Here is a 72089-nt window from a genome sequence, read left to right as displayed (position 1 = left end):
GAGATGAGGATAAGGGAAGGGAGGGGTGTGATAGAAGGGAGAGCAGATTGAGGGGAGAGGTAATCAGAAGGCAGTCTGTGTTGGAGTGGGCAGAGGGGAGAGATGAGGAGAAAATTTGAACTCAAAATTTTATGTAAATGAATGTTGAAAACTAAAACAAATATTTTTTAATAAATACAAGAAAAGAAAACTATACAATGGTTTCATCCTGTTTGAAATGTACTTGGTAATTGGTAATACAAGGCTACAGTTCAGGAGAGTGCCTAGATCAGTATATATCAATCTGGGTATTATCTGCATAAAGATGAAAATCAAACGATGTGAACTGATGGAGTTTCTGAACAAGGCTATAGAAGGAAGAAAGGAAAGAAGAGGAGAGAAAATAAGAAGAGAGGAGAAGAGAAGAGAGGAGAAGAAAGGAGAGGACAAAAATACTGATAACAGATGGACTCAAGACATGAAGACATGTGGAGAACAGGACTGTAGTGCCTGAAGGCTGGAAATCTTTACTCAGGAATGCATTGGAAGAGTTGCCCATAGAGACAGGTTCTCCTCATTCATCTCTTTTCCTGTGGATCTAAAGTCCTCATCAAGATTTCTGCTCCATGGTCATCCTCTTTCCTAGAAAGGGAGCCTTGATCCACACCTTTATTCATTTCTCTTTGGGACTGACAAAATTACTGATTTTTTCTCCACTAACTTTATTCCCAATGACTTTTTGTATCACAAAAACAAAAATAAATATTCTCTTGGGGAAAGTGATATCTTCAGGATTCAGGACCCCAATTTCTATCTGTCCTATGTAGAGGTGAGAATAGTCTACATGGCAGCTTGTGTTGAATTTCATAGAACTGAAGGTTTAAAAGGGCCCTCAAATCTCACCTTGGATCACACTATCATTCTTGGCCAGCAAAATGAGACTATGATCCCAAAGGACCAAGACTTATTGAGTGTCCCAAATTTTCCCTTTATAAGGGCTTTTAGAGACTATAAGAAATATGTAAAATGAAAATCTGGTTAATCTATGAGGACTTGGTTTCTTGGACTGATGTCTCAGAAACTGGCCAAACTGAAGCTAGACACTTGGGGAAGGATAAATTGGATATACAGAAATAAGCCTTTGTCAGCCTGTCTCCATTTCCTGGACCTACTTCCACACTGTGTACTGGTAGTCCTCCACTTTTCCAAGCACTAGCCAAACAAAGTTACACTGTTCTGCTTGTTCCACTGAAGCAGTAGAAAAATCAGACTAGGAGAAGGACAAGATACAAGAACCTGTCAAATATTCAGGAAGAGATCAATGTGAGTAGGAACTTTTGTTGCTGATACCCTGAATCAGAAAATCACAGATTCAGAGCAGGAAGGCTCAATAAAAGCCACCTAATCTAGGTCCCACCATATTATGAACAGGGAAAAAAGACACAGAGAGGTTTTATGATGTGCCCCAGATCACACAAACAATAAGTGGCTAAGGTGAGATTTTTTAACTAAAGTCCTCTGACTCTAAATCCAACATTCTCATTACACTGCTCTGCCTCCTTCCATTGCAACTTAGTGCAAATCTTCATGTTACAGAAGGGGATAATGAGACTCAGGACCATTATAAAATTTGCTTAGTCCCCTTTTCTCTCTACCTCCATAACTTTTCACTTGACTTTCCTCTCCAAAGTATTTGAAACCTCAAATCAATCAGTGAATTACACTGGGGTCTACTCGAAACATGTGGAGTACTCCCCTGGCTGAATGTGCAAATGATAACAATTCATTCTAATGACCATAGAGGCAGTGGAGAGCTCAGAATTTAGTCAGACATCAAAACTGCCAAAATCATCCATTGCATCATCTGATATTTGTCTTGCCACTGTACTATCATTACTCTGGAAGACAATGAGGTTGACTATTTTATGCCACTCTGCCTCACTTAAATCCAATGCTTGTGCAAGTCAAGACATAACTCCTTGTTACCATTGGTCCTCTTCAAAACAAAGAACAAGCAATCTTGAAGCCACTGCCATCTAAAGATCATATACACATTAGGACAAAACTGCAACAACATTACAAATCAATGGAAATAGAAGATTCCATTTCATAGTCATATTTAATTATGTCATTGAAGGAATGTGAAACCAAAGACTGAATGGAGAGACCTGATTGGTGGATCTTCTATTTCTGCCTAAAACTCTCCCTCAAAGGATTCTAAGACTCTGTCTAAAACTCACACTTTCCTTCCACATGCAACTTTTGAACGGGAAGGTAAGGTACTCACGTCACTCACCAATAATTTACTAAGCCCAGATACTGAGATTGGAGCTGAGAATATATGGATAAAACTGAACAGTACCAAAACCTACTAGAAGAAAACACTTCACAGAAAAAGAAAGAATACGTAGGAAGTACAAAATAATTTCTGTGAGGTTGACATAAAATTAACACATTTCTTTAGACACATTGACAGACAGTAATGTGGAAAATACACTTTCTTTGTGAGTACTTACATTTTGAACAAACAAGAAACTTGTCATTATAAGGCTTCCAACCTTGCTGCCTATGTTCTTACTTGTGAGAAGCCCTCTCCCACAAAGACTGAACAAGTATAATCTAGCCCATGATCATCTCTACTGGCAGTCTCTCATCTATCTCTGCTTCCCCAAAGTCTCATTCCCTACCCATCCACCCTTGCACAATGACCAAGATCAATTAGGGGAGCAGAAAAAGCACAGCCCCTGCAGTCAGAGGGCCCAGGTAAAATGCCCATCTCTGATGCTTACTACTTGGGAAACCTTAAACAGGTCACTTAGCTTTCTGGACCTTAGTTGTTTCATCAGTAAAATGGGGAGTGGAATAGTACACCAGATAAGTCTAAGGCCCTTTCCAGCTCTAATTCTATAATTCCACATTGATTCTATTTTCACTTCTGTATGGAATAGTTGTATCAAGAGGTGTTTTCTTCTCCTCTCTGTCCTTCTCTGACATTCTTTCAAAAGACAGCTCTTTTTTCCCATAAAATGTTCTAAGTTATCCATGATTACATTAAAGACAAAATTTTAAAAAACACCATGTACCTCTGTAGACCTACTTGCTCTCCAGGAACTTAAAGTTGATTCATTCTCCACCCTATCCCATAGCCAGTAAAAAAAAACAAAAAAACAAAAAAAACAAAAACATTGGTCCCTGCTCATCAAGTCCAATATCCCATCTCAGGGTCTCACCCTGATTACAGTATTACATTACATCATCTTATACTTGACTCTCCTCTCAACAGGCAGGGTGTGCCCAAATGAAGTTGTCAGGTATGTCTCTGCCTGGGACACCAGTGCCCACCAGGACACCACCCTAAATATGTCATAGCCTTCAAAAGGACTTTATGAAAACTTTACTATATCAGACACTGTCCATGTGCTAGGGATACAAAGACTGAAAATGACAGGTCCTTGCTTTCAGGGAAGCTACACTGTATCAGGGGATACATGGAGGCATATAGGTATAGAGAAAATATGTAGAAAAGCCCCTGTGAGGCAACAGGAGGAATAGGGACAAGCTTCTGGGAGTAGGGCTTCTCAATCTGGGAACACTGAACTTCTTTTCCCTTTTTAATATTTTGATGATATTTCAATGTAATTGCTCTCATTGTATTTTATACTTTCCATAATTCTATGAAATTTTATGATTTCTTATTTCCTGTCTCTTCCCCCTTTAATTATTTCCTGTTTCTCCTCTATATAGCTTGGTTTGTATGTATGTGTTTACTTGTCTCCCTTATTAGATTATGACCTCCTTGAGGGCAGGGACTGTCTTTTGTCTCTTTTTGTATCCTCGGTGCTTAGTGCAGTGCCTGACACATGGTAGAAGCTTATTACATGTTTATTATTTGCTTGATTAATTATACTTTATGCATTTGAAGGCATGAATGTGAAGAGTTCATGGTTTCACCAGACTGCCAAGAGGATCATGACACACACAAAAAGTACTTATGCTGGAGGATCGCATGGGAGGTGATGCTTCACCTGAACTTTGAAGGAAACCAAGAGTCCTGAGGGGCAGAGATCTTAGAAAAATCACAGGCTAAGATATAGAAGAAATATTTCATTGCAGTCCAGGAAGACTTCCTGAAATTTGGAGGCATCAAGGTTTTCAAATAGAGGCTGAATAACCACTGGTCAGGGGTGCTACAATGGGAATTCTTTTGTCGCATGGATTAAATAACTACCAAAGATTTTCCAAGTCTTTCATTATGATTATGTTCACACCGCAATATTACATTTGGCAGGTCCAAGTATATCTCTGCAGATTTGAGATTTAGATCTGATCTAGGTCAAAGTAGACAAGTCTCTCTCTTCATCTCTCTCTTTTCCTCTCTCATCCCCCCTTCTGCCCCTCTCTCTCACCCTTCTTCCTTCCTCCTCCCTTCCCTCATCTCTCTCTGTCTCTCTGTCTCTCTCTCTCTCTCTCCTACTCTGTCTTTCTCCATTCCCTCTTCCCAGTCTATGCAGCCCTGTTTGCTCATGTCCCTGTGAATGAGAATTAATGAAGTCTCTTCCCACAGTGCCCTGTCTTATTTCCACCTGCTTTAAGATCGCTAAAGGAAAAGACTACTGCAATTTTGTCTTTCTCCTGGCATCTAGGGACCTTGCACAAAGTAGGTGGTTATTAAATGTTTGTTTTCCTTGAATCAATCTAGGTCTCAGTCCCCCCTCACAGGGATAAGGGAACTTTCTGGTAAGATAGTGAACCTTTGTGTTGGCTCTCTCACAGCTATGGCAGGTTGAAAGTGGAGAAAACATGTTTCAACCTACCAGAGAGTTTTTGCCTGAAGAGGGTTGGGGCTGAGGAATATTTGAAATTTTGGATTCTATGATACATGTGTATAATGCTTCTTAATTTTTACTAATGCCACTAAACAATTGCATAACTATGTACTTAAAGTCAAACTGAATGTTAACAACCTGGATCCCTGGATCTCCCAGTTTGAGATGCAAAAGATAGAGATATGTCTCAGTGCCTGAAAAGCGATGATTGACTGGTAATTCCTAGATAGAGCCCAGGAGGGAAGAGTGCTGTGCAATTAACAGCCTGCCTGTGATAGGTATCCCTTTTCTCAACTTGCACAGTTAGCTGTAATTGTGGATAGAGTACTGAACCTGGAGTCAGGAAGACCTGAATTCAAATCTAATCTCAAACACTCACTAGGCAACTCACTTGACCTCTCTTTGCCTTACTTCACTGAAGGAAGAAAAGGAAAGCTACTCCAGTATCTGTGCCAAGAAATTCTCATACAGATTCGTAAAGAGTCAGACACAACTGAACAACAACATTTATAGCAGCGACATAATTTTGCTCAAGGAACTAAATATCTCTTATACACCTACATTTCCATGTGTTCCTACACATGGCTTCACAGAGGTCACAGAAAGTGAGTATCAGTTCTCATCTCCAGGTAAAAAAATACATTGAGATCAACCCAGATATGCTCTTACCTCAGGGCTAATCATTATTCTGCTTATGACACTTGAATTGAAATGCTGATGTGAGCTGGCTGCCTCACCAATACCTTCTTGTCTTCATACTCTGTGCAATCTTTCATGCTATGTGGAACTGCCTTTCAAACCACTCATAACTCAGGGAGGCAGGGAAGTGCTGGGGTGTGAGGTGGGGGAATTTGGAGTTGGAAGCCTGGATTTCCATCCCAACTCTTTCACAACAAGCTGTGTGAGTTAAAGGGAGACACAACATCTCTGGACCTTTATTTCCAACATGAGAGGTCCATCTCTGTTCTGCTTGTCTATAAGGCTGAACAGCCATGATTCCATCTATTTCCTATAAGCCTCTGCCAACATTTATTAAGTCTTAAGATGATGGGATCCTGGATTTAGAGTTGCAAGGGACCTCAGAGGCCAACTGTACCAATTGTCTCATTTTTCAGGTGGGAAGATTGAGGCCTGGGGAATGTCAAGTAACTTGGTTACAATCACACAGGTAACCTAGTCAGGGTATGCATATATTTTGTAGGTGTACAAATGTATGGGTGTGTGTAATCCATTAAATACATCTTTTATATATGACATAACTGTAAAATATATCATAGACTCATACATAGTGATACATTAAAAATGCAAATATGTGTTATATATTCATATTTAATCAAGTTATTTTGTGCCTTGAACATACGCAAAGATATCTTCTTCCAATAAGCCTTACATTCTGACCAACTCAGACAGTTCATATCCAGAGACCAGTGGGGACAGCATCTTTTACATTTTTTCTAGTAAATTCTACATGATCCAAGATGCTAATACTTTAGATCTGAGAAGCAGACATAAAACTTTAGCACCTGGGACAGGTTTTATCTGGAAAGTATTTTCCTCAGAGTAATTCTAGTAGAGGAATCTTCCCAAGTGCCACCTGGCCAAGGTCCCCATGTCTGCTGTCAGTCTTCCCCTCTCACTAGGAACTGCTTTGCTGGGTGGCTGCTCCCTTTAGGAATGTGAGGGAAACTGACTGAACAGGGAGTTCAGGAGCTGAGATACTGGAAGTCTCATTCAAGAGGACATCAGTATCAATGTCTGCAATGGTTGACATATACTTTTATTTCACTCAGTGATATTCAGTGCTAAGCCCCTAGAACACAGGAACATATCCTTGTTATATTTCATGTCTCCCAACACAGGCACAAATTTAATAGATATGAAAGAGTATGCTGTACACTATGCAAGCAGGGCAGGCTTTCTTGAACTGAGGCTGCTTATTCTTGGCCAGGCTCAATTCCTGTGATGAAAAGAGAAATTTATATTATCTTTTCCCACATCGTTGGTCATCCTGATAGGTTTCCTCCTCTCCTTTGAACTAGAGTTGAAGCAGCCAGGAGAGGTAGCTGACTCAAAGGTCTAAGTGTGGCCATTTGCATTTTGGTAAAATCCAAAAGACTTTTCTGCTTTCTGAGTCTTATATAATTCCATGATGTCCCTCACCTGGAAAACAAGAAAAGCCCATCAGATGGAATTATAGAATTCGGGAATGGGGAGTGATCTCAATGGCCACACACAAAAAAAAGCCTCTACTAAAATCTCCAAGTACTGGGACCCATCTTCTCTTGAGACTGTCCATCCCACTCTGAGACAACTCTAATTTGGGGAATGGGTTTGCTGATATTAAGGCCAAATATGCCTCTTCATCACTTCCACTGCCTGATGCCACTTCTGCTCTCTGAGGTCAAATCAAGATTCAAGTCCCTCTTCCATGAGATAGCCCATGAGACAGATATAATGTCCCCCTTGGACACCCCAAGGCTTTTCTTCTGCACACTGAACATGCCAAGGTCCATCAACTCATCCTCAAATGTCAAGGAATCAAGACCCTCCACCATCTTGGTTGCCTTCCTGTAGACACTCTCCATCTTATCAATGTCTTTTTCAAACTGTGGTGCCCAAAATTGAATACAATACTCCAGATGAAGGGGGACAGGAGTGGAGTACTATTGGACTGTCATCCACCCCCTCCTGGAAAGCATCCCTTTGTTTTTGTAGTGGGGAAGGCAAGGTAACTGGGGTTAAGTGATTTGCCCAAGTTCACATAGCTAATAAATGTCAGTTGTCTGAGGCCAGATTTGAACTCAGGTCCTCTTAACTCCAGGGCTGAAGCTCTACTCACTGTACTGCCTAGCTTCCTCAAGCATCCCTTTTAAATGTAGCCAGATTTGTTGGGTATTTTTCTTTTTGGCTGCTTCTTTTCCTGAGAATTTTAATCAAATTTACTTTTCCAATGGCAACTAAATTCTGCTTAACATGGATCAGGAAGATCTGAATTCACATCCTGTCTCAGATAATTGCTACCTAGTGGACACTAGGCAAGTCATTTAACCTCTCATTGCCCCAGTTTTCACATCTTTACAGTGGGCATGATAATAGCACCTACCTGACAAAAGTTGTCATCAAGATCAAAGGAGAGAACATTCATAAAAAATGTTGCAAACCTTAAAGTGCTCTTTCAATGCTAGCTATTATTAACTGTTACCATTGCCTCTCAAAGGCCTCTCAAAATCATTTAACTAACCCATTGTTGAACTCAAAGGTGTGACTTCCCAGAACATGTAACTCTCTCTGCTAGCCACTTTTCATTTACGTATGGCATCTTCTCAGTTAAACTGAGCTCTTTAAATTCTTTAGGCTTAAAGCTTTAAGTAGCCTTTAAGGACAGGGACACTGATGTTTTCCTTCTCAGTGCCTAGAACAGTGTTTGGCTCATAGCAAAAACTCAATGTTTTTCATCCAATCAATTATGAGGACCACATTTCAGTAAGAACTTCAAAACTGAAGAGTATTCAGAGATCAGAGAACAGGATGAAGAAAGATATTAATGTCATGTCATATAAGTAAGAGATGAAGAAATAAATGATGTTTATCTTGAAGGAGAACAGCTCTATGGAGGACATGATATTGTTTTCAAGTGTCAGATGATCTTTTGTGTAGAAGAAGGATTTAAATATTTTTTGCTTGATTACAAAGAGTGGAACTAGGAATAAAGTGCAAATATTGCAGGTAATATTAAGGATTACTATGAGGTAAAATAACAAAATGATTAAAGATTGATTATTAATGGTTAACGATACATCAATAGTGATTTAGAGCATTTTTTTCATGTGGCTATGCATAGCTTTAATTTCTTCCTCTGAAAATTGCGTGTTCATATTCTTTATCAATTGGGGAATGACTTGTATTCTTGTAAATTTGACTCAATTCTCCATATATTTTAGAAATGAGGACTTTATCACAGACACTATTTCTTTCCCAGTTTTCTGCTTCCCTCCTAATCTTGGTTCCATTGGGTTTGTTTGTGCAAAAACTTATCAATTTCATGTAATCAAAATTATCCATTTTGCACTTCATAATGTTCTCTGCCTCTTGTTTGGTCATAAATTTCTCCATTCTCCATAAATCTGACAAACACAATATCCCTTGCTCCCCCAATTTGTTTATAGTATCAGCATTTATACTTACATCATGTATCCATTTGGATTTTATTCTTGTGTATGGTGTCAGGCATTAGTCTATGCCCAGTTTCTGCCACACTGTTATCCAGTTTACCCGGTAGGTTTTGTCAAACAGTGAGTTCTTATCCCAGAAGCATCTACTGAAATAATCAGGGGGCAGAGCCAAGATGGCAGAGTAGAAAGATGCATATACTATAGCTCCTTTCCCCACAGCCCATAAAATACTTGTAAAAAATGAATTGAGCAGCTGATCTGAATCTCAGCCCTGAGCATGGTCCTGGCGGAAGGAGGAGCACTAGGACCCTCCTCTTGACAAAGGATTCAGAAGTCAAGTAACTGGCTGGGAAAATGCCCAAAAAGGGGGGAAAAAATAAGACCAGAGAAGGTTACTTTCTTGGTGAACAGGTATTTCCTTCCATTCTTTTGGATGAAGAAGAACAATGCAGACTGTCAGAAGAAGTCAAGGCTTCTGCATCCAGTATTTCCAAAATGAATATGCAATAGGCTCAGGCAATGGAAGAGCTTGAAAAGTGAGTCAACAGCTTGCTAAAGGAGAACCAAGAAAAATGCTGAAGAAAATAACACCTTTAAAAATAGGCTAACTCAATTGGAAAAGGAGGTCCAAAAAGCCAATGAGGAGAAGAAGGTTTTAAAATGCAGAATCAGCCAAATGGAAAAGGAAGTTCTAAAGCTCACTGAAGCAAATAGTTGTTTAAAAGTGAGAGTGGAGCTGAGGGAAGCTAATGACTATATGATAAACCAAGAAATTACAAAACAAAACAAAAATAATGAAAAAATAGAAGATAATGTGAAAGATCTCATTGGAAAAACAACTGACCTGGAAAGTAGATCCAGGAGAGACAATCTAAAAATTATGAGACCATCTGAAAGCCATAATAAAAAAAAGAGCCTAGACATTATCTTCCACGAAATTATCAAGGAAAATTGCCCTTATATTCTAAAACTAGAGGGCAAAATAAATATTGAAAGAATCCACCAATCACCTCCTGAAAGAGACCTGAAAATAGAAACTCCTAGGAACATTATGGCCAAATTTCTGAGTTCCCAGGTCAAGGAGAAAAAACTGCAAGCAGCTAGAAAGAAACAATTTGAGTATTGTGGAAATACAATCAGGATAACACAGGATCTAGCAGCTTCTACAACAAAGGATAGGAGGCCTTGGAATAGGATACTCCAGAAGTCAAAGAAACTTGGACTAAAACCAAGAATCACCTACCCAGAAAAACTGAGCATAATACTGCAAGGGAAAAATGGTCATTCAATGATATAAAAGACTTTCAAGCATTCTTTATGAAAAGACCAGAACAGAAGAGAAAATCTGACTTTCAAAGATGAGAATCAATAGAAGCATGAAAAGGTAAACAGGAAAGAGAAATCATAAAGGACTTTCTAAAGCTAAACTATTTACATTCCTACATGGAAAGATAATATTTGTAACTCTTGAGACTTTTCTCAATATTTGGATAGGTGGAGGGATTACACACACACACACACACACACACACACACACACACACACACACACATAGACAGAGACCACAGGATGAGTTGAATCAGAAGGGATGATATCTATAAAAAAAATAAAATTAAGGGGTGAGAGAGGAAAATATTGGGAGGAAAAAGGGAGAAATGGAATGGGTACACTATCACTCATAAGAGAGATAAGAAAAATCTTTTTCAATGGAGGAGAAAAGGGAGGAGGTGAGAGGGGAAAAGTGAAGTTTAATCTCTTCATATATGGCTTAAGGAGGGAATAACATGCTCACTAAATTTGGCTTGAAAATCTATCTTACACTACAGGAAAGTAGGGAAGAAGGGAACAAGTGGGATGAGGGGGATGATAGAAAGGAGGGCAAATGGGAGAAGGCAGTAACTAGAAATAAACCCTTTTGGGAAGGGGCAAGGTCAAATGAGAGAATAGAATAAAGGGGGGACAGGGTAGGATGAAGGGAAATATAGTTAGTCTTACACAACATGACTATTATGGAAGTCTTTTGCAAAATGACACATATAACCTGCAATGAATTGCTTGCCTTCTCAGTGGGGATGGATGGGGAGGGAGGAAGGGAAAGAAGTTGGAATTCAAAGTATTAGAAATGAATGTTGAGAATTGTTATTGCATGTAACTGAAAAATAAGAAATACAAGTAATGGGGTATAGAAATCTATCTTGTCCTACAAGAAAAGAGAGAAGATGAGAATAAGGGAAGGGTGGGCTGTGACAGAAGGGAGGGCACATTGAGTGAAGGGGTAATCAGAATGCAAGATGCTATGGGGTGGGGGGAGGGGAGAGATGGGGAGAAAAATTGGAACTCAAAATTTTGTGGAAATGAATGTCATAATCTAAAAATAAACAAATAAAAATTAAAAATAAACAAACTTTAAAAAAAGATAATCATATGGTTTCTATTAGTTTTGTTTTTGACATGATCAATAACGCTGATAATTTTCCTAATATTGAACCAGTCCTGCATTACTAGTGTAAATGCTACCTGATCATAATGCATTATTCTCATAAGTTGCTGTATTTTTTTGCTAATACCTAATAATCTGTAGATTAGAGAGATGCAAATCAAAACAGCTCTGAGGTACCCCATCACACCTATCAGATTGGCTAACATGACAAAACAAGCAGATGATAACTTCTAGAGAAGATTTGGAAGAGCTGGAACGCTAATCCAATGTTGGTGGATCTGTGAGCTGATCCAACTATTCTAGAGAGCAATTTGGAACTATACTCAAAGGGCTACAAAAATGTGCATACCCTTTCACCCAGTAAAGTCACTTCTAGGGCTGTATTGCAAGGAGATCATAAATATGGGAAAAGGTCCCACATGTACAAAACTATTCATAACAGTTCTCTTTGTGGTGGCTTAGAACTGGAAATCAAGGGGGATGCCCATCAATTGGGGAATGACTGAACAAGTTGTGGTATATCAATGTAATGGAATACTCTTGTGCTATAAGAAATGATGAACAAGAGGACTTCGCAGAGTCCTAGAAAGACTTATATGAACTGATACCAAGTGAAATGATCAGAAACAGGAGGACATCATACACAGTAACAGCCACAGTGCATGAGGACTGTTTCTTATAGACTTAGCCATTCACAGTAATGCAAGGACCTAAAACATTGCCAAAGGACTCTTGAGGCAAAATGCCACCACATTCAGAGAAATAACTATGGAATTGGAACACAGAATGAAGCAGACTATTTTCTCTTGTGTTATGTTTTGTTTTATTTTGGTTTTCTCATGGGTTTTCCCATTCATTTTAATTCTTCTATACATCATGACTAGTATGAAAATGTTTTTAATAAGAATGTATGTGTAGAACCCATATAAGATTGCATGCCATCTTGGGGAGGGAAGAGGGAGGAAGGAGGACTTATGGAAGTGATTGTTGAAAACTGGAAACAAATCAATTTTTAAAAATTAAAATTAAAAAATGATTAAAAATTAAAAAGGAATCGGCTGCTTTGAAAGGCAATGGCAGGGGAAAGGGCAGTAACAAAGAAAAGAGAGAGAGGAGAAACAAAGAATGAATGAAAGAGAGAGAAAGAAAATTGCCAATTCTCTGTCAGCACTTAGAGAAGTATGGATCGATGTTGATGGAATACAGCCCCAACAGAGTTACACATGCCCACTTCTCTCAATATATAAACCCCTACAGTGATGACCAAGGAGCTGGGACTGTGAAGGAGGGAACTGCAGAATTTCAGAAATGGAAGGGAATTTAGAGTCTGTCCTGATCCAACCTACTCACAAATACTGAGTACATCTAGCAAATAGCCATTTTTAAAAAGAAAACCTTTAATGAGAAGGGACCCAGCACAACAGGAGACAACCCAGTTCCACTTTGGGATAGCTCTAATTGTTGGAAGGATTTTCCTGACAATGAGGCTGAATTTACCTCTTTGTAAACTGTACCCTTTACTTTTCTTTTTATCTTCAGGGGCAAACAAGATGGGTCTAATCTCTCTTCCCCTGGTTGGCCTTTAAATACTTAAAGACAGGGATAATTTCCCCACTAAGTCATCTTTTCACTAAGCATAAACCTTTCCAATATCAGCAAGTCATCCTCATGTGAGATGGATTAAGGTGGGTCCCTCATCCAGCTGCCTTCATCTCCCTAACTCCAGCTTCTCAACATCCTCCCTTATGCCTCAAAAGGAACGCAACCTTCAAGGTATGAGGACAGTCATAATCACCTTCTTGCTGGAAGCTGTGATTGATTCTCTTAAGCATCCCCATACCGCATCAGGAACATGTATGTGTGTGTCTGTGTGGGTGTGATTGCCTGTCATTATCTCACTGTTGTCAATATCAAGACACTGAAGTGTGCCTCCCTTCTCTGAGTACTCTCCAGATAAGTCCTTACTGAATAAAAGTTTCAGGTCTTTTTCAGAGAAACTGCTACCTAACAACACAACATAGTACTTTTTAAGTCAATTCTTTAAACTGAAATGTAGGACTTTGCACTTATTCATATTATATTAGTATGAGAGTGGTCTTCTAGCCTACCAGGATCTATTTGAAACCTAATTTTATACTTCTGCATATTGACTAACCCTGCCCCAGCTCTGTTACTATGTGCAAGCTTAAGAAGCATCCCAACTGTCATTGATACACATATTAAACAGTCCAGGGTCCACATAAAGATCCCTGGGGCACTCCACTAGAGAGTTCTTTCCAAATCGACTTTTTCTTATTTTTGAATTTGTTGTTACCCAAGTAATATCAGTTCTTCAAGAATTCATTTGATGTTCTTTTGGCAAAGATACTGGAGTGGTTTGCCATTTCCTTCTCTATCTCATTTTACAGAAGAGAAATGGAGGTAAATGGAGTTAAGTGACTTGCTCAGGGTCACACATCTAGTCAATATCTGAGGCTGGATTTCAACTCAAGTCTTCCTGACTCCCAGGCTGAGCCTTTTTCCAGCTATCTGTTAATGAATCCTCTTTTGAGTCCAGCCACCCAACCAATCACAAATCCATCTGAATTCTAATTGTCCTATATTAAAGGCAGCACCTCTCCATATTTTCCCACAAGATGAGCATGAGATCCTTTATTGCTTTGCCAAATGCTATTGAGTTTTATCTATGGAATCTCCCTGATATTCCCTCCAGTTAATCCATCAGACAAGGAAATAAATTTAGCATCACATGACTTATTTTTCTTATAACCATGCTAACAATCTGTGATCAGTGCCTTCTTCTCTAGTTGTTCCTCAAGCATCGCTTGAATTGTTCTTTCTACAATTTTGTAGAAATCAAAGACAAGTTCACTAGCCTATAGCTGACAGAGCAGATCCTATTCTTTTCCTGTTGAGAAAAATTAGGCTTGCCTTTCTCCAAGCCCACAGCACTGTAGTCATTCCCCAGGATCTTTCTGATGTCACTGACAGTGCCTTCCCTACATCTGACAAGAAATAGCTTACTTGGACAAGGAAACTTAAATTCACGAGTAACCCCTTAATCTCTCTTTGCTTATCTGGGGTCTCCACTCCTAATTACCTTTACCATAGCAACAGACAATTGGACCTATCCTGTCTCCATTCATGGAGGGCTTGGTGTCAGCATGGAACTGTATGAGTCTAGGACAGGCTTCACCTTGTCCCACCCAAGGAATGCAGACAAGCTTGCATGGGGGAGGCTGAGAGGGACAGGTATGTCTCACCTTTCTTTTGTGATTGTTTTGTTAAATCTGAAAAATATTGAAAACAGAAACATAAAAATCTGTCTACTGAGTTATTTCCAGATTAAAGGGGGCATGATGTCCTTCAACAATAAACAAGCAATTCTACCATATTCTAGGCCCTATGCTTGCCCTCAAAAAGCTTAAATTCTAATAGATGAGATAACATGGACACATACAGACAGTTCTCTTTATGTCAGTGGATTTTTTTGGCAGCAATGTGAATTTACCTCAGACTTGGGAAAGAGAGGGATGAGACAGAAAGGGGGCTAATAAGGGGGCTGCCACCAATGGAAGGAAGAGGACAACACATAGTTCAAGGACAGGGACAGAGAAGAAAGAACAGGAGGAGGAGCATGCAGGGACTGGAGCCAGAACCTGAAGAAAAAACAGGGAGGCCCTGAAGGGACATGTAGGGTCCAGACAGAAACAGACAGGGGAGGACAGACAAGCTGTACTGCAAGGAAGACAGACAGTAAGGTGGGCATGCATAGTGGGCAAAAGTCTTCTTTCTCAATGCAGGAGGCCTCAAGCTAAGTCTGCCATCCCACTATAGCAATGGGGGGACTCTCCTACCTCTGTTCTGCTTTGTCTTGGAGGGTTTCATTTGGAAGAAGTTGTTTGTTTTTGGTAGGAGAAGGATATTGAGAAGTTGCACAGTACTCACAACGACAGGCAGGAGGGGGAGAAAGACAGCAGAGTACTGTACAGTAAAATTAACATGGGATCTTTTCTTTGGAATGTGGATTTCTTTTAGAATTCTTTAAGAAAAGTCAATTTTGAGTATATTTATATAAAGGAAGAACTGTCTGTATAGGAGATACAGAATATATACATACACTGTCTCCTGAACAAATCCTATGCTTTCCCATCTCATAGTTTTGTCCATGCCATCCTCTCTCCCATCTACTCTGTGATTCTGAATTCCTGGGCTCCCAGTCCAGCCAGGTACTGATCTAGAAACAAGAAATTCAAGCAGCTGCCAGTCATTCTAGGGTTCATCTGATAACAACATGTTTTGAATTTGTCTTTATAGAACTGACATTTTTAGAGCATCTCAAAAGAAAGGAGCCAGGAAAGTTCATTCTCCGTCTTATCATCAGTGATGGCTGATTACATGCCTACTCTGTGCCAGGTGCTGTGGCTAACTCTGGGGATACAGGGAAAGGCAAAAATAGCCTTTGTTCTGCAGGAACTCAAGATCAAAGGTATCTTGTGGGTGGGCAGAGCTGATAGGTACTTCTAATCTGTGGATGCCTTTGCCCACCTCCTAAGACTTTAGTGAGGTACAGATGGAGTGATCAGAGCTTCAAGGTACCAGAGATACTATTGAGATCTGGGAGGGATGGGGGATGACACCAAACTCTACATGAGGTCATCCCTACCTCCAACCCAGGAAAAAGAAATTCATGTAGGTTCTATCTCTCCTCTTTTCCCAAGAAGGGGGATAATTCAGGTGGGAGTAAGCTGGTTTAGGACAAGTCTCCAGTTTCTTCTTATTGGATGAACTTAAGGGATCAAAGGACTTGGAATATGATATTCCAGAAATCAAAGGAACTAGGATTGAAACCAAGAATCACCTACCCAGCAAAACTGACTATCATACTTCAGGGGGGGGAAATGGAATTTCCACGAAATAGAGGACTTCCAAGTATTGTTGTTGAAAAGATCAGATCTGAATAGAAAATTTGACTTTCAAATACAAGAATCAAGAGAAACATGAAAAGGTAAACAGGAAAGGGAAACCTTAAGGAACTCATTAAAGTTGAACTTTACATTCCTACATGGAAAGATGTTATTTGTAAATCGTGAGACCTTTTTCAGTATTAGGGTAGTTAGAGGGAATAGACAGATAGATAAATAGATAGATAGATAGATAGATAGATAGATAGATAGATAGATAGATAGATAGATAGATTCAGGTGTGTATAGGTATGTATGTATGTGTGTATTATATATGTATAGGTATGGATATGTAGATGGGTGTATGTGTGTATATGTGTGTGTGTGCATGTGTGTGTATATACAGAAATAACCAGAGGGCACAGGGTGAGTTGTGCATGGTGTCTTGGGGTAGGCAGAGAGGAGAGATGGCGAGAAAATTTGGAACTCAAAATCTTGTGGAAATGAATGTTGAAAACCAAAAATAATTAAATAAATTAAAGTTTCTAATTAAATAGATGCTTCCTCCCTTCCACTGTGGGCAGGGGGGAGTGGGGCAGTAAGGTTAGAAAGAGCTTGCTTTTATCCCTCTACCTATGTAACTACATAAGCTGTGGTTCCCCAAACTAATTCCCTGAATTCCCTTAAAGAGGAGCATTTCCTCTGTCCTTTAGTCTCAATCAGACACACACACACACACACACACACACACACACACACAGACACTTTCAATCTTTCTCTCTCTCTCTCTCTCTCTCTCTCTCTCTCTCTCTCTCTCTCTCTCACACACACACACACACACACACACACACATACACACTTAATCTCTCTCTCACTCTCACTGTCACTCTCTCCCTTTTGATGAAATTGATGTATTGATGTTAAGTGACTTGCCCTGGATGACACAGATAGTCAGCGTCTGAGGAAAATTTGAACTATATTTGAACAAATTTGAATGGATAGCTGCCCAATCGCTCTCACAGGGTAGGCAACGGGGGATGGCAGATAGAGAATTGAACATGGGAGTCAGGAAAACTGCAGTACAAATCCCACAAGTGAGACTGAGTAGCTCAGTGATGCTGAGGAAGTCACTTCATATCCGTGAACTTCATTGTTCTCATCTGTTAAATGGAGATAACAATGCAGGCATGCCCTATATGAGGAATGTAGAGCATCTTTTCGGGTCATCTCTCAGAGGATACACTTGACTTCTTACAAACCCATTTCATCTCCCTTCTGCACTGAACTCTGGGTGGATCCAGTGTATACCGATTGATTTCCTGTGTCCCATATTCAGCAAACTACCAGAGATGCTGCTGCTGACCCTGCCATGTCCCCATGGTGTCAGAAGGTTTGATCTAAAACGAAATGGCCTAAAAGGGGTTTGAAAAGGAAAAATGGCAGAGAAGGGTGATGTGTGCAAGGAGGGACAGCCTTGGCATCCCAAAGGGCAGAAGAGGAAAAGATGGGAACACCAGAGAGAAAATCCAGCATCTGTCACTGAAACTGGAGTGAATGACTAAATGAATGAATGAATCATTTATTAAGTGCTTATTGCATACAAAGCAGTGTCCTAAGTGCTAAAGACACAGAGAGAAAACCAGGAACAGTTGTTGTCCTGAAGAAGCTCATGCTCTAGTGGAGGACACAACACAGAAAGAGGTGTGTCCCTGCATCCAAATTTCTTTTGTATTTCCTTTGTGTGTATGTTATATGTTGGGCCTAGTCATACCTGACTCCTTGTGAACCTGTGAACCATTTCAGGCTGTGTATCCTTCTCAGTGCCTTCTTTTATAGGCACCTTTCCTCAGAGAGTTTGCCCTGGAATCATAAAGATTTGAGTTCAAATCTCACCTCGGACACATCTCACAGTAGGCCTGCACATACTGGCACTGATAGTATGGAAATAGACATAAAGTAGAGGGTATGAATGAGGGTAGTCAGGTTGGTGAGAAAACTACCAGAAAAATATCTTTTTCAGATATAAATTAGGACAAAACTGCAACCAAATTGCAAATCAGTGCAAAAAGAAAAGCCCATTTCAGGGTCACATCTAGTTATGTCATTTAAGGAATGTGGAGCCAAAGGCTCAATGGAGAAGAGTTGGTTGGTAGTCCTTCTCTTCTGCCTAAACCTCTCCCTCAAAGGATTCCAGGACTTGGCCTAAAACTCACACTTGCTTTCCACATGCAATTGTTTGAAGAGGAAGGTAACGTATTCAATCCACTCAACAATAATTTAAGTCCCGATATTAAGCGTGGGGCTGGGAATACATGGAAAAAAATAAACAGTACCAAAGTCTTCTAGAAGAAAACAACTCATATAAAAATAAAGAAAAAATATTTAGAAAATACAAAATAATTTCTACCAAGGATGATGTAGAATTAACACATTTCCTTAGACTTGCTTCCATTCAGTAATTTGGAAAATATCCTTTCCTTGTGAGTATTTACATTTCGAACAAACAATAAACTTGTCATTATAAGGCTTCTAACCTTCTTGCCTATGCTCTTTCTTGTGAGAGGCCCTCTCCCACAAAGATTGAGCAAGCATAATCCAGACCATGACCTCTGCTGGCAATCTGGCATCTGCCACAGCTTCACCAAAACCCCGCTTCCTACCCATCTTCCCATGCCCAATGACCAAGATGATTTAGGGGAGCAGAGAGAGCACAGCCCCCGCAGTCAGAAGGCCCAGGTAAAATGCCCACCTCTGATGCTTACTACTTGGGAAATCTTAAGCAAGTCACTTAGCTTTCTAGGCCTCAGTTTCTTCATCAGTAAAATGGGAGTGGGATGGTGGACCAGATGACTCTAAGGCCCCTTCCAGCTCTAATTCTATAGTCCTATGATTCCCCATGACTGCTCTTTTCACTTCTCCATGGAATAGTGGAACCAAGAGGTGCTTTCTTCTCCAGTCTTTCCCTGACAGGCTTTCAAGTGACAGCTCTTTTTTTTCCCTTAAAATGTTCTAAGTTCTCTATTAGGGATAAAAGTTTACAAAACGTCACGTACCTCCATAGACCTGCTTGCCCTCCAGGAACTCCAGGTTGATTCATTCTCCAGCCCATCCCACAGCCAGTGAAAAAACAGTAGTTCCTGCTCATCTAGTTCAATGCCCCATCTCAGGGTCTCACCCTGATTACAGTATTACATCACCTCATATTTCCCTCTCCTCCTTCTGCAGGGTGTGCCCAAATGAAGCTGTCAAGTAGATGTCTGCCTGGGACACCAGCCCCCACTAGGACATCACCCCAAAGAGATTGTCACCTAGTGGCCACTTGGAGAGAGTGTCTAATGAAATTCAATCTGTTCTAATTCCATGATCCTAAGATTCATGTGTGGGGCAGATCATTGTATGGGTATTGGTGAGTCATAGAAACACAGTGCCTAGGAGGAATCATAGGGTTTGCCTTGGAGGCCCAAACTTGTGAAATCTCATAATACTGAATCACAAAAACTCTGAGGATCTGGTTATAGCAGCAAAGGAGCTGAGATCCAGACCTACAAAGGATCAGAGAATCAGATTCAGAGCAGGAAGGCACATTAAAAGCCATCTAAGCTAGGTTCCCTCCTTCTATGAATGAGGACGACAAGACACATAGAGATTGTATGATTTGTTCAAGATCATACAAATAATAAGTTGCTGAGGTGAGATTTTTAACTGAAATCCTAAGACCTTGAGTCCAACATTATTCTCATTACACTGCTTTTCCTGTTTCCATGGTCACCTAGCCAAGTCTTCATGTTACAGAAGGGGAAAACGAGGCCCGAGGTCATGACAAAACTTGCTTAGTCCCTTTTTCTCTCTACCTCCCTATTGACTTTACTTTCCTCCCCAAAGTATTTGAACCGTCAAATCATACAGTGAGTTAGAGTGGGCTCTACCCCAAGCATGTGAAGCCTTCCCCTGACTGAATGGGCAAATGACATGATCATGAAGGCAGTGGAGAGTTTAAAGGCTGGTCAGACATCAAAGGTGACAAAATCATCCATTGCATCATCTGATGTTTGTCTTGCCCCTTTTAGAAGAGAGATGGGAGAGCTGGTTCAGATTTAAACGAATTCACTTAGACCTTCTCGGTAACCATTGGAAGCTTTATTGACACAAAAGTAGAGGGTTTGAGATTTAGCAAGTTGCTAAACAAAGGCACTGATATAGGAAAAGAACCAGACTTATTATACGCAGCCTGTAGGGTGATGATGCAATTTTTAGGGTTTCTAATGGGGGTTGGAGATTTAAGGACAAGATGAAGAAGATGGTTAACAGAAGATAAGGGAGACAGGGGAAGCTTTACGACTCAGGATGGGGGAGAAAAGAAATTTTATGTTCCAGGATAAGGGGGAAGTTTTGTGGTATTTCAAGATATGGGAGACTTTAGGATGCCCCCAAGTTCAGGAGGGGTCTCACAAGGTACTGAAAAAGCAACCCTTAATATTAACCCTTAGGTCACCTTTGTATCCATATCATTTCCCCACTCAACAACTAGAGAGGAGAAATCTTTCAGAAAAGGGGAGAAAGTTACTGTCTTCAGTAGCTACTTCCTGCTGAACAGAGGTGAAGAATCCATTTCATGGGCTGAGAATAGACTGAACAGGGGTGAGGGGGTGCTGAATGCAATGCCCTCTGAGTCCAGGGTGGAGAGAGGCAAGCCACTCAGGGACATCAAGGCTAAGGGTTGGTATCCTAAAAGTTGCTGTGGCTGAGAAGACACAAAGCAAACCAGGATGTTAAACAAGTACAAACTAAGTATAAGAGTGAATATAATGATCAATAATGTGGTCAGAATAAGAAAAAGGAGGGAGAGGAACCACAATCCCCAAGAGGAGGTAGGGGGATATATCAGATATATCAGATTAGAGTGGATATCTCACATCCAAGAGGCTGCCTGTAATATCCTTTGAGTACTCAAAGGATTAATTCCATTCAAGGCGTTCAGAGAATGGGGGAGAGTTATGTATGGAGAGTAAGCTAGTTTCCTAGGCATGATGGTGACACATCCAGCAATCCTATACTCTGATCTGCCCTGAAGAGTTCCCTATTTGAATTAAGGGATTACACTCCCAGCCCCAGGGAAGCAGATCCAACCCTAGGCACAAGGTGGGAATCAGGAATAGGTGGGCTAGGAACAGAAGTGGTTCAAAATGGGGTCCAGAACACAGCCTAACTAGAAAGCACACAGGCAAGTCCTCATGGTGAGGGGCTTCAATGCATAATCGTTGATCACTTTTCTGGCTAGTAACACCTTGCATCTTATCTCACATTTCATATCCTTCTTCCTGCTTGCTTCCTCTGCCTCAACACTCCTGTCTGCCTCACCATCCACCCAAATGCTTTTGGGAGAGGGATAAAGGAGTGTCCCTTCCTGAATGGGGGTGGGGAGGAGAGTAAATTGAGGCTGAAGCAGCACCCAGGGGATGAGGAGAGTGTAGAACAGGTATCCTTGTTGTATGACCACTTTAGGTGGATAGCATATTCTAGGAGACACATGCAGACCCCAAATAGAAGGAGTATTAAAAGTGATGTCAGAAGAGAGGAAAAACAAAGAAAGAAACCAAGAGCTCCACGATATTATTATTTACTTTTGACACAAGATTTTCTGATCTTATTATTTTCTCAAAAGTTTCCACTCTGATTTCCAATTCCTTTAGGAGAATCAAATGCTATTGAGGATCCAACTCTATACAGGTAAATATTCAATAGTTATACAGATGAATTTACTTGTAAGAGACTGACTTTTACTTCCGTTATCATAAAAGACTTGGGAAGATCCATAAATAATTAATTCCAGAACAGTGCATATCAATAAGTAGTTTATAACGAAACATATTTGTACCACAGAACACACAGTATAAAACAGTATATTTGTTTCCACAATAGTAACAAACTTTGAATGAAGTTGACTTTTCTATTAATACAAAAATATGTTACCTCCCTACAAGAAAATTGCACTAAAATTCTTTTCCTCAAATTGAAGATGTTTCTGATCTAGTTTCAGTAATTAATAGAATGAAAGCTAGGTTCCCTCAGTCAGTTGTACCAATACTCAGTTATTCTAACATCATTTCAAAATATTTAAAGACCTTATTCCATACAGACATATATCTAGTAACAGGCAAACAACTATACCAAATACCCATTTACTGAGCTGTTTAAAATAAAAACAAGGAATATAATCTTAGGCTGAATAGCTCAGATCTTAAACATAGACTTTATTCCAGCTTTAGCCTTTTGGATAGTGATACAATATTGTGTTTGTATCTTTGTTTCAGAACTTCTTTTCCCTTTGTCTAATTATTTCCATGTCATTCAGAAAGAGTGTCCTGTTTCAGGGATTTAATCTTACACGTGGCTATGGAGTACTAATTTATCCAACTGGAGTATAGAATAACTGCCATTCAGATTAACCACTTGCCTTGATTAGAGAAATTTGCCGTAAGAAGGAAAAGCAAGAACATGACTGGATAAAACATCACAATTTTGCAAACGTGTATTATTAATTCTACCTCATAGCCAGACTCAGGAATAGTCAGGTGGGAAACATTCCCTTTCAAAAGAACACAATGGGGAAACTGAGCCAGGAAGATCCCATCCTAGGCAGAGGCTAGGATTGTCCTCTCAGCTTTTCTAAAGGAAGATCTTCACCTGTAACAGTCAAATTTTCTCTGAACCTTGTGACATTTCTCTCAGATGGTGGAATATTAACTATTAACTATTGATGAATTTTTTTATGATTCATCAAGTAACTCAAAACATAGTTCATTACAGTCCCAAGAGCTTTTACCTCATATGAGAAGTTTCACTAATAAAATATTTGCCAGGACTTACATATCAAATTTTAAATTTGTTCTGGGGAAAAAACCAGTTACTAAAGAACATTTCCATATATTTTCAAATTCTCACCAAAACAAGTTCCTTCTTCAGGAACTCCATGACTCAAACAATCTCCTTAGAGCTGCTAGGGTTGTACTTTTTTATTAGCCCTGAGGACTGCTCCTTTCCACACATATACACACACAGTGCACTAGCTTTAGGTTTTGGCATTAAAACTGTAACCCGGGAAAAAGTGAAGCCGGTGACCTGCGCAGCCTTTCCTCACTCAAAACAAAGTCAAGTGCAAATCATGTCATCGTTTCTCTGATGTCATGGCCTTCTTCAAAAACTAGGTACAAACACAACCTATGAGTAGATTGAGTTGCCTGAGTTGGGACCCAGCTAGCTGGGTAACTCAGCTCATCTTCTCCCTTCTGTCTCCCTCTTTCCTTCCTTCTCCTCTCCAAAAGAAGGTAAATTTGGAAAGCTGTGGTGTTTACTGGCTAGATGTCTTTCTTTCTTTTTTATTTTCTCTCTTTCTTTCTTCCTTTCTTTCATCTTTCTTTCTTGTCTTTCCCAAAACCTTAAACCCAGTGCACTCTGAAGCGCATAGATTGGACAACAAAGAGGTCTCCCCCTACAAGCTCCGCTTAATGACTGTTCTCGGGACACTCCTGGCTTAGACTGATTATCAATAGGAACTGTTTCCCTTCCCTTCCAGCTTGATTTAGTTATTTTTCCTTTTGCTCATTAAAGGGGTCATTCTCTGACTACTTCTCAAAAGAGGCCTATTTCCTGCATGAGCATTACCTCCTTCTAAGTGAGTACCTGAAAAGGCCTTAGTTGAAAAAGGCCAAGGTCTCCCATTACATCCTGGGCCTTCTCCAGTCATCCTGATGAATATCTGGTCACTGGATCCAGATGGCTCTGGAGGAAAAAGTGAGGCTGGTGACCTGCGCAGCCCTTCCTCACTCAAAACAAAGGCAAGTACAAGTCATATCATCATCGTTTTTCTGATGTCATGGTCTTCTTTGAAAACAAAGGGCGAGCACAACAAAGCCATAGCCAGCAAACTTATAATTTTCACAAGTGATAACCAAATTGTTTTAGCTGTAATGCATACAATAAATTTCAGATCACATCATTTACATTTCCAGACCAGATAAAACTTATTGATAAAAGGATGGACTGTCTTACCAAGTACAGAGGGTGACTAGCTGACTGCTTTATCTTGACCCATTCCCCTTTACCCTCTCCCCATGGCTGTGGATACTTCCAGGCTGTAGCTGCTGCCCCTCCCCCTCTCTTCTTTGTCCAGTTGGGGGAAGGTGAATTCGCGAGTTTTTGGGAAAAGGGTGAAACTCTCTAATCTGATCTGGAATAAGACAAGTTAATAGAAAATTCTAGGGCAATCTGCAGTCTGCTGAGATACCCTCTTGGCTCAGAGAAAGGAGTGGGGGAAGGAAGTGACCAGGGTTATAAGGAGGTATTTCAGATCTCCTTAATGATCAATGACAAAACCTCCAGAATCTTCTAAGATTCTAACTCTTCACTTCTATGTCCACCACTTAAAAATTTAGAGTGGGGCATTGTACCTTTCAGACAGACATTCACAAGGTTAGTGCCCTTTCTTAGAAAACTGGAAGCATGAACCAATGACTTTTTCTGAAAGCACATATTTAAAGCTGATCCAAGGATATAACAAACCCATGAGTGAAACTTAGAAAACTCAGAGTATGTTTGGATATAATTGTTATCAGTATCAACTTATTGCCACAAATTATCTTGCAAATGGAAATTTAGCAAGCCTTTAGAATCACACAAAAAATATTTTGCAAAAGGTTTCTTTGTAAAAAGTATTTTCCTTTTTAAAAAAAAACTCACAATTTATTCCCATGGTAAAAGAGATGACTAGACTTTCATAAAGTAAATTAGCTGGAAACCTTAAAGATCAGGATTTATGGAAACCAAGTTGGTGCAAAATGTCTCTTAAGTATCACAAATTCCCAAAGTGCCATAAAAACAAAATTTTCAGTAATCACAAATTCCTAAGTACCATAAGGTGTTTGCCTTGGGGAGGAAGTTCAGTGTTTTCCTAAGGCAAGAACATACCCAGTCAACCTAGCCTCATCATGATAAGTTTACCAGCCAGGCCTTTAAAAATTTACTCAGTAAGAATTCTACTACACAGAAGACTTTACACAGGTTTGATAAGAAATTATGACTAGATGGTTCCAAAAATTCTTGTTTTAGTCGACCACCTCACAATCTGATAGTACAGTTCTTAATCTAACGGCATCTAGATTATATGAAAAATTGCCTTTCTAACAACATAGGTAATACAATCATTAACCAAATTACATAATATGAGAAAATGTAGAAATATAAATATACCACAAGCAATTAGCATGTATGTAAAACTTGAAACAGAATCAATTAATTACCAGTCAAGTGACTATAACTTATTTGGATGAGCAAATCAAATCCGGATTCGTAATCACTACTGGTAATACTTTAATTTCTGAGGCCCGATACTCTTAGCACTTAAAAAGAGAAGATTATTATCCATAAATTCATTTTTTTTTTTGCTAACCTAGGGGCAACTCTCAGGGAAATCCTGCTGAGTCCAGTTGCAAAGATCTGGTGGCCAGTAAGCCAGAAGAGAAGGATGATCCTGCAGGCATGGGTGTGGGGACAAGGAGTATTGCAGTGCAGAGGGAAGGGGGCACCCACAGTTTTTTCAGTTCTATAACTATGAGAGAATTGGCCTTACTCTAGGCTTTGGCCTTATTTGATCCATGGCCTCCAACTGTTGGACTGAGAGACTTCCAGACTTGGCTGGAGAGGAGCTGTAGTTCCTTGTCTCTTTTACCTTTGAAACTTATAAGACTAGAAAATGCATATTCCACAGGTAAGGGGAACAAAAGAATAGGGGGAGAGAGAAGGCTTACATCTAAGTAGGTTTTCCAGGCTCAGAGGCCCACCAATCCACCCTTCCCCACATCCCACAGGGGAGAGGAACAACACAAGACACATAGTCCCTGAAAGTGGGGTGCAAGGACCCCCAAAGAAAACCACGCATAGAAGCCCACCTACTCACTTTCCCCAACTTCCCATGAGGGAGAGGCAGGAACGGTACATGGTAAACCAAGGTGCAGGGAAACAGAAGTGCAAAAAGTCTGCTCAAGTAGAGTAAGATACCTTTTCTTTAAGTTTTGGAGACCAAATTTCTTACTAAGCTTGTTTTGCTTAGAAATCCCCTTCACAAATTACTTTTCTAGATTATATTGAGGTCAGGCTGTGTTACAATGGAACACTAGTCATTTTTCCTTAAGATCTCCTCCCTGAGTTTCTTCCCAGCTGTCTCCTAGCAGCCTCTCACTTTCCCCAGTGTCCCAGAACAGAGGGGAGAAAAAATGTGACCAACCCAGCACAAGGGCATCCCCTTATAGGAGGGTCCACATTCCAACCGACCACCCAGAAGTCAGTGGAGCTTCAGACTCATTGGCAGTGTCTGGGCACTCCAAGGGTCTCCCTGCTGGGAAGACAGTGGGAGTATAAAGGTCTGGGGAAGAGAACAAGAAAAGGGTTCTTAACTCTTTTCTCAGTGGCTAGAAGATCATGAAGTCCAATTAATATTTGGACCAGCAGGGTTTCAGCACCAAAATGTTGATGAGAGAGATGGGAGAGCTGATTCAGATTTAAATGAATTCACTTAGACCTTCTCAGTAATCATTGGGAGCTTTATTGACACAAAAGCAACTGATTGGAAATTTAGCAAAGAGCTAAACAAAGACAGTGACATAGAAAAAGTACCAGATATATACACAGCATGCAGGATGATGATATAATTTTTAGGGTTTCAAATGGGGGTTGGAGATTTAGGGACTGGATAAGGAAGATGGACGACAGAAGATAAAGAAGACAGGGGAAACTTTACAACCCAGGGTGGGGAAAACAAGGAATTTTATGGTCCAGAGTAAGGGACAAGTTTTATTGTATTTCAAGATAAGAGAGAGAGAGAGAGAGTTTAGGAAACCCTTAAACTCAGGAAGAGCTTCACAAGGTACTAAAAAAGCAAGCCTTAATGATAACCCTTAGGGGACCTTTGTATACACATCAACTGGACTTTGATGACTGGAAGAAAGTGAGGCTGACTATGAAATTCTGCCTCACTTCAATTCAATTCATGTGCAAGTCAAGACATCACTCCTTGGTGTCATTGGTTCTATTCAAGAGAAAAAGCAAGCAACCTATGAAGTCAATGCCACTTAAAACTCAAACATGAATTAGGAGAAGCTTTCAATCAAAATGCAAATCTGGGGAAACAGAAGAGAAAATGTCAGGGTCATATCTAATTATGTCATTGAAGGAATGTGGAAACAAAGGCTGAATGGAGAGAGTTGGTTGGTGGTTCTTCCACTTCTGCCTAAACCTCTTCCTCAAAGGAATCCAAGACTGCCTAAAACTCACACTTGCCTTCCACATACAATTTCTTTGAAGGGGGAGGTAATATATTCAATTCACTCAATGATAATTAATTATCCCCAGATTCTGACCTTGGGGTTGGAAATATATGGATAAAAATAAACTGCACCAAAGTCTGCTGGAAGAAAATAACGCATAGAAAAAGAAAGAAAAAATGTTTAGAAAGTACAAAATAATTTCTACTGAGGATGACACAGAATTAACACTTTTCTTTAGAGTTGCCTCCATTCAGTAATTTGGAAAATGCCTCTTCCTTGTGAGTACTTATTTTCTGAGTAAACAATAAACTTGTCATTACAAAGCTTCTACGCTTGCTGCCTATACTCTGGCTTGTGAAAGGTCCTCTCCCACAAAGACTGAACAAGCATAATCTAGACCATGATTTCTCCTGGCTATCTCTCATCCACCCATGCTTCACCAAAGCCCCATTCTCTACTCATCTTCCCATGCCCAATAACCAAGATTAATTAGGGGAGCAGAGAGAGCACAGCCCCTGCAGTCAGAGGGCCCATGTACAATGCCTTTCTCTGATGCTTAGTACTTGGAAGATCTTAAGAGAGTCATTTAGCTTTGTGGGCCTCAGTTTCTTATCAGTAAAATGGAGGGTGAAATGGTGGACCAGATGAGGTCCTTTTCAACTCTAATTCTATACTCCCATCATTCTACTGGGGTTCTATTTTCACTTCTCCACGGAATAGCTGCATTAAGACGTGCTTTCTTCTTCTCTCTGTCTTTCCCTGACATGCTTTCAAAAGACAGCTCCCTTTTTATGCTTGAAATGTTCTAAGTTCTCCATGTTTACAAAACACCATGTAACCGCACAGACCTGTTTGCCCTCTCAGAACTCCAAGTTGATTCATTCTCAACCCCACCCCACAGCCAGTGAAAAAGGGGTAATCCCTGCTCATCAAACCCAAAATCCCATCTCAAGATCTCACCGATTACATCATGTTACACTGACTCTCCTTCCTCCATGGAGGGTGTGCCCAAATGAAGTTGTCAGGTAGGTCTTTGTCTGGGACACCAGCCCCCATTAGGACACCACCCCAAATGTGTCATAGCCTTCAAAATAAATTCTCGAAGACTTAACTATGTCAGACACTGCCCATGCTCTAGGGATACAAAGACTGAAAGGGACAGATCCTTGCTTTCAGCCAAGTCGGGGGATACGTGGAGGCATATAAGTACCTATAAAATATGTAGGAAAAGGCCCCATGAGGCAATGGGAGGAGGAGAAACAAGCTTCTGGGTTTAGAGCTCCTCAACCTGGGGAAAATGAGCTTTATAATATTTATAATATTTTGATAACAATATTTCAATGTAATTGCTCTTCTTTATAATTTTATACATTATCATGTTTTTATGAAATTTTATGATTTAATTCCTGTGACTTCCCTCCATCAATTATTTCCTATTTATTCTTTATATAGCTCGATATTATATATTTGTTTCCTCATCTTACTTGAAGGCAGGGACCATGTTTTGCCTCCCTTTGTACTGTCAGAGCTTAGCACAGGGCCTGACACATGGTAGATGCTTAATACTTGTTATTACTTGATTGATTAATTGTACTTTATGCATTTAAAAGCATGACTATGAGAAGTTCACAGGCTTTGCCAGACTGCCAGAGGTGATCACGACACAGACGGAAAGTGCTTGTGCTGGAGAATCACGTGGGAGGTGATGCTTCACCTGAACTTTGAAGGAAACCAAGAGTTCTGAGAGGCAGAGATCCTCAAAAAAGTAGCTGGCTAAGAGAAAGAAGGGATGTTTCAATGGAGTCCAGAAAGACTTCCTGAAATTTTAAGCCATCAGAATTTTCAAAAAGAGGCTGAATAACCACTTGTCAGGGGTGTTACTGTGGGAATTCTTTTGGAGTATGGATTAAATAACTGCTGAGGACTTTCCAACCCTCTCATTATGATTATGTCAACTCTGTAATTTTACAAATGGAAGGTACTAGTGTCTCTCTGAAGGTTTAAGTTTTGGATCTGATGTAGGGCAAAGTAGACAAGTCTCTCTCTATATCTCTCTTCCTTCCTCCCTCTCCCTCCTTCTGCCCCATCCCTCTCATACTCCCTCCTTGCCCCTGTCCCTTCTTCCATCTTTCTCTCTCTCTCTCTCTCTCTCTCTCTCTCTCTCTCTCTCTCTCTCTCTCTCTCTCTCTCTCTCTCTCTCTCTCTCTCTCTGTCTCTCTCTCTCTCTCTCCCCCTCCCTCTCTTTCTGTCTCTCTCTGTCTCTCTCTTCCTCTCTCTCCCTCTATCTCTGTCTTTCTCTCTTGGGCTTTCTATCTCTGTCTCTGCCTCTATATCTCTCTCTGTCTCTCTCTATCCCCTTCCTTCCTCTTTCTCTCTCTTTACTTTCTTTTCCTTCCTCCCTCCTTCTCTCTCTCCTACTCTCTTTGCCTGTTCCCTCTTCTCAATCTATGCAGCCCTGTTTGCTCATGTACCTGTGAATGAGAATCAACAATGGCTCTTGTCATGGTCCCCTGTCCCTGATATCCACTTACTTTAAGCTCCCTGAAGGAAAAGACTATTGTGATTTTGTCTTTCTCCCAGCAACTAGAACAAGACTTTGCATGAAGTAGGTGGTTAATAAATGCTTGTTTTTCTTGAAATATTCTAGGTCTCAGGCTCTCTTCACTGGGATAAGGAAAATTTCTGGTAAGATAATGAACCTTTGTGTTGGCTCTCCCACAGCTATGGCAGGCTGAAATGGGAGGAAACATACTTCAACCTACAAGAAAGTTGTTACCTGGAGAGAGTTGGGACTGAAGAATGTTTGGAATGTTGAATTCTATGATACGTGGATGTAATGCTTCTTACTTTTTACTAATCTAATTAAACCATTGTTTAACTATGTACTTGAGGTCAAAGTGAATGTTAACAACCTAGATTCCTGGATCTCCCAGTCTGAGATGCAAATGATGGAGATATGTCTCAGTGCCTGAAATGTGATGACCGACTGGTAATTCCTAAATAGAACCCAGGAGGGAAGAGTCAAGAAGAGTGCAGAGGAATTGAGAAGCCTCCCATACTAGGTATTCCTTTTTGTCATCTTGCACAGCTGGATGCAATCCACAATTGTGGATAGATTATTGGGCCTGGAGTCAGAAAGACCTGAATTCAAATCTGACTTCAAACACTCACTAGCTAGGTGACCCAGGGCAACTTACTTAACCTGTTTGCTTTACTTCACTGGAGAAGGAAATGGAAACCTCTCCAATATCTGTGCCAAACAATCCCAAGACAGATTCATGAAGAATTGGAACCAATTAACCAACAACATTTATAGCAGTGACATAATTTTGCATAAGGAACTAAATATCTCTTATAACCTACACTTCCATTCGTTCCTACACATGGCTTCACAGAGATGGCAGATGGTGAATATTAGTTCTCACATCCAGGTAATAAAATGCAGTGAGATCTACCCAGACCTCCTCTTGACTCAGGACTAATGATGACTCTGATTTTGACACTTGGATAGAAATACTGATGTGAGCTGACTGCCTCACCCGTACCTTCTTGTCTTCAGATTCTGCACAATTTTTCATGATATGTTAAATTGTGTTTCATACCACTCATAACTCAGGAAGACAGGGAAGTGCTAGGGTAGAGATGGGGGGAATTTGGAGTTAGCAAGTCTGAATTCTTATTCAAGATCTTTCACAACAAACTGTGTGAGCTAAAGGGAGACCCAACATCCTTGTATTTTCATCTCCAGAGGGAGAGATCTGTCCCAGTTCTCTCTGCTTATGAGGCTGAAAAGCTATCACTCCTGTTTCCTATGAGCCATGCCAACATTTATTCAGCCTAAAATAACAGATCCAATCCTCTCATTATACACATGAGGAGACTTAGGCCTTGGAGTGGTTTAGTGACTTGTCCACAGTCACACAGGTAATAAGAGGCACATTTGGAATTTGAATCCATGGCATTTGCCACTCAGTACCGTTATCAACTGCACTCTGCAACCTGATCAGATATGCATACATTCTTGTGTGTGTGTGTGTGTGTGTGTGTGTGTAAGTGTGTATCTAAGTGTGTGTGTGTAATCCATTTAACACATATTTTTCATATGACATAACTGTAAAATACATCACAAACTCATATATAATGATGCATTAAATATACAAATATATGTTATATAAATATACATTTAATCAATTTATTTCCTGCTTGAGTATATGGAAACTTACATTATTCCAGTAACTCTAACATTCGGACAAACTCATTCAGTTCATATCCAGAGACCAGTGGGGACAACAAATTCTTCATGATCCATGTTGCTAATGCTTTTGGTCTAGAAATAGCCACAAAACTTCAGCACCTGGGACAGATCTTCTATGGAAAACATCCTCCTCAGAGTAATTCAAGAAGACAAACACATTCCAAAATGCCACCTGGCCAAGGTCCCAATGTCTGTAGTCAGCCTTCCCCTTGTCACTAAGAACTGCTCTACTGTGTGGAATGTGAGGGAAATTGACTGGATGGGGAGTTCAAGAGCTGACATGCTGAAAGCCTCAGTCACCCAGGGCATCTTGTATCAATGACTGCAATGGTTGACAGATAGCTTAATTTAAATCAGTGGCATTAAATGCTAAGCTCCTAGAAGGCAGGAACACATCCTAGTTATATTTCACGTCTCCCATCACAGGCACAAATTTAATATATATGAAAGTGTTTTGGGACATGTGGTACAGTAGGCAAGCAGGACAGGCTTTTGTTGAGTTTAGGCTATTTGGCCCATACCAGGTTCAATTCTGGTATGAAAATAGAAATTTATGTTATCTTTTGCCACATTCTTGGTCATCCTGATTGGTTTCCCATTTTCCCTTGAACTGGAGATGAACCAGCCAGGATAGGTAGCTGACTCAAAGGTAGAAGAGTTGCCATTTGCATTTTGGTAAAATACAAAAGACTTCTCTGCTTTGGGGGCATGATATAATTCCATGATGTCCCTCTCCTGAAAAACAAGAAGAAAAAGTCCGTTAGATGGGGTTATAGAATTTTGCTAGGGATTGGGAAGGGAACTCAATGGCCATTGAGTTCAACATATAGACAAAAAAATCCTATTAGGAATACCAAGGACTGGGACCCCATCTTCTCCTAAGGCTGTCCATCCCACTTTGAGACAACTCCAATTGTTCGGATGGAATTGCTGATATTAAACAAACCTGCATCTTTTATCTTCCACTACTTGGTCCCATTTCTGCCCACTGAAGCCAAATGGAATATCAAGTCCCTCTTCCATGAAATAGCCCTTCAAATACATGAAGACAGATAAAATATCCCCCTCTCAAAACCCCTAATTTGAGAAATTCTCCTGGCTGAGAATGCCCAGTTATATCAACCCATCCTCAAATAAAAATACATCAAGAGCCTCCACCATCTTGGTTGCCCTCCTCTAGACACTCTCCATCTTATCAATGTCCTTTCTAAATCATGATGCTCAAAATGGAATACAGTACTCCATATGAGGTGGGAGAGGAGCAGAGTGCATCCAGCCCTTGCTGGAAAGTATCACTTTTAAATGTAACCAAAGGTTGCATTGGGTTTGTTTTGTGTTTGGGGACAGGGGGATTGTTGCAGGGGGAGGGGGACTGCTTCTTCTCCTGAGAATTTTAATCAAATTCATTCTCCCACTGGCAGCTAATTTCTGCTGAACTTGGATCAGAAAGACCTGAATTCAAATACTGCCTTAGAAACATGCTACCTAGGTGACATTAGACAAGTCACGTAATCTCTGATTGCCTCAATTTCCACATCTTTTCAATGTATATGACAATAGCACCTACCTCACAGAGTTCTTTTCAGGATCAAATGAGATAGCATCCATAAAGTGCTTTGTGAACCTTAAAGTACTCTATCAATGTTAGATATTATTAGCCATTACCATTGCCTCTCAAAGTCCATGTAATTTGACTACCCTATTGTTGAATTCATGCTTGTGACTTCCCAGAACACAATTCTCTTTTCTGGCCACCACTGCCTTGGGTCTGGCATCTTCTTAGTTATACTGTAAGCTCCTTAAGGGAAGGGACTTTTCTATTTTCATTCTCAGTACTTAGAAAAGTGTTTGCTTCATAGCAAATACTCTATTAATGTTTTTCATGCAATCAGTTCTGAACCCCACATTTCAGTAAGAACTTTAAAACTGGAGAGTATCCAGAGATTGGAGACCAGGATGATGAAAGATGCTAAGATTGTGCAGTATAAGAAAGAGATGAAAGCACTGGTGGTATTTACCCTGAAGAGGAATAGCTCTGTGGAGGACATAATATCTTACTTTTTTTAGTTTTTAAAATTTTTTATTGATACCCTCTTTTTATATCCTGACTTTGTTCTTTTTTTATTTTCTAATTAATTTACTTTTAGTTTTCAACATTCACTTCCACAAAAGTTTGAATTTCAATTTTTCTCTCCATCTCCCCCCTCCCCACCATCCCCTGAACATCATATATTCTGATTTCTCTCTCCTCCAATCTGCCCTCCCTTCTATCACCCCTCCGCCATATCCCCATTCCTTATGTTTTTCTGAAGGGTGAGTTTGATCTCTATACTCCATTGCCTATATATCTTATTTCCTAGTTGCATGTAAAAATAGTTTTTAAAATTCATTTTTAAAGCTCTGACTCCAATATTCTCTCCCTTACCTCCCTCCCCATCCACTCTTGTTGAGAAGACAAGCAATTCAATATAGGTTATAAATGTGTAGTCATGCAAAACACTACCATAACAGTCATGTTGTGAAAGACCAACTATATTTCCCTCTATCCTGTCCCACCCTCCTTTTATTCTATTCTCTTCTTTGACCTGTTCCTCTACAGAAGTGTTAGCTTCCTACTACCCCTTTCCCCCAATCTGCCATCCCTTCTATTACGCCCCCCACCCCATCTTATCCCTTTACCCCCTGCTTTCCTATAGGCTAATATAAACTTCAATGCACAATTGGGTTTATAGGTTATTCCCTTCTGAAGCAAAATCTGATGAAAATAAGGCTCACTTATTCCCTCTCACCTTCCCCCTCTTCCTCTCTATTGTAAAAGTTCTCTCTTGCTTCTTTTATGTGAGATGATTTACTACATTCTACCTCTCCCTTTCTCTTTCTCCCAGTGCATTTCTCTCAACACTTAATTTTATTTTTAGATACCATCTCTTCATATTCAGCTCACCCTGTGACGACTCTCTCTCTCTCTCACTCTCTCTCTCTCTCCAAATATATACATATATATATATGTGTGTGTGTGTGTGTGAGTGCATATATACAAACATACATATAAATACACACACATATAGATGCATACACACATACATATATACAGATACATAGATACACACCCATATTCCCTCCAAGTACCCTAATACTGAGAAACGTCTCATGAGGTACAAATACTATCTTCCCATGTAGGAATGCAAACAGTTCAACTGTAATAAGTCCCTTATGATTTTTCTTTCCTCTTTACCTTTTCATGCTTCTCTTGATTCTTTTATTTTAAAGTCAAATGTTTTACTCAGCTCTGATCTTCTCAATGAGAATAATTGGAAGTGCTCTATTTTATTGAAATTCCATTTTTCCTCTGAAGTATTATACTTGGTTTTGTTTGGTAGGTGATTTTTTGTTTTAATCCTAGATCCTTTGACCTCTAAAATATCACATTCCAAACCCTTCAGTCCCTTGTTGTAGAAGCTGCTAAATCATGTGTTATACTGATTGTATTTCCACTATACTTGAATTGGCTTCTGGTAATATTTTTTGCCTTGACCTAGGAAGTCTGGATTTTGTTTACAATATTCTTAGGAGTTTTCCTTTGGGGATATCTTTCAGGAGGTGACTGTTGAATTTTTTCCATTTCTATTTTACCATCTGGTTCTAGAATATCAGGACAATTTTCCTTGATAATTTCTTGGAAGATGATGTATAGGCTCCTTTTATGATCATGGTTTTCAGGTAGATCAATGATTTTTAAATGATCACTCCTGGATCTATTTTCCAGGTCACTTGTTTTTTCAATGAGATATTTCACATTGTCTTCTATTATTTCATTCTTTCAGTTTTGTTTTATAATTTCTTTTTGTTTTTTTCTTTTTTAACTTTTCATGAATTCATTAGCTTCCATTTGCTCCATTCTAATTTTTAAGGAACTATTTTCTTTAGTGAGCTTCTGGACTTCTTTTTCCATTTGGCCCATTCTACTTTTAAGGCATTATTCTCCTCATTGACTTTTTGGACCTCTTTTGTCATTTGAAATACTCTAATTTTAAAGGTGTTATTTTCTTCAGCATTTTTGGGGTCTCCTTTTGCAAGCTATTAATTCTTTTTTTCATAATTTGTCTTCATCACTCTGATTTCTCTTCCCAATTTTTCTTCTATTTTTCTTACTTGATTTTCAAAATCCTTTTCGAGCTCTTCCATAACTTGAAACAAATTCATATTTTTCTTGGTGGCTTTTGATGCAGGAGCTCTGACTTTGTTGTCTTCTGCTTGTATGTTTTGATCTTCCTTGTCACCCATGACATAAGAAAATACCTTTTCACCAAGGAAGTAAGAATCTATAGTCTTCTCTCCCTGTCCCTCCTCCCCCACCCCGTCCCAGTTGCTCATTTGCCTTGCTAATTACTTGACTTTTTTAGCTCTTTGATATGTGGAGAGTTTCAGAAGCAGCCCCCACCTTCTGCAATGTCTGCTACTGCCCTAGGGCTGTGCCTGGTGCAGGGCTGGTGCTGAGATTGGACCTGCAACTAAACCACACTCCCCTGTCAACCAGGTGAAAGAACCCTTCCCATTGAACTTCAAAACTGTCTTTGGAGTTTGCTGGTTGAGAACTCTGGAAGCCACTACAGCCACCAGTGATTCAGTCCCCTAAGTCCTGCTCCAGCTCCCTTTATACTGGTATGTCCCACACCAAACTGCACTGTGCGCACATCACAGAATGAGAGGTCCTTCCTGTCAACCTTCCAGATTGTCTTGTGTTGGAAATTTGCTTGTCTGTCCTTTTTTGGCTTCAGCTGCCCTAGAATTTGTTTAGAGTAATTTTCTACAGGTTTGCTTAGACTCATTTTTATGGGCTTATTGAGGATTTTCAGGGGAAAAGTCAATTTGGTTACTGCTTCTACTCCACCTTCTTGGCTCTCCCCCCACCCAGGGAAATGACATCTTTTTTCAAGAGTCAGATGATCTTTCATGCAAAAGAAGAATTTAAATATTCTCTGCTTGGTCTCAATGAGTGGAACTAGGAAGAAAGTGTGAATATTGCAGCAAATATTCAGGATTAATATAAGGTGAAACTATCTAATGATCAAAGATTAATTATTACTAATTATAGATTAATGAGGAGTCAACTACTTGGAAAAGAAATAGCAGGAAGAAATGCAGAAAAGAAGGAAAGAAAGAAAGGAGAGAAAGAAAAAAAGAATTAAGAAACAAAAAGAAAGAAGAAAAAAGGAATTAAGGAACAAAAAGAAAGAAGGAAAAAGGGAGGAAGGGAAAGGATGAGAAAATTCATTTATTAAGGGTTTAATCACATGCCAGACACTGTGCAAAGTACTGGGGTTACAAATATCAGCAAGTAAGGTAGTTGTTACCCCCTAGGAGCTAACCAATAAGAGAACACATAAAGCAAAGCAAAAAGCATATGGAGAGGATGTGAGGTCTGGAAAAGGGTAGGACATGGTATGATGGCCTGATTTTAGCAAGATAGAGCAAAAGGTCCTTTACTAGAACCCAAGAGCTTTCATTGAAACCTGGATGACCACTACTTGGGGCTACTTTCTAGGAGATTCTAATTCAAATATTAGTTGGACTAGGTCACCTCTGAAATTCATTTCCATTCTGAAATTCTATGAGATGCTATGAAACTCACCTCCAACTTCAGTGCTGGTTGCCCTCCATCCTCTGCACAGCACAAACACAGTGTGTGGTCTGCTATCCCCAGGTAAATAGCCTTGCCTTTGTCTTTTGCAAGAGACTCATCTCGACATGGTGTAGTTGTCAGTGTGACTGTGAATATAAGAATCGGTGACTACTCAGGGTGAATAGAATAGCAGGATCAAGAATGAATTTCTGACAAAAAGGAAGGTAATGGAGGAACAGATCATCTGTCTAAAGAAAAGAGCAAGGGAATGCCTCAGTTGGAGTGGCATTTCAAGGATATAGGCTTGAAAGTGCCCAGGGAAGGAAAGGAAACTGAAGTGCAGAGATCTATGGGAATCTTCTATCCATTCCTGTATGTTGAGGTCATCAACTCAACAGTCTAGTCTTCATATTGATTCAATTTTTTCTTTGCACTTTTTAATCTCTGGTAGGAATTCTAGATCCTAACTCTGAAGAATAGTCCTCACAGGGCATATCACAGATGGAGGGCCTCTCCGATCTCACAAAAGAGCTATTTCCCTGATTACTGCATCAGCCAGGTCTGTAATTTGCTTCTCTGCTTTCCCTTCAGGTAACACCATGACCAGGCTGAATTGGCAGTGTCCCGAAAGATAGTCCTGTGATGCTGTGTATGGTGTACATGATGAGATATGAGTCCTGAATAGCTGAAAAACTTTTGATGGAGAAGCAGAAAAATGGAGAAAAAGAGAGGTGGAATGAGAGAGAAAGGATTGATTTTGGGCAAACTGGAGATGCCAGGAGAAGCTCTCACCCCAATTAATGTATTCATTGCTTCCCAGAACCTGCACTCCCAAAGGCTACAAAGAGCAGACTTCTTGGGACAGGTTGTTTCCTGTTTTTGGAGATGAGATTTCACCTCCCTTCCAAATCACACAGACTTCTGACCAAATTAATTGGTTTAACTTCCCTAATTACTGTCTTACTGTTTGCTTTGATAGATATATTTGTTCATTATACATGATCATTTTTGATGTAATTAGTATTTTGTGGAATGAAATATGAGCTGGCTCTGATTACATTGACTGTTACCCACTTGTTCTAGAGTAGGACTACTTACTCACAGAGTGACTAGCAAAAATGACTTTTACCCTAAACACCAACAAAATATTGTACTTCTACATGGTAGATGTCTGATGTGCAATAGGTAGACATAATTCTAGCCCTGTAGCCCTCTTGAAGATTGGAGAGCTAGGGAGTACTCAAGCAATCACAGCCATTCCCCAACTTTCCACAAAGGCAAAAGGGGCAATATTCTTAAGAGATGTGGAGGGGGACATTCCATATCCCAGATCCATCCACTGACATACTACTTGGGGAGTTGAGGTCGAGTTCAACTTGCTACAATAAAGTTATTGAATTAGACCTAGGTCTAATTCTAGGTCATCAAATTCAACCCGTTCATTTCACAGATAAGGAAAATGAGACTCAGAGAGCCTCATTTCTCCCTAATGACTGCCCAAGATGACAAAGCTATTAAGTGTCTGAAGAGGAGTCTAACACATGTCTCTCTAATGCCTAGTTCATTGCTCTAGCCACTGTGCCACCCTAGTTTGCTTATAAAGAATACCACATGGAGGAAGTTTCCTGACCTTCTTCCTCAATGTCAACCACCTAGGTCAAATCCATTTATTCCATTCCTGTACTCTATTCTGTTCCTGTCCTCCCATTATCCCCTCCTCCCAGTCCCATTCTTCCCATAATTCCCTGGCATTAGAGCCCTCCCAGATTGGATTGCAAAAGATCAATCAACCTGAATTTCCCCTCACTCTTCCATCCTCCCCAAGCATTTTTTGTCTCTGTTCTCATGGAACAGCACACCCTCTCTCTAACAAAAGCCAGCCTACCTCTTCCCTCACCATCATTCACTGCCTGATATTGAAATTTCCTCTTCCTCCACCCTTTATGCCTAATAACTGCCCAGTTCATCCCTGGAATTTTTGAGCTACAAGCATATATCCTGGGGAACACTATAAAGAGAGGATCATCCAAAGCATGAGTCTACCTTAGAGAAAGAGAAAATAGGGGCAGGTTTTCTACTCACTTTGGTGCACCATTCTATCTTCAGCAACCGCTATAAGGGTCTTCCCTTGAAGGACGAAGACTTGCTGACTGGTGTCACGAATTCCACGGACGTAAGGTTTAGCCAATGCTTTCAAATTAAAATTGTTACAATGCAAATGTTGTTGACTTGTGAGAATTAAAGCTGATTAAATGGGTTAATTTTCAGGGAATTGCCAATTCTCTGTCAGCACATGGAGAAGGATGGACTGATTTTGATGGAATACAGCCCCAACTGAGTCTACACACAGCCACTTTCTCTATATATGTGAATCCCTATTGTGATGACCAAAGAGCTGTGACTATGAAGGAGGGAACTGCAGAATTTCAGAAACGGAAGGGAACTTTGAGTGTATCCTGACCCAATCCACTCCCAAACATTGAGTGCATCTAACAAATAGCCATCCTTTAAAAACAAACAAACCTTTGATAATGAGGGACCCACCACACCAGAAGAGAGCCCAGTTCCACTTGCAGAGAACTCTAACTGTTGGAAGGCTTTTCCTGACACTGAGTCTATATTTACTTCTTTGTCAATTGTACCCATCATTCTTCTTTTTCTATTCAAGGGCAAATAAGATGGGTCTAATCTCTCTCTCCAGGGTTGACTTTAAATACTTAAAGACAGTGATCATTTCCCCACTGAGTCTGCTTTTCCCCAAGCCTAACCTCCCCAGTCTCTGAGAACTGTCCTCACATGAGATGGACTTGAGGACTGTCCCTCATCCAGATGTGTCCATCTGGTTGCTTCCAACTTTTCATGCCTCAAAAGGAGCACAACCTTCCAGCTGTGAGGACAGTCTTAATCACCACCTTATTTTTTGAAACTGTAATTAATTATGGTAAGAAATCACCATATCACAGGTGACAGGGGTTTTCATGTGTATGTTTGTGTGTGTCTGTGTGTATGTGGGTGTGAGTGCATGTATGTGGGGGGTGCATATGCTTACCTGTCATACTCTCACTACTGTCAATATCAAAATATGGAATTGGGCCTCCCTTCTCTGAGTACTCTCCAGTTTATTACCATCCTTAGTGAATGAAAGCCTCAGGTGTTTTTCAGGCAAACTACTATCTAACCCGATAGTCTAGTACTGGCTAAGTCAATTTTTTAAACCTAAGTGTAGAACTTTTCCATTTATTTTTATTGTACCTAATTTCAGTAGCAGGAGACCAGTCTTATAGACTGTCAGAATTTATTTGAAACCTGATTTTTATACTTCTGGACAATGACTCTCCCACTCAGCTCTCTTATTATTTGCAAGCTTGAGAAACATCTCATCTGTCATTGATAAAAATGTTAAACAGCCCAGGTTAAACATATCCCTGGGGTACTCCTCTAGAGACTCCATCCAAGTCTACATTTTGGGGGGGATTTGTTGTTTTTCAGTCACATCTGACTCTTCCTGACCTCATTTGGGGTTTTCTTGGCAAGGACTCTGGAGTAGTTTGCCATTTCCTACTCCAACTCATTTTAAATAAGAGGAAGCTGAAGCAAATAAGGTTAAGTGACTTGCCCAGGGTCACACATCTAGTCAGTGTCTGAGGCTGGAATTGAACTCACATCTTCCTGACTCCAGGGCTGAGGCTCTATCCACATAAGGATTAATGAATCCTTCTGAATCTAGTCATCCAACCAATTCTGAATCCATCCAAATTCTAATTGTCCTATATGCTAGACAGCACCTCTCTCGCTTTTCCCACAAAATAGCATAAGATCCTTTATTGCTTTGCCAAATTCAACTGAATTTTATCTGTGACATCTCCCAGGTCTTCCCGTTCAGTTACTCCATCAAACAGGGACACAAATTTAGAATCACATGACTGTGGTTTTTTTTAAATGCATACTAACAACCTGTAATCAGTGCCTCTTTTTCTAACTGTTCCTCAGGCATCACTTGAATGGTTCTTTCTTCAGTTTTGTAGAAATCCAAGACAAGTTCACTGGTTTATAACTGGAAAAGCAGATCCTTCTCTTTTACTGTTGAGGGAAATTAAGGCATTTGTCGTTCTCCAGATCCACAGTACCATGGTCATTTCCCAGGATCTTTGTGATGACCCTAACAGTGCCTTCCCCACATCTGCCAAGAGGTAGCTCACTTGGACCAGGAAACTTGAATTCAAAGGTCACCCTCTAAATATCTCTTTGCTCACCTTGTCTCTCCACTCCCAGTTCACCCATAGAAATGAACAATTGGACCTATCATGTCTCCATTTGTGGAAGGTTAGGTGTCAGCAGAGCCTAGGACAGGCTTCTCCTTGCCCCCCCAGGGAGACCAGGCATGGGAGAGCATGAGCGGGCACAGCTATGTCTCACCTTGTGATATTACTGGATGCATTGAACCTGAAATAAAATGAAAGCAGAAACATCAAAGTTAAAGTGAGCATGATATCCTTCAATGAATCAATAAGCTATTCTGTTATATGGCAGGCCCCAAGATGGCACTCAAACATCTTCATTTCTTGCAGAGCATATAACATGGACATATACAAACAGTTCTCTTTAAGTCAGTGGATTGTTCAGCAGTAATTTGAATTTATCTCAGACTTGAGGGAAGGAGGGATGAGGCAGAAAGGGGGCATTGAGGGGGTTGCCTCCTGTGGGGGGAAGGAACCAGCACACAATCCAAGGATGGGGACACAGAAGCAAGAATAGGGGAGGAGCATGAGGGAACCAGGGCCACAACCTAGAGGAAGAAGAGCAAGAGGAGCTGAGGGGACATGTAGGGGTCAGATGGACACAGACAGGAGAGGACACACATGATGTACCAGAGGGAAGACAGACAGGAAGGTGGGCAGACAAAGTGGGGCAAAGTTCTTCTCTCTCAGCACAGAAGCTCATCATAGCAATGGGAGGAAGGGGGACTTAGTGGGAGGGGTGATAGCTGCTTCCTTCATTCTTCTGTTTTCTCTTGGAAGAAGGTATTTGGAGTGGTTCTTTCCTTTCAGTTGGGGAGGACAGAGGGAAGAGGCCACCAAGCCCCCAAGACAACGGGCAGGAGCAAGAAAGAGAGAGCAAAGTACTCTAAGGTAAAGTTGACAGGGTCACTTTTGGAATGCAGATTTCCTTCAGAATCCTTTAAGGTAACTCAATTTTGCGTAAATTTATCTCAAGTGAGAACTGTCTGTATAGGAATTTACAGAATGTATACAAACTTAATTTGAGGTAATTTGGGGAGAAAGAGAGATGCTAAGAGGCAGGGAGAATAAGGAAGCCTCCATCACAGATGTAGGTGAAAATAAAAATTAATGGGATACACAAGTGTCTTCCATACACTCTTTAGAACTTAGGGGGCTCTCATGTGTTCTCATATGCATGACATTTGGATTCTCCAAGATTTATCCAGGCAAACTTATCACCCCACAGTGACCTTAACCCTTCTCCTCTCCAGCGTGGACACAGATCACAGATACAAAACTGCAAAAGACCATAGTGACCATTAAGTCCAAACCATTTTGCAAAATCCAGCCTCAGGCACTTAAGCTGTGAGACCTTGGGCAAATCATTTAACCTCTTTTTGTCTCAGTTTCCTCAATTATAAAATAGGGGTAATAACAGGGCCTACCTCCCAGAGTTGTTGTGAGAATCAAATGAGATCATATTAGTTAATCACCTAATGCAGTACCTGGCACATATATAAATGATCTCTATTGTTACCGTGATCATCATCATTATTATATGAGGAAATTGAGACCCAGAGATAGTAAATGATTTACCCAAAAGTACACAAGCAGTAAGCATCAGAGGAAGAATCTGAACCCAGGTTCACTAACTTCAGAACCAGTGAGTGCTCTTGCCATTGCCCCACAGCTAACTAGCTTCAGAACCAATGTTGTCTGCCGTATTGTCTGCTTACCTGGACCATGTGGATATTTGTTCCCTCTGTTCATGATAAGATTCTCTCTGCTCCTGTAAAGGGAGAATGAATGTAATTGATTTGTAGGATTTTCTTCAGGAGTAGACCCAGGTATAGCTCCATTCTCAGCTTTACGTCAGCAGCTCTAACAAGAGAGGTGTGGAAAAGGAAGAAAAGAGACCAGCATTTATTAGGAACCTTAATAGAGATTAATAAATGCTTGTTCCCTGTCCTCTCTTCTGCACCTATTCTAAGCCAGGCTTAGCACTTTACAAATATTACTGGGTTAAGCCTTTTACAAATATTACCTCATTAGATCTTTATAACAACCATTGGAGATAAGTGCAGTTATCATCCCCAGTTTCTCAATTGAGGACATTGAGGCAGATAGAGATTAAGTGACTTCGTTAAGGTCAAATAGCTAATAGTGTTTGAGGTCAGATTTATACTTAGGTCTTGACTCCAACCGCAACATTCCAGCATTTCACTTAACTGTGCTAGGGTGAGGAAGTCCCCTGGGCCATGGTTCAGCAGGTCATGGCTGCTGGATTAAATAGAATCACAGGTGGTTCATCTTCCCTGGCACCCCTAGGTGCTCCACTCAGCTTACAAAGCAGGGATCACCCCCTGACCACAGGTGTCATCACCTCCAATATCATCCAGGGAAGCACATGGAACAGAAGACCAAACTCAAGAATGTGCTCCCATTCAAAGATCCTGCCACTGTTGCAGCTTTGCCATCTTAGACAGACAGGTCACTAAGAGTTCCCACTCTGAACCCAACTCAACAGCCATCAATGCCCACTCTCAGTGAGCAAGGAAGGGATCTGCCACCTCCACGGGCCATAATGGACACTATAAGCAAAAAGTAAGTCATCCTGATAATAGAAATAATTAGGCTCAGACCCATACTCCTGCCTGGAACCAAAGGGACACCAGTGAGAGACAGATCCAGACAGAGACCTTTTTCAGCTACCGTACAGAACAAAGGTACCTGATCCAACTACTCTCTCCAATTTCTTGAGCTCCTGGGCTGTGGTGGTTTCTTTAACCTCCACTGAGATTTTCTGGGGCTATTTGGCTTTTTATACAGTCAGGAACTGGGTGGTTCTGTAGCTTGGGTGGGGACACCTCCTACCTTGGAGCTTAAGGAGAAGTATCTGAGGCTGCCCCCAAAGATGCCAAAGAATGTTAAAGAGTTGGCTGGGTGGGGAGGGGTGAGTCAACAGCAGTGGGAAGAGCTGGGCTGGGCCCTGAAGGTTCTACCTTAGTTTAATTATGAAAAAATCCATAGATATCTGTGTTTCTGTCAGGGAGCTTTTTCCTTTACTGGAAAGTGGGGGAATTTTACAGCAATTTCTCTTACAAAGGGTTCATTTATCAAATATGCAGAGAATATGGTCAAATTTATAAAAACACAAGTAAATTCCCAAATGAAAAGTGGTCCAAGGATACAAACAGGAAGTTTTCAGAAGAAGAAATCAATACTATTTATAGTCATATCAAAACAATTCTCTAAATCTCTATTGATTGGAAAAATGCAATTTAGAACAACTCTGAGATACCACCTCATACCTATCAGATTGGCAAAAATGACAGGAAAGGAAAATGGTAAATATTGGATGCATATGGAAAAATCTGGACATTCATGCACCATTAGTGGAGTTGCACATGGATCCAACCATTTTGGAGAGCAATTTGGAACTATGCCCACCTGTATACCCTTTGATCCAGCAATACCACTACTATATCTATATCCCAAAGAGAAGGAAAGTAAAGAAAAGAGTCATACAGAAGCAGAATTATTCATAGCAGCTCTTTTTGTGGTGGCAAGGAATTAGAAACTGAGGTGATGTCCATTGATCAAGGAACAAGTTATAGCTTACGATTATGATGAAATACTATAGTGCTATAAGAAATGACAAGTAGGATGATTTCAGAAGAATGTGGAAAAACTTACATGAACTGATGCAGAGTGCAGTGAGCAGAACCACTGAAGAACACCGAAGACAATTATGGCAACATTGTACAATGATCAGCTGTGAGTGACATTGGCTCTTCTTAAAAATACAATGATCGAAGACAATTCTTGGTGAAAAATACCATACCTCCAGAGAAAGAACTGATGGGGTGTGAATGCAGATTGATGTATACTTTTAAAATTTATTTTCTTTCGTTTATTTCTTTTGGTCTGTGTTCTTTTTTATATCGTGACTAATATGGAAACATGTTTTGCATGACTGTAAATGTATAATGTATATCAAAGTGCTTGCCTTCTCAAGGAGGGGAGCAAAAAGGGAGGAAGAGAACTTGGAACTGAAAAATTGCAAAAAAAAAATTTGAATGTTAAAATTGTTTTCTGCAATGAAAAAAGATTAACCACTTTGGAAGTAACAAAGAATGTGTGAATTATTGATTCAATCGTGTTGTATACTTCACATGGAGATTCAGAATAGGGATAGAAGAAGGGACTAACAAACACTTTCAGTAGTTTTGGGAGAGGAGAGAGATCTTATGTAAACTGGTATCAAGAAGGGAGGGGAGTTCTTCAGATCTGCCAAGCTATTGAATCTCTTGTGGACTGATGTCACTGACCTGGTTGCCTTACTACCTCAAGAGCTGCCCTCATAAAGAATACCTCAAAAGTCTCTTAAAGTTCAAAATTCCACTAAGACTTCTGAGAAAACAAATTACACTGGAACCTGGTGAAAAGACCCTTCTTTTACTTCCATTGTGGAAGAGATACAGAGGCCCAGTCTTTAAGAAAAGAAAACTACATAGAGGTTTGATTCTGACTGAAATGCACTTGGTAGTTGGTAATATATGACTAGAGCTCAGGAGAGTGACTAGGTGTGTAAATAGAGATCTGGACATTATTTGCATAAAGATGATAATCAAATGATGGGAACTGATGGGGTTCCTAAGCAAGACTGTAGAAGGAGGAAAGAAGAGGAGAGGAAAAGAGAGGAGAGGAGAAGAATGGAGAGGACAGGACAGGAGAGGAGCTTGGCATAATACCATGATTAAGAGGTTTGAAACTGGTGATGATAAAACAAACAAGTCTGAGGTGTGGTCATGGAAGTAGGAGGATAACCAATAGATCAATTTCTACCAATTCAAATATACTCTTTGCTGATGGGAAGAAAGAAGGAAAAAATATTTATTATATGATTAGAAAACTTTGACTAGAAAAAAGATAGTCATCTTGTACTTCCTGCTTGGCCGCTCAACCTTTACAATAATCAACTGATTTGTAAGTGGGGATGTTAGCATCAGGGAGGAGCAGAGAGCAGTGGGTGGAATGGGGAGGATGGAGACAGAGCCAGGAGGTGTGAGGGTGGGGTAAGGCTCCACAACACTTGTGGCCCTCTGCATCAGGACTTGGGAAAGTTGTCCTGCATCAGACCCCTGGGGCCTGGCAAAGGTGCATGCCACAAGAGTTCTCACTTTCTATCCTTCCATCTCTGTCTGCACCTCATTCCTCCTAAACCTTACCAAGAGCTCCACTCTCTCCATTCTTCAGTGCCCTCTCCCAGAAATCACTTTTATGGTTTTATTTCCCTCTCAGCCAAAGATCTCCCTGAGCAACATTGTGACTAAGAGTGTCCACACAAAACCCTCTTTAGGCATGGGATCAACTAGGCCATGAATCAACTTGATCTCCCACCAAGAAACACCATCTTCCCAGCTTCCTCAGTTAGGGTGGGATTCATTCCTAGCCCCAGGGGACAGCAGTGTCAGAAGGCTCCAGAAATAGTGATTTCCATCCACAGAGAGGAAAAAAAGATACAAGGGATCCTGTGCTAATCATTGGTTCCTATGTCCCTCAGGACCCAGGCTGAGCACCTTTACCTCCCTCCCTTTCGGGGCTCACTGGCCATTTTTCCAATGGGAAAGGGAAGGGAAGAAGCATGTATTGATTAAGTATTTAACAATGTGCCAGGAATTGTGCTAAGCACTTCACAAATACTAACTCATTAGACCTTCACAGTAATCCCAATTTTACAGTTGAGAAAATCGAGGGAGACATAGGTTATTTGACTTACCCAGGGTCACTTAGCTAGTAAGTATCTGAGCTTGGATCTGAACATAGGTCTTCCTGATTCCAGATCCAGTGTTTTTTCCACTGAGTCATCTAGCTAACTGAATAAAATGGGTATTGACAGCTCCTTACTCTAAGCTTCAGGAGGAATACCTTTCTTAGTGGCATAAGATATTTTAAAGTCTAATTTGGATGACGGGGAGCACAGATGGGGATGATCTGGGCTTGGGAATGGAGCTAATAGGGAAATTTGAAAGAAGGAAGGACATATCTTCCTTTCATTCACAGGAATTGTGGGGTATCCCCTAATGACTAAAAAGCTGTGAAGGATTTGTTTCCCTAATTCCCCTGGTAAACATGGGTGTACCAAGTTCCTAGTGAGGTACCTAGGGTGTGGAGGCAAAATCACTGAGTTCAACATGAAAAGGCGATACCTTCTAGGAAATCTCTGTCACACATCCGTCCACACCCATTAATTCTTCATGCTCTTCCAAGAAGGAAGAGAGTTCCCTAATTCTATATAGGTCTGGGTACATCACTGCATGGGTAAAAAATCTGCTGAGTTTTGCATTACCTGCCCCAAGGAGCCTAGACTATCTAGTCAGACTTTGAAGGCTCTCCATGTGTCATCAACCTGCTTATTCAGTCTGACCTCACTCTATTTCCTCCCCTTCATACCTCCTACTCTCCAGCCACAATGGACTCCTAGCTCTCTCCCAAACAAGTCCTATGCTTTCCTGCTTCACATCTTTTGTCCATGCCATCCCCACTTCCCATCTACTCAATAACACTGGATTCCTGGGCTCCCAACTCAGAAATCACTGATCTATCGATGAGACATTCAGGCAGACATCAGCCATTCTAGACTTAATATTTTGAATTTGTCTTAGAGAACTGAATTTTTACATCATCTCAAAAGAAAGGGGACAGGAAAGTTCATTCTCCATCTTATCAATAAAGGGTGGTTACATCCCTACTCTGCGCCAGGTGCTGTGGCAAACTCTGGGAATACAAAGGGAAAAATAGGCCTTGTTCTGTAGGAGTTCAAGATCAAAGGTGTCTTGTGGAGAGTCAGATCTTAACAGTGCTTCTAATTTCTAGATGCCTTTACCCTGCCCCCTACTTTCTAAGACTTCATTGAACTATAAATGGAGTGACCAGAGCTTTAGATTACCAGAGAGACTGCTGAGACTTGGGAGGGAAGGGGGAATGAGACAATTCAAGCTCTGGAGCAAGTTGTTCTTACCTCCAATCCAGGGAAAAAGAGCCAGTCCTATTAGCTGATGGCCTCATCTAGGTTCTGTCTTTCCTCTCTTCCCACAAAGTGGAAGAATCCAGGTGGGAAGAAGGTGGTTGAGGATAAGCCTCCAGTTTTTTCTTTTTGAGTGAACTTCATAGTCTGACTCCAACCTATCTTTCTATACTAATGGCACTCCTGAGCCACCTGTGACCCATTTGCTTTGGTTAAACACATGTTGTTCTCCTCAAAAGCACACAAGCTCCTGGAGACAGGGTCTGTTTCACCTTTTGTCTCTGCAGCTCCAGCACCAAGACAGTACTCAGAACACAATAGGAGCATATTAAATGATGATAGAATGGATCTGGGTGGAACTGACACATTTCTGGCAAATGTGTCTGCTTCTCCTCTTCTGACATTTTAGGAAGGGAGACCCCAATTACAATTAGCAACAGACCATTGGAGGTGGGAGTTTGGGGCACAGAAGATCCAGAAAATGGGAGAGCTGCCAGTCAGGAAAAAGGAGGAGGTAGAGCAGAGAAAATCTTTCATGGGAACATTAGCCCTGTCCCTGCCAACAAATGGCGTTTTAGAATTTGTAGCATCCAGCTAGGTAGCACACTGAGCATCTTGGCCTTAACCAGGAAGACCTGAGTTCAAGACCAGCCTAGGATACTTACAGACTGTGAGAGCCTGGGCAAGTCATTCAAACTCTGCTTTCCTCAGTTTCCTCAAAAGTAAAATGGCGATGATAGCACCTACCTCCCAGGGTTACTTTGAGGATGAAATGAGAGACTTGTAAACACTTGGCACAGTACCTGATACACAGTAGGTGCTTCATAAATAGTTGCTTCCTTCTTTCCATGGGAAGGCAGAAAGGACTCCCTTTCTCATCCCTCTACCTGTGTCCCTCCATAAGCTGTGGTTCCCAGAACTAACTTCCTGGATACCCTTAAACAGGAGCATTTCCTCTGTCCTTCAGCCTCAATTGTTCTCTCTCCCTCTCCCTCTCCCTCTCCCTCTCCCTGTCCCTGTCCCTGTCCCTCTCTCTCTCTCTCTCTGTCTCTGTCTCTGTCTGTCTGTCTCTGTCTCTGTCTCTGTCTCTGTCTCTCTCTCTCTGTCTCTCTCTCTCTGTCTCTGTCTCTGTCTCTCTCTCAGAAACTGAGGTTAAGTGACTTGCCCAGGGTGACATAGCTACTGAGTATCTGAGGCAGATTTGAACTCAAGTCCTCCTGACTCCAAGGACGGTGCTCTATCCACTGCACCAAGTAGCTTCCCAATCATTATCACAGGGGATGTAACGGGGAATGGCAGATAGAGAATTGGACTTCGTAGTCATAAAGACTGCAGTCCAAATCCCACCACTAAGGCTTAGTAGTTCAGTGGCCCTGAGCAAGTCACTTCATACCCACAAACCTCATTGGTCTTATCTGTTAAATGGGGCAGGTATGCCCTATGTAAGGAAGAGAGAACATCTTTGGGGGCCATGTGACAGAGGACATACCTGATTCTTTCCTAAGAACCCATTTCATCTCCCTCCTGCACTCACCTCTGGGTGGGTCCATCATTTACTGATTGATTCCCTGTGCTCCATAGTCAGCACACCATCACAGATGTTGCTGCCGAACCTGCCATGTCCCCATGGTGTCACAGGGTTTGATCTAAGGTCAAGAAGCCTAAGAGGGGTTTGGACAGGGCAGATGGAAGAACAGGGTGATGTGTGCAAGGAGGGACAGCCTTGGCATCCAAAAGAGCAAAAGAGGAAGACCAGGGAAAATCAGAGAGAAAAGCCAGCATCTGTCACTGAAATAGGTGTGAATGATGAAACGAATGAATGAAGCAGGTATTAAGTAAGCCCTGTATTAAGTGACAAAAACACAATAGAAAAGCAAGACAGTGGTTGTCCTCAAGAAGCTCACATTCCAGTGGAAGAGACAACAAAGAAGGAGGTGTAAGTGTCCCCACCACAAAATTTCTTGAGTGTGTGTGTGAAATTTTGGGTCTAGTTGTGCCCCTGTGGATCATTTCAGACTTTGCATTACCTACCAATCCTTTTCAGTGCCTTCTTTTATGGGCACCTTTCCTCAGAGAGGCACCATGGAAGGGCAGATGGAGAGCTGACCCTGGAATCAGGAAGACATGTGTTCAAATCTCACCTCCGACATATCCCAGAGTAGGACAACACATACTGGCACTGATATGGAAACAGGCATAAAGCAGAGGGTCCGAATGAGCTCAGGGTGGGTGACTTGGTAAGCCATTCAGAGAGTCTTCCTTAACTTTCCATAGCACATTTAGAGTATCTGAATAGAACCTTCTACCCCTGTGAGGTCAGCAGTCACATTGAACTGATGGGAAAACAAAGTTGAAGAAGGTTGACCTTGAGAGGATCAGTAGTCTAGAACTGAAAGCTACCTGAGAGACAACCATGTCCATCCCTATTATTCTACACATGAGGAAACTGAGGCCCAATGAGAGGAAATGACTGGCCCAAGTAAATTGGCAGTAAATGTCAAAGGTGGGATTTGCACTCAAGTTCTCTGTCTTTAGAAGTCATATTATTCTCACCCCTATCCCCTCTCTGCCACACCTGTTGAAGGTCACAGAACCTAGGGATGACCAAGTCCCTTCCTCCCAAAGGAATTACCTCAACTCTTCTTATCAATCATCAAAATTCTGCAGTCCACTTTTTTGGAGAGTTTGGGTTGTGGACTGGATTATTTATTTCATTGGTACAGGGAACTTCCAGGCATAAAACACTTGCTAGCAACATTGATTGGCTACTACTCTGTCATGTCTAGCCTTTGATCATTTAATTGTTTGCCCAAAGTCATTTCATCCATATTCATCAGAGGCAGAATTCTGGGAGACTCAGGTGGGTCAAAATTTGGAGGTTTGGTGATCTTTCCCTAGAAGTTGACCAAGGATAAAGTTCTTCACCCTTGATTCCTGCCCTCTCCCAGGAAAGGAATGTGATCTAACACCTGAGTCCCAAGTTGAGACACTGGGGGCAGATACTCAGAGATGAGTTTGAGGGTGAATGAAGGAGACTGCCCTCTTTCACAGCCTATTGGAGGACCTGGAAATGGAAGAGAAGCCTTTACATGCTGAAAGTCACAGACACATCCTTTGTTGGCTTCTAAATAAAAACCATAAAGCATTAAATTTAGAAACTGTATTTCAGACACTCAGTAATGTAGAATTCACTCATAGTCAGCTATTTAGAGGCAGCTAGGTGGCTCAGTGGATAAAGCTCTAGGCATGAAATTAGGAATATCTATCTTGCCTTTCAAGAACCAAAGTCTCCCCTGGAGAAGGGCAGTGTGGGACAAGAGACCAGCTCCCCTGACTCCTAATTCATGGTCATGCTACCATGAAATCATTTGACATTGATCTGGAGAATATGAGAGCCTGGAGTAATGTCTATTTCCCCAGACAAAGTTCACTGAGAGGTCAGAAGGAGAAGGCCATTGTGGCTGCCATCCTGCTCCACAAGTTATAGAGTGACAGTATTGATTTGCATGTGATAAACATATCTAGACAGCTTTGGTGGGGGAAACGGTTGTATTCTGCATAAGAAGAATGAATATAAAGGCTACTTTGCCTGTCCGCTAGGAGAAATTCAGAGGGGATGGGGAAAAGAGTTCTTAAATGGGACCCTATTCCACCAGGGATTCACAAGACAAAAGTCCTAATACCAGAGGTCTCAAGATGTGAAGATATGTGGGGAAAAGGACAGTAGTGCCTGACAGTTGGAAGTCTCTGCCCAGGAATGTATTGGAAAAGATGCCCAGAGAGACAGGTTCTCCTCATTCATCTCTGTTCTGTGGATCTATAGTGCTTAGCAAGAGTACTGCTCCATTCTCATCCTCTTTCCTAGAGAAGGATTCTTGGTCCACACTTTTATTCATTCCTCTATGGAACTGGAGTCATCACTGATTTTCTCTCCCCTAATTTTATTCCCAATGACTCTACAAAAAATAGAAGTGAGTATTCTCTTGGGGGAAATGCTAACTTCAGAATAAGGGACCACGATTTCTATCTGTCCTGTGTAGAGTGGGGATAGTTCAGACTTCAGTTGGTGATAAGTTTCATAGAACTGCAGGTTTGGAAGTGCCCTCAAATGTCAACTGGGATCACAGCTTCATCCTCAGGAACAACAATGAGACTATGAGTCCAAAGGACCCAGACTTGCTGTTGAATGTCCTGAATTTTCCCTTTATAAGGGCTTTTGAGGACTAAAAGAAATATGTAAAAGGAAAATCCAGTTAATCCAGGAAGACTTGGCTTCTTTGATTGATGTCTGAGAAATTGGCCAACCTGAAGCTAGGCACTTGGGGAAGGGTGACTTGACCTGTACAGAAGTAATGCTATGTCAACCTGTCTCTATTTCCTGGACCTATTTCCACACCGTGTGTACTGGTGGTCCTCCACTTTCCTGACAAGCAAAGGAAGGTACGTTGTTCTACTTATCCCTCTGAAGCAGTAAAACAATCAGGTTAGGAGAAAGAAGAGATTCAAGAACCTGTGAAATGTCCAGGAAAAGATTAATGTGAATAGGACCTTGTTGGTGCTGATACCCTGGAGCACTGTCAGTCTGAGAAATGTGAATGGACAAACAATCTCTTACCCCTAAGAAACTATACCCCAAACACATGAGGACTTTTGGAGAACCTGAGGAAGATTCTTCTCGGCCCCTTGCATAATGGGGGAAACTGAGGAGATTCTCCCCAGCCCCTTGCATGACTGCCACATGATGTAACATAAGGAAAATAACTTAAAGCCAACATGCATAAATCGAAGTGTTAAAGGAAGCAACACAAATATTGGAAGAACTAATGAACCATGTAGCCAGGGCAAAGAGGCCCCTATCTTAAAAAGTCATAAAACTCCTTAAGGGAGGAGGTGTCTGTGTCCATGGACCTGGCCAGTCCTTGGGCACATTCATCAAAGTACAGAACTGAAACTTTGGCCAACGTTCCTTCTTTGATCTCTCTGCTCTAATGGTCATGTTTTCCCTGAAGTTACATGTATAAAGGAACTGAGTGGGAGAAGAATCTTTGGAAGTCTTTGCTGCAGAAGTGGGGAAGCCTGCTTCTGCTCTCCCTGTCAGGACCTTTGCTAACTGCTGCCCCCTTCCCCAGTAGCCGTAGTGATGAAATTCAGACTTGACTGGTGAGGTGTACTTTCTCTTTTTCTATTCCGTCTTAACTATTATCTATTGTTTATATGTACACACTTGATAATTTACACTGTTTGGAGTAATAAAACTTAATTGCCTATTAAGATTGCTTTAGTGTGTGTCACTGTATCTTAAGATCTGAACCTAAAGTGAAAGTACTGCAGTCTGTAATCCCTTTCAATTACAACTGGCATCATGAACAGGATGTTGAGGTACAATGCCACTTTTTAGGAAAAATAAGGAAAATGATAATAAAGAAATTGACATCCCAGGCTGGGAAGACCCTCTGCATCCTTCCTTCATGAAAGAATGGGCAAAAAGTGCAGGATCTAGATAAGAATGGGGGAGTCGATTCAAACAAGCTGAGACACTAGATGTGGCACATTGCTTAGAAACTATCCCCACTGAAAAAGGAAGAGACGCCATTAGCCTTGGGCAATGGGGTTGAGCTCTTTTGACTGGGTACAGGAAAATGTGTGAACAAATGGATCAAGTGGTAGAAAAGAAGATTGTCTGTGAAAAGGAATTAGCTACATTACAAATCAAACTATCCATGCTGCAATATCAAAATGTTATTTTGGGATATCAAGTAAGAAATTATCAGGAAGTGGCAGACAAGGCAGCCTTAAGGATTGCCCTGTACAAAATACCATAAACGGAAATGGAAAATTAACAAAAGAAAAGTTTGTGCAGTAATTGCAACTGCAACAGCAGGATAAGATGAGATAGGGATATTTGGGACCAGTCTGAGGATAATGAGATCTTAGATGAGAAGGCATGGGATGAGCATGGGGCTAAATACCCAGATGTAGATACTGAGGCCAGACTTATCACCCATAGAAAAGAGGAGGATCAGGGAGGAAACAAGGTGTTTAAAGCCATTACTGAAGATTTCACACAGCAGGAGGTGACAGATATTTTGAGCAGATTTACCAAAATTTGAGTGAGCCCCTGATTTCCTGGATGGTCAGAATTAGTGATGCAGGAGCTGAAGGGATATGGGTGGACAAAACAGACTTTATGATGTTTGTAGGGATTAGCACTAATTCTTTGGTACAGCAAACTATACAGTGAGAGGTACTGCAGGCCCAAATACTAACTCAGTGGCCCTGGCAGCAGAAGGGTGTAACAAACAACACCCTGCAGACTTAATGTGGCCACGATCAAACAAGCCATGCCCTAAGGGATGGGATACAGAAATTGAAAGAGGAAGTTATGAAAACAACTATTATGGTCAGGGGTGCAGACCATTACCTGAGTCCATCACAGGAATATACTTTTTAAGACTGTACCCCACCCCCCTTACAAACATCTACTTATGACTTTACTGTTAAATGAAGCTCAGAAGTCTTTAAATGAAGTACTGGAAGAAATTTATAACTAGGGGAAATAGGGGAATGAGAGGACGATAGAAAGAATGAGGGATGGAACAATGACAGTGAGGAAGGGGAAAGAAGGTCTGAGAATAGGATTCCCTGAAAGGATTTGTTTGCTGCCCTGATAAGAGCAGGAGTAGACAAAATCAAAATTGACGAAACCCCCACAAAAAAGTTATACTATAAGCACAAAAAGAAAAGGTTGGGAGGAAAGGCAGTTAGAGATACAAACTGAACCATTAGCCCCTCCCTTGGTGTCCCCAGTCTACCCAGATTTAAGTCATTTGAGGGGATATTAGGTCAAACCCCACTGGAAATCCACACAGTAAGAAGGAGAGACTATAGACCACATATCCCTATTACTATATATTGGAAAAATGGATCTATCACAATGATTAAAGCTCTGTTGGACACCGGGCCAGGGGCCATGCTAATACATGGGAACCTGACTGAGGATGTGTGTGGGCATCCTATAATCAACCATCACCAGGTTAGGAGGGAAAGAAATAGTAGCTAAGCAAATCATTTTTTTTATGAAAATTGGACAGCTCCCTTGTAGAGAATATTCAGTGGTAATAGTTCCTATTTCTGAATACATACATTCAGTGGTAATAGTTCCTATTTCTGAATACATACATTCTCACAGGTATGACGTTACAACTGCCAGAAGTCAGATATTAATTTGCAGTGTGGTGCTTCTCAATTAGGAAAGTGCTTGTAGGAAAATTAAAAATGTCCCCTGTATCTTTACCCCTTCCTACTGAGGTTATTACCTTAAAGCAATGTTGCATACCAGGAGGGCAGGAGAAAATAACCAAAGCTATGCAATAGTATGTAGAGGCAGGAGTTCTGTTATCTGTAACCACAGAATGAAATAATCCAGTGTGGCCCATTCACAAATTGGATGGTTCATAGAGAATGACAGTAGATTGTAGACAATTAAATAAAGTTACTCCACCTTTGTATGCTGCTGTATCTGATACTATAACCCGAAGGAGTGGTACAGAAATACTTCGGACTCTGGTATGCAGTGACAGATTTGGCTAATGCTTTCTTTAGCATTCCAATAGACCCTGCTCAATGGGACCAATTTGCATTTACTGGGCAGAGGAGGCAATACACTTTTACCTGCCTCCCACATGGATAGCCCCACTATATTCCATAGGATAATAGTCGAACATCTAGATGATTTTAAACACTCACATGTTCAGCTTACTCATTATACAGATGATATCATGATATAGGGGGAGGAGAAAGCTCAAGTAGGACCAGTATTACATGACTTGTTGGAATATTTAAAGGAGAAGGGGTGGGAGATTAATCCTGGAAAGGTACAGGGCACCTCTCAAATTGCTAAATTTTTAGGGATTCATTGGAACCAGGAGTACAGAGAAATACTTCCCAAAGCGAGACAGAGAATATTAGATTTTCTCCCTCCCACCAATAAGAAGGAGGCTCAAAAATTTATACATTTATTTGGAGAACACATATACCACATTTGGGACAAACACTATACCCTTTACTAAAAGTGACCCGAAAGAAGTATGAATTTTCTTGGGGTTCAGATGAGGAAAAAGTCTTTGAGGAGGCTGAAGCAGCAATCCAAACTGCACTAGATTTATGGCCCTGCAGGAAGGGCCCATAGAATTACAAGTGTCCATACAGGAGAATTATGCTGATTGGAGCCTATGGCAAAAACAACAGGGAAAAATGGTTCCTTTAGGATTTTGGTCCCAAAACCTACCTACTGCAGGAATATGCTGTTCCCCCTTTAAGCAACAATTATTGGCAGCTTACTGGGCCCTTGTGGAAAAAGAAAAGCTCACAGTAAGGCATGATGTGGTACTGTGACCCCAAATTCCTATAATGCAATGGATTATGAGTACTCCAGCCTCCCATAAAATAGACCTTGCACACGAAGCTATGATTATTAAATGGAAATGGTATATTCAAAATAGAGCTAAAACAGGAAAAAAACAGGAATATCACAATTACATGAAAAGGTGTCTGAACTTAATTCAGAGCAATAGACTGATATTAATCTTTCCACCCCAGTACAGGCCTCTCTACTTAAATGGGGACAAGGATTTAGTACTTTAAACTCAGAAAGTAAGAAACATGCTTGCTTTACAGATGGGTCTCCTTAAATACGTAGAGTGACACTTGAGAGTTCAGGACAAGGAGGAAGCAGTCAATTTGCAGAGTTGGTAGCAGTTCATTTGACTATAAAAACAGAGCGGGGAAACAAATGTCACAATATTCACTGACTCGTGGGCTGTTGCTAATGATTTCTCAATGTGGATGCCAATATGGCACAGAGACCGTTGGCAGGTGTATGGCAAGGACATACGGGGAAAAGAATTGTGGAAAGATATTTGGGAATGGTCACATCAAACTAACTTCTCCATTTTAAATGTAGATGCCCATGCTTCATTGGCCACTCTTTGAGGTGGTGGGTTGTGAATCCACAAGCCCATGTTCCGTTAGGAGAACGGCAGGCCCAGCTGGGTATGATTGACATACTCTTACACCTTTGGATTTGCCCCCAGGGAAAGTAGTTACAGCCTCTACAGAACTGGCATGCAAATCCCCCCTGGATACTTTGGCCATATATTACCTCATTCTTGTTTGGCTCTAAAAGGAATACACACACTCGAGGGGTTGTTGATTCAGATCACATGGGGAAAATTAAAGTTGCAGCACAAAACTTAGGACTCCAACCTGTGGTGTGCTCTATAAATTCAAGAATCATCCAAATAGTTGCAAGTAAATATCTGGTGGGAAATGCAGAACAAAAGTCTGAACCATTCTCTATTGTCACAATGCATAGTGGCTTTGGAGACACTAATTTTGTAAAAGGGGCTAAAATATGGATGAAATAACATGCTACTAAAGTTCCCAAGGCAACAGAGATTATTGCTGAGGGAGATAATAATACCATTATAGTGGACTTCCCTGGGGATGATAAAATGTATCACTATCCATTAACCCAGGTGTTTTTACATGAATAGCATTTTATAGGGATCGTGTCATTCCTGGGCATAATGACCTCTGACCAGGGCCAGTGAAATTCCCTTGCGCAACTGGGACAAGCAGTGGCAGATACTGGACCATGGGATTGTTGGGTTTGCCACATTCATCCTCAGGTGTGAGAAGGACCTCCACAATGCAGAGGACTACAGGAGCAGTCCAACATGGCCCTGCCATATCCTTCTACCAGATACATGAAACCTTTGTTTCAAGTACAACCAAGAAAAGAGACTTTTAAGGAAGTACCTTGCTTTAATTCTGGACAAAAATTTTGTAATCAGACTTACAATGAAAGCTAACATTTTGGACCTGTGTTGATTACTATAGAATGGAAAACTCAAGTAGACCCTTTCACATATACCTGTGTGAGTGGTAACGTAACTTTATTCACTTCTCCAAACTTTACTCATATGATGTGTTATAACTGTACTAAGACCCCGACTATTTTTAAAAGGACTAAGGTTCTCATGTACGTACCTACTAATTGTAGTTTTTGGTCCCCTGATTCTACCATATTAAGACTATGCAACAGCTATAGGAATGCTACTAAATTAAAACCTCCACATAATAAGTTCCCATCTTGGCAGATATATAAGCAATTGGACAAAACTGATCTAAATCCTTTTTTTCCTTTCATCCTGTAATGATACCTCTCCATGGGGACAATCTATTGAATTATTGTTAAATACTGCTATTTTTAAAACCATGTCTGCACCCAATAGATATATCTTTGTATATGGAAATCTAATATCTCTTTAGTGGTATATGAGGCTGTGTCAAATTTAACTCTTTGGGATATGATTACTATGCTGAATGCTTTTCAGTGTCTAAATCCGTATAAAATCCATGGTCAGTGTACTTTAGGAGTACTAAATTCTGGAATGCAATTGTATAACTACACCACATCAGCTGCTCAAGGAAAAGGAAAGAGAAGCCCTTGGGACAATTTCTTGTGGTGGATGTGTAAAGCCACCACCTTTTTAATCCCTTGGGTAGGATATGTTGACCATGAATGGATATTGACCAGTATTGCTAAAACGATTGAAGTCATTGCTAATGAAATAGCTGAAGATTTGCAAAATCTACAAGAATCCTTGGATTCCTTAGCCCACGAGGTATTAGGTAATCGTGTAGCCTTAGACTATCTTTTAGCAGCAGAGAGAGGTGTATTCAGGGTAGAAAATACTTCCTGTTGTTTCACAGTTCACAACGAGTAGTCACATGACCTTCATGATGTGGCTGTTTGGATGAAAGATACTAGACAAAAATTATTCCCTTCCTTGTCCTTATGGGATCAATGGAAATCATTTTCTATTCTCTTTTACATCTGTTATTGTTAGTACTGCTGGTTTTAATTTTTGGACATTGTATTTTAAATTGTATAACTTCTTGTATTTCTGTACAACTGCAGTCATTTTCTTTCTACAAGTGAGCATTTGTTCTCCTCTAATTTAGGGGATGATGTGTAATGTTCTCCTCTAATTTGGGGGATGATGTATAATTCCCAGCCAGGGTCTGAGTCGAATCTAGGGGCTGACTGTGGCAAAACTGAGGAAGATTCTCCTCAGCCCCTTGCATGACGGCCACATGAGCTAACATAAGGAATGTAACTTAAAGCTGACGTGTAAATGGGAGTGTCAAAGGAAGCAACATATAAATATTGGAAGAATTAATGAACCATGTAGCCAGGGCAAAGAGACCCTTAAGAGTCATAAAACTCCTTAAGGAAGGAGGTGTCTGTGCTCAGGGACCTGTCCAGTCCAAGGGCACATTCATCAAAGCAGAGAACTGAAACTTTGACCAACGTTCCTTCTTTGGTCTGCTATAATGGTCCTCTTTTCCTTGAAGGCACATGTATAAAAGAATTGAGTGGGAGAAGGATCTTTGGAGGTCTTTGCTGCAGAAGTGGGGAAGCCTGCTTCTGCTCTCCCAGTCAGGACGTTTGCTGACTGCTCCCTCCTCTCCAGTCTCCATGAAGCTCAGACTTGACTGGTGATGTATACTTTCTCTTTTTCTATTCTGTCTTAACTATTACCTACTGTTTATATGCAAACACTTGCAAACTTACACTATTGGTAGTAATAAAACTGAATTTCATATTAAGGCTGTTTTAGTGGGTGTCATTGTATCTTAAGATCCAAATCTAAAGTGAAAGTACTGCATAGTCTGTAATCTCTTCTAATTATAGGGCTGAAGGCTAAAACTGGAACCAAAGGTGAAAACATTGGGGAATCCCCAAGTAGATCCTGAGACTGAAAAGATGGCATAATTATAGTGGCATGATGGGTAGAACACTGAACTTAAGGTCAGATTCAAATGCTGTCTCTTTCAGTTTTACAAATGGAAGGTACCAGTGTCTCTCTGAATGTTTAAAGTTTGGATCTGATATAAGTCAAAGTAGACAAGTCTCTCTTCATTATTCTCCCTTCCTTCCCCTCCCTTCCTCTGTGCCCTCCCTTTCTTCCCCCTACCTTTCATCATATTACTCTGTCTTTCTCAGTCTCTGTCTCTCTGTCTCTCTTTCTCTGTTTCTCCCTCTCTGTGTCTGGCTCTCTGAGTCTTTGTCACTTTGTGTCTCTGTCTCTGTCTCTCTCTCCATCTCTGTGTCTCTCTCTGTCTCTGTCTCTCTCTCTGTCTCTCTGTTTCTCTCTGTGGGTCTCTTTCTCTCCTCCCCTCCTTCCATTTTCTAGCACTCAAAGAGACCTGGCCCTGTCCAAAAGACACTACATCCCTGACTAGAGAAGGAAATGGCAAACCACTCCAGAATCTTTACCAAGAAAACCCCAAATGTGGTCATGACGAGTCTGGCATAAACAACAAGAACAAATTGGAGAGTTATAATTTTTATTACAAAGTGTTACCTCTCTTTCTTTGTATAAGAAGTCAGTCTGAAGAAAATGTTGACAGGGATAACTTAGAAGAACCTGAAGAGACTGTTTTCCTATTTTTCCTGTTTTGGTAAAGAAGCTGAGGAAGATAGAAATTCTCTCTTGATGTCTTAACCTTTATTTTGAGGAACAGGTGAAGAGAATCCTTCAGTGAAGATGTACTTTGGAATCTTGAGAAAAATAAGTGATGCAACTGTTTCCAGAATTTAAGGAAAAGTGTTTTGCATCATAATGATGATTTGAGATCATTCCGGCTATGTGTTTGCTCTTTTGCTCTTTAATACTGAGTTAGTCCTAGAAAATAAGGGTGTTTGATCCGAGAAATAAGAGGGAGTCTTTCTTTAAAAACTGGGATGGAGATATGAATTAATTGACTAATTAGTCAGAGATGTTTCAACTTGCTAATTAGTGAGGAAATATTCAAAATTGAATTGTCCTACAGTTCAGGATGATAAAAATGAACATGGCAACAGATCATGTAGAAGACCAAGAAATGACCAGCAAGTGAGGTTTGTTGACACTTGCTATATAAGGGACTCATTAGGTGCTAAATTTTTGTCACTCATCCTGATTGTTGTATTTTCTACTATTTCCTTGCTCACTATATAACAAAAAATAGTCTAGGATAAAAATAATAATAGTTGCTGTAATTCAACAGTTCTATATGGTAAGGATTTGTTAAGAAGAGAGGTGTGATTAATATCAAAAGTTTGATTTGTTTAAAAGAATATTCAGTTTTATCAGTTAAATAAATGATTTGTGTTTTCTTAGTGGAATACATCCCCAAGAGTGCCACCTAGTGGCCAATTGGAGCTTGTTTCTAATGAAATTCAATCTGTTCTAATTCCAAGATTCTAAGATGCATGAGTGGGGCAGATCATTGTATGGTTATTGGTGAGTCATAGAAACACGGTGCCTAGGAGGAATCACAGGGTTTGCCTTGGAGGCCCAAACTTGTGAAATATCATAATACTAAATCACAAAGACCCTCAGTATCTGGTTATGACACCAAAGAAGCTGAGATCAAGACCTAGAAAGGATCAGAGAATCATAGATTCAAGCAGTAAGGTACCTTAGAAGCCTTCTAATAGAGGTCCCTTCGTTTTGGGGATGAGAAAGATAAGACACAGAGAGTTCCTATGATTTGCCCAAAATCACACAAATAATAAGTTGCCGATGTGAGATGTTTAACAGAAGACCTCAGACTCTACATCCAACATGATTCTCACTACACTGCTGTCCCTCCTTCTGTGGTTACCTAGTTCAAAATCTTCATGTTACAGAAGGGGGCAAATGAGGCCCAGGGTCATGATAAAACTTATTTAGTCCCCTTTTCTCTCTGCTTCCCTAACATTTGACTTGACTTTCCTCTCCAAAGTATTTGAAACCTCAGATTAGTCAGTGAATTAGAGTGGGATCCATGCCAAGCATGTGAAGACTTCCCCTGTCTAAATGGGCAAATGAGAACAATTTGTTCTAATGACCATGGAGGCAGTGAAGAGCTTAGAGGTTGGTCATACATCAAAGACACTAAAATCATCCACTTTATCATCTGTCTTCTCTCTTGTCACTGGACTTTGATGATTCTGTTAGACCATGAGGCTGACTCCTTTATGCAACACTGCCTCACTTAAATCCAATTCATGTGCAAGTCAAGACATCAGTCTTTGATGTCATTGGTCCTCTTCAAAACTAGGAACAAACAACCTTAGAAACTACTGTCATCTAAAAATCAGGCATAAATTAAGACAAAACCTCAACCAAACTACAAATCAGTGGAAACAGAAGATCCCCTTTCAGGGTCATAGCTATTCACATCATTGAAGGAATGTGGAACCAAAGGCTAAATGGAGAGAACTGGTTGGTGGTTCTCTTTCTGCCTAAACCCCTACCTCAAAGGATTCCAGGACTCTGCCTAAAACTCACATTTGTTTTACACATACGTTTCTTTTAAGGAGGAGGCAATGTATTCAATTCACTGAACAATAATTTACTAAGTCCTAATACTGAGAATGGGGGTGGAAATAGATGGATAACAATAAAATGTACTAAAGTCTACTGGAAGAAAACAACTCATATAAAAAGAAAGAATTAATATTTAAAAAGTACAAAAAATTTCTAACAGTGGTAGACATAGAATTAACAAATTTCTTTAGACGCGTTGACGTTCAGTAATTTAGAAAATATCCTTTCCTTGTGAGTACTTACATTTTGAACAAAGTATAAACTTGTCATTGTAAAGCTTCTATGCTTGCTGCCTATTCTTGTTTATTAGAGGACCTCTCTGACAAAGACTGAGCAAGCATAATCCAGACCGTGATCTCTGTTGGCAATCTCTCATCCACCTCTGCTTCCCCAAAGCCCCATTCCCTACCATCCTCGCATGCCCAGTGACCAGAATGAATGACAGGAGCACAGAAAGCACAGCACCCGCAGTCAGAGGGCCCAGGTGCCATCCCCGTCTCTGATGCTCACTACTTGGGAGATCTTAAACAAGTTTTAAGTTTTGTGGACCTCAGTTTCTTCATCCGTAAAATGGGGGGATGGTGCACCAGATGATGCTAAGGCCCCTTCCAGTTCTAATTCTATACTCCCATCATTCCATCTGGGTTCTAGTTTCACTTCTCCATGGAATAGTTGCATCAAGATGTTCTTTCTTCTCCTCTCTGTCTTTCCCTGACATGCTTGCAAGGGACAACCCTTTTTTCCTTAAAATGCATTAGGAATACAAGCTTACAAAACACTACATACCATCACATACCTGTTTACCCTCTAGGAATTCCAAGTTGATTCATTCTCCACCCCATCCCATAGCTAATGAAAAAGCAGTAGTCCCTGCTCATCAAGTACAATAACCCATCTCAGGGTCTCACCCTGATTATAATATTACATTACATCACTTTATATTTGGCTCTCCTCCCTCCATGCAAGGTGTGCCCCAGTGAAGTTGCCAGATAGGTCTCTGGCTGAGACAGCACCTTCCACCTAGATAACATCCCAAATATATCATCGAATTCAAAATTGCTATGGTGACAGCATAGCTTACCGAGGGGAACAAGTCTTATGCCTGACCAGCAGGCTGCTCGTCCTCCTGTGGAGCTCGGGAGTAAAAGAATGAGGCAGGAGAGAGGGTCATGAAGCAACTCCAATTTATTCAAGCAAGCACTCTGATTATATAGTCTCTGCCAGCCAGCCCAGTGAACCATGGTAACACATATAAACAAACCTGAAACTATAGTAATGAACACAAGCTGGAACTATAGTAACAAACACAAACCAGGGATGGGGCCATTCCTTCCAGCGCCATCTTGTTCACCCTTCCCTGCACCAGACTCAGTTTACCTGATGTCCGTCAGTGTGGCGTCCCACATGACGTGGTGGTCAGCGCCCCTTACAACTCCCCCTTTTTGTTTTAGACCCGATGACCTTCACGGGTTTGTACATCTCTCAACTTGAATTGATTTTCAGTAAGCATCCTCATTGTATCTTTTACAGTTCGTAGGGCACATTTGAGGCATGCTGGTATAAGACTTATAACAATCAAGATAACAATACCTCCTGACAACAATGGACCTAGCCAATCAAACAATGAGGTGGAATGACCAAAAAGTTGCATCATGTCTGAAACAAAATTTTCAGGTATTAACTTCTTTGTCCCTTGAGTATTTACATCCATTGCCAATTTTTCCAACAGTTTCATTTCACTTGAAATGTTGGCGAGTGTTAAACCATGCAACTGAGCTCTTATTTCTTCCCAATTAAATTCAATATCGTTGTACAATTTGTTCATCATGCAAAAATGATGATATCTGTTATCACATCTTAAAGCCAATTGTTTCTATGGCCTGCAGTTCATCCCCAATAGCTATTACATCATTTGTTAACATTAGAATGGCCTGATAGAATTCGTGATCCATCCTCAATTGTTCCCTAAATCCCACTGATACATTATTTGTACAAACACCAAGGATAGCCCTTCACCAGTCCTGTAAAGTTGAAATGTCTACTAATGTCCAAAGGCCCAGTACTGGTCCTCGGCCTGGCTCACTGTTAGAAGCAGTAAGATGCAGCTGACTAATTTCATGGCTCAGGCGTTGTAGTTTCCTCTTCTTTCTCTGGCAGAATCCCTGTGATTTCTTCGTGGGAGTGCACAACCCATAGTCTTTTCACTGGTACCCAGATCTCCTTGTCTCCTGCAAAGATACAAGCATAACCCTTGCCCCAAGTTAATGTGGTATGTGTTCTAGCAGTCAGTCTGAGCTGACCATGTATTTCATGGCAGATGTAAGACCATACGCATCGAATTTTAAAAAATTGATTGAGTAAAGTGCTAATTTCAATTGATTAAAAATTAAATGTGTATAGTGCCAGTGCCAATTTCCAAAAATTGATTGTGTGCCATGAACCTGTGATTGTGTGCAGTGGACCTGGGTCCCGAAACTCCCCCTTTTTGTTTTTGGACATATTGTTTTATGGTGCGGTTCGCACGTTCTACTATGGCTTGTCCTGTGGGGTTATAGGGGATCCTCGTCACATGAGAGATTCCAAATTCTGAGAGAAATTTTTGGAAGGCCGAAGCAGTGTATGCTGGGCCATTATCATTCTTTAATAGTCATGGGACACCATGGGCGGCAAAACATTGAAGCATATGACTACACACGTCCTTAACTGCCTCTCCGGTGCGTAGAGTAGCCATGATGAAACTGGAGAAAGTGTCTATAGACACATGGACATATTTAAGCCTCCTGAATGAAGCTATGTGAGTCACATCCATTTGCCAGATATCATTAGGATGTGATCCCTTAGGATTGTACACTCTGCATGGTATCGGTGGCTGGAAAGGAATGCATGCTATGCATGATTTTATAATCTTTTGGGCCTCTTTCTTAGTAAGTTTATATAAATGTCTTAATGATTTTGCTGATATATGAAACTTATTGTGAGCCTGCTGAGCTTCCTCAGTGGTTTCTAGGTATACACCTCCTGACACTACTCGATCCACAACCTCATTTCCTTCTGCTAGAGGCCCTGGTAGATTGGAGTGTGATCTTATATGTAAAATGTGGAATGGGAACATACATCCTCTTATGGTGTTTTGGACTTCCGCTAGCAACTGTCCAATTTCTAATTGAGTTGATATGCAGGCAGTCTCTAGGTCTGGTATAAGTGTGGCTACATATCTACCGTCAGTAATGACATTGATAGGCTCATCAATTTCTAAAGCCTTCCAGATCGCAAATAGTTCATTCTTTTGGGTGGATGAGAATGGAGTATTATATAACTGCAACCATTTATCTTGATATACATATGTGGCTGCTCTATTCCATTTTGTAGCATCAGTAAATACATTCTTTCCTATAACCGGAGTGTCCTGGTGTTTCTCAGCCCATGTCCATGGTGTTTCCTGGTATATGCTTAGAGCCTTATTTATGTTCCCTGTTTTGAAGTTTTGATTAATAATGACTTGCCATTCTAGGTATTCTGTACAGCATCTCTCTACTTGTTCTTTAGTGTATCTACAGTAGATGGCATCAGGATCTCTTCCTATCAGTTTCCTCACTCTCTGAATTGCCTTGTAAACCACTTGTGCAACTAGTTCACAGTAAGGGACACAAGACCTGTTGTGTACTCTCTTCAAGTGTATCCACTCTAATACCCCTTCCTCTTGGTAAAGACATCCTGTGGGAAGTTCCACAGTGAAAAGGATAGAGATATACATACTTTCTGTTGGTACATATCTCCTGGTGCTAGCCTCTACGATTTTTGTTTGAATTTTGGAGATGCACTCCAACGCTTGAGGAGTCCATTCTCGTGGCGAATTTAAGTCAGGATCTCCTTTCAGCATGTCATACAATGGGTGTAATTCACCTGTAGGTATTCCTAATTGTGGTCTGATCCACTGAAGCTCTCCTATCACCTTTTGCATATGATTGAGAGTCTTGATTTTAGACACATCTATTACTGGTGATTTAATATGGATTTGATGTTCTAATATGGTGTGTCCTAAGTAGTGTATAGGCAGGTCTTTCTGTATCTTATCAGATGCTACTCTTAAGCCCTGTTTGAGGAATTCTCTCTATCATTTGTAGTGTCATTTCTAAGATTCCAATGTTATCATGAGCTCCTAAGATATCATCCATATAATGGAGTATCAACACCTGGGGAAATCTCTTCCTGACTGGGTGTAATGTCTTGTCTATGTACCACTGGCAAATTGTGGGACTGTTTTTCATTCCTTGGGGTAGTACCTTCCATTGGTAACGATTGTACGGCTCCTGTAGATTGACACTGGGTACAGAGAATGCAGACCTCTCCCTATCCTCAGGATGGACAGGAATACTGTAAAAACAATCCTTGATGTCAATCACCCAAAGTTTATAACTGCTGGGAATTGCATTGGGTGATGGCAAGCCTGGCTGCAAAGCACCCATCAGCTGCATGATGTCATTGATCTTTCTCAAATCAGTCAACATTCTGTATTTTCCAGATTTCTTTTTTATGACAAATACAGGAGAGTTCCAAGGACTAAAGGATTCCTCAATGTGTCCTAACTGTTCTTGTACTAGGTCTTTCAGGGCCGTGAGACTTTCATATTTTAGGGTTCATTGATGCACCCAGATGGGCTCATCCGAGATCCATCGTAATTTTGATGGTGGAATTCTCACGGCGTTGTCATCAATGGACCCATTCAAAAATTTGTTGTTAATTTTACCCCTAATTGTGTAAGCAGGTCTCTTCCCCATAGTATTATGGGAAGCCCTTCCTGATCTCGCCACATGGCTGTCTGTTCTGTGGCTGGAGGCATCCATTCCAATCTTTTCTTAAAATCATCTGGTGGTCTGCCTGATCTGTCCTCAAAAGTCCACCGTTGTGGTCTGGCCACCTCCCTGGCCCATTGTGAGCCTCCTATGCCATATACACTGTTTTCCTCTTCTATAGGCCATTGAGATTCCCATTGTGAAAAAGGGAATACGCTTCTGTCTGCACCAGTGTCAACAAGGCCTGTTTTAGGTATTCCTTCTATATATATGGTAAACATTGGTCTCTGATTGCCAATTTATTGAGTCCAATATATTGTTTGTTCTATGTTATGATTCATTTGTATCAATTGTGCCACCGGTTGCCCTCTATCAACCTCAACCTCCACATTGTTAGAGTTGCACATCAGGATCTTGTGCAAGGCACCAATTGGTGGTTGCTGTACTACGGCCTGTAAGCCTGTGTAAGCGTTTGCTGGGGCAGAAATGATAACCTCTTGCTTTGTTTTGATGCGTACTCCTTCTATTGGTAACCATACTGTTGTGAATGGAGGTATCAGGAAATTCCCTAGGCTTCTAATTAATTTTGACTATATGGCACCAACTTGAATGTCTGGTACCTCCTTCTGAATTCAGTAGTGGCCTGTGGGATCCTCTCTGAGTCCTCCCAGTAGCCCCTCCTTGTCTCCTGGGCTGGAGGGACACCCGTCTGCATGTTTAAATATTGAGCACTACCCTTGAGAGGGGGGAATGACCTACACTCTGAAGCCCAATGTCCTGTTTTCTTACATTTTGGACAGGGTGTGGTTGGCCTACTCTTAAATGGCGTTCTGTTCCCTTGGTTCTGGAGTCCCTTTCTTTCCTCTGCATTGTTTCTACACTCCCTCTGGTAATGTCCTATTTTTCCACACTTAAAGCATCTCATTTTTGGTCCAGCTCCCTGATAATTTCTCATTGCCGCTGTGAAGATGAACGCCTGTACTCTTGCTAGGTATGTCTGAGATCCTACCTCCTCACACCTATTTAACATGTCCTCAATGGAACAGTTCTTGGGTAATCCTAGCATAGCTTTCCTACAATCTGCATTAGCTCCTGATTGGAGGATGTCCTTTATCACTACAGCAGTACCTTCCACTTTACCCATAGTCCTGGTGACAACCTCAGTTGCTCGGGCACAGAAATCAGTGAATGGTTCTGCATTTCCTTGCTTCAGTGATTGCAGAGATACCTTCTTAGGACCTTTTTCAGGAATCAGTATAAAGGCCTGCTCGTCCCTTTGGGCTAACCTCTCATACAGCACTAGATCATGTCCTATTTGCTTAATGTCTTCTGCATACTCTCCTGACCCAAATAACATATCATGATACCGTTGGGCATCTGTAGTGTTGCCAGCATTAACTGATGTTGCTATGGCTCTTAATTTTTCTGCCAAAAGCTGAAGAAAGCAAACATATTGTCCCGGAGCCAAGATGGCTCTCATGATTAATTTTAACACATAATTAGCCAATTCTTTTAATCTTATGAGGACATAAGGAGCATTTATCGCATAATCTGTAACTGCCTTTTTCAATTCTTTTATCTGTGAGGCTGGTATGGGCCCGTGAGTCCTCGTCACGGAGCTGTCCTCTGCTTTATCCTCCAATACAGGGAATGCACTTATCCATTCCCCGCCAATCTCCCTTAGGCTAGTGTAATCACCATCCTCTCTCAGCTTTTCTAGAGTCTGCTGTAATGCTGATTTTTTGAAAATTATTTGTACTTCCCTCATCTTGTCGCTAGATGTCAGAATTGTTCCTCTTATCTCACTATCTGTGCTTCCTCCCTTCTCACCATCAGTGAACTCCTTTTTCCAGCTAACCCTCCTTTTAGTTTTCTGCAAGCCCTTTAATTTTTCAGTTAATTCTTGCATGTCCTCTCTCAGTTCCCGAACTGTCTCTCTCTCTCACCATTTCTCTTGTTCCAGCTCTAAGTTTGGATATATGGATGCTGGCTGCCTTACTGGGCTATTATCCCTTGTACTACTCCCTGACTCAGAGGGGGTCGTCTGTGAGGATGTGGCAAATGTTCTCCTTTGCACTGCCTTGCCACCGTCTTCCTCTATGAACACATTCTTCAGCATGTTATATAGGACGAAAGTGTGAGGATCCAATTTATTTGGATTTTCGAGTTCAAAAGCTGTTAACTGCTCTCCAACAATGACCCAAGAGTCTAAACTCATAGGAGGTCGTTCTGATACCCAAGGACAGATTTCACAAATGGTATCTATGAACTTCCTTATATTACTCAAACTTACTGTGGTTCCATGTTTCCTGATCTTTTTGTAAATTATTGCTGTGTATTGACCCTGACTCAACTTTTGTGAGCTTTGCCCCATTTCAATCTTACTCACGGTTACACCTCGTCTCACTCAAGCTGAATGCACGCGTCTTCTCATGCGTCGGCTTCTCGGACCCGCTTTCCAGAGGAACTCGGTGAAGCAGACAGGCTATGGTTTCCTGTCGCGCTCAGGTATCCACTTTTGACCCTATCCTGATAGCTCCTGTACACTGTCTAGGCTTCTGAAGAGCCTGACTCACTCGGGGGGTTACTGAGGGACCTGATTCCCTCGGCTGAGCTTCCTGCTCCTTCCCCCTGCTTGTGGCCCCAGTTTGGGCATCAAGTTGCTATTGTCCCTGTTGGGCGCTAAGTTGCTATGGTTACGGCATAGCATACCAAGAGGAGCAAGTCTTATGCCTGACCAGCAGGCTGCTCATCCTCCTGTGGAGCTCGGGAGTAAAAGAATGAGGCAGGACAGCGGGTCATGAAGCAACTCCAATTTATTCAAGCAAGCACTCTGATTATATAGTCTCTGCCAGCCAGCCCAGTGAACCATGGTAACACACATAAATAAACCCGAAACTATAGTAAAGAACACAAGCTGGAACTATAGTAACAAACACAAACCAGGGGTGGGGCCGTTCCTTCCAGCGCCATCTTGTTCACCCTTCCCTGCACCGGACTCAGTTTACCTGATGTCTGTCAGCATGGCATTCCCTTACACAAAATGAATTTATGAAGACTTTACTATGCCAGACACTGCCATGTGCTAGGGATACAAAGATTGAAAGGGACAGATCCCTGTTTAAGCAAAGTTATACTGTATCAGAGGATACCTGGATGCATGTAAGTATAGAGAAAATATGTGGAAAAAGGCCCCATGAGGCAATGGGAGGAGAAGGAACAAGCTTCTGGGCACAGGGCTTCTCAATCTGGGCAGGGTGAGTTTGTTTTCCCTTTTTAATATTTTGATAATGATATTTCAATGTAATTGCTCTCCTTTATAATTTTATGCATTATCATATTTTTATGAAATTTTAGGCATTTCTTAATTCTCATATCTTCTCATTATTAATTATTTCCTATCTATACTCTATGTAGCTTGCTTTTATATATTTGTTTGCTTGTTGTCTCCTTTATTAGATTATGACCTTCTTGAGGGCAGGGAATGTCTTTTGCCTCTCTTTGTATCCTCAGAGCTTAGCACAGGGCCTGACACATGGTAGGTGCTTAATACATGCTTATTGCTCACTTTATTGATTATACTTCATGCATTTAAAAACATGATTGTGAGGAGTTCATAGGCTTTGTCAGACTACCAGAGGGGGTCATGACAGATGAAAAGTGCTTGTGCTGGAAAATCATGTGGGAAGTGATGCTGCACTTAAACTTTAAAGGAAACCAGGAGTTCTGAGAGGCAGAGATCCTCAAAAAAGTAGCTGGCTAAGAGATAGAAAAGATGTGTCACTGAAGTCCAGAAATACTTCTTGAAGTTTGGAGCCATCAAGGTTTTCAAATAGAGGCCGAATAACCACTGGTCAAGGGTGTTATAGTGGGAATTGTATTGGGGTATTGATTATTTACCCACCAAGCACTTTCCAACTCTCTCATTATGATTATGTGAACTCTGATTTTACAAATGGAAAGTAGAAGCATCTCTCTGAAGGTTGAAGTTTTGGATCTGACCTAAGACAAAGTAGACAAGTCTCCTTCTTTATCTTGCTCCCTTCCTCCCACTCCCTCCCTCTTCCTCACCCCTCTCACACTCCCTCCTTCCCCCTCCCCCT

General features: G+C 40.9%; 1 protein-coding gene across 10 annotated transcripts; it reads right to left on the bottom strand.

Moving 5' to 3' along the window:
• Positions 1-31804: 31804 nt before the first annotated feature.
• On the bottom strand, positions 31805-70793 carry LOC140521574 (interleukin-36 alpha-like). Of its 10 annotated transcripts, none has more exons than XR_011972990.1 (7): positions 64275-70793; positions 43474-43526; positions 41934-41960; positions 41472-41597; positions 39600-39707; positions 37527-37663; positions 31805-32629 (listed from the first exon to the last, which is right to left on the bottom strand). XR_011972990.1 is itself a non-coding variant. In XM_072636765.1 (6 exons), exons 2-6 carry the CDS (start codon positions 43505-43507, stop codon positions 32396-32398), a joined length of 540 nt encoding a protein of 179 aa, XP_072492866.1. In that variant the 5' UTR covers positions 43508-43618; positions 64275-70793; the 3' UTR covers positions 31805-32395. The 10 variants fall into 10 exon arrangements, 5 of the variants coding, with proteins under 5 accessions (XP_072492866.1, XP_072492867.1, XP_072492865.1 ...); XR_011972988.1 differs by lacking the exon at positions 64275-70793 and adding an exon at positions 44468-44545 and having other exon boundaries at positions 43474-43618; XR_011972987.1 differs by having other exon boundaries at positions 39600-41597; positions 43474-43618.
• Between the last annotated feature and the right edge of the window lie 1296 nt (positions 70794-72089).

The sequence above is a fragment of the Notamacropus eugenii genome, chromosome 1 (genome assembly GCF_028372415.1).
Source record: "Notamacropus eugenii isolate mMacEug1 chromosome 1, mMacEug1.pri_v2, whole genome shotgun sequence".
NCBI lineage: Eukaryota > Metazoa > Chordata > Mammalia > Diprotodontia > Macropodidae > Notamacropus > Notamacropus eugenii.
The sequence above is the reverse complement of the archived record's forward strand: the minus strand, read 5'-3'. Positions and strand labels throughout refer to the sequence as shown.

Bases quoted from the DNA above. Each gene is read 5' to 3' on its own strand.
- LOC140521574 (XM_072636765.1), bottom strand. From the start codon at position 43,507: ATGAACAGAGGGAACAAATATCCACATGGTCCAG. The intron at 41,961-43,473 runs GTAAGCAGACAA...ATTTTATTTCAG, and splicing joins CAAATATCCACATGGTCCAG to GTTCAATGCATCCAGTAATA. The intron at 37,664-39,599 runs GTGAGTAGAAAA...TTATATTCACAG, and splicing joins AGATAGAATGGTGCACCAAA to TCACACTGACAACTACACCA.